General features: G+C 42.8%; 1 protein-coding gene and 1 long non-coding RNA gene across 2 annotated transcripts; one reads left to right on the top strand and one right to left on the bottom strand.

Annotated features, from left to right (window-relative positions):
* The first annotated feature begins 20,632 nt into the window (after positions 1 to 20,632).
* LOC109238843 lies at positions 20,633 to 32,129 on the top strand. Its single transcript, XR_002069818.1, has 3 exons — positions 20,633 to 20,698; positions 20,812 to 20,852; positions 31,869 to 32,129. It is a non-coding gene; the product is annotated as an uncharacterized LOC109238843 (long non-coding RNA).
* A 20,395-nt stretch (positions 32,130 to 52,524) lies between these two features.
* LOC109238838 lies at positions 52,525 to 53,778 on the bottom strand. Its single transcript, XM_019405320.1, has one exon. The coding sequence runs from the start codon at positions 53,776 to 53,778 to the stop codon at positions 52,525 to 52,527; it is 1,254 nt and encodes a 417-aa protein (XP_019260865.1).
* Positions 53,779 to 66,539: the final 12,761 nt, after the last annotated feature.

Here is a 66,539-nt window from a genome sequence, read left to right as displayed (position 1 = left end):
CCAGAAGACGAGATAACAAAATGAAATTGTGGACTTGTGCAATATTCATAAGTTTGCTGGGTTCCTGGTGTTTTCGCCTGCGGTGGGCAGGTCGCGCAGTTGGCGGCCCGCAGAAGCAAGGGTGAGGTTGCATGTGCATTTTTAGTCCTCAAGAGCCAGTGGTTCGAGATGCGATGCGAGAGCCGGAAGCCGGAGCCGATACGGTAGGGTGGATCGCAGAAGTAATTTGCGAAGCGAAGCAAGGTTCTGTAGAAGCGGACGGATGAGCGCAGAACGCTATCCACAGATGTGGATTATTTTGGGTGCACATGTGTGGAGTCTAGGAGTTAATGAAATTCCAAGGTGGATCCTTTAGCGCAGAACGGAAACTGCCGTACCACAGGAAAGCGGTTTAAGTAACCGCAGTGTGCGGTTTAACACTGGCAAAAAAAGGGCAAAGATCGAGGGTTTGAATGTCATGTCTTCGATTTTTTGGGACTTGAGAGCTCAGATTTCTGACGATTCCTTTGAAGGATTCTTCAGAGAAACTTATTGGTTATGTATTTCCTAATTCGTTTTTTGTTGTACCGCAATAACCATGTGTTGATTTCATCAACGTAACTAGGCTGATTTGAAGTGGAAAATAGTGTGGGAAATAATTTGAGAAAAAGTCTTAGACCAACATTTTGGGGTTTTGATCCAAGATTTTGTGTATTGTATTTGAGTAAATACTTGGTAATGGTTAGGACTCGTGAGTGACATATGGGTGTTCTATATTTCGTGACTTTTACCCGATTCCAGAGACGTGGCCGGGGAGCTTGTTGAGCGGATTTTTCAATTTCTTGCTTTTAGCTTTGTTTCATTACTTTGGGCCACTCGGAGGCCGGATATTTCGTGAGAGGTAAGGCATTGTGACTATGATTTGAGCTTTGGTTCGAGGTAAATGGGCTTGCCTAACCTTGCTGGGGGGAACTCCCCTTAAGGATTTGGCTGACATTGACTATATGAGCCCCGTGTACGTGAGGTGACAGTGCGTAGACGGGCTATTTGTTGAAAAATTCCGTTTTCAATTAAGTAAAATATTTGTTTTCCCTTTAACTGAGCAACCTAGTATATGTATTAACCTGTTTAGTTTTAGAACAGCATGTCTACGTGGAACCCAAACTCATACATCCTCAACTCTCCCTAAGCAAACCTCACTTTTAGATTGTAGGCACTCAGAAAGAGGATAGTGGAAACATATTTCATCTCTCTCAGAAGAAAGGTCACAAGTCCGAGCTCTAAGTACATAAGCTTCGCCCTTATTGAGTCACCACTAATTAAGACTTCATTCAACTTAAAGTCATAATAAGGCTTTTGTGGAGTCATAGTGAAGGCTTTTGGTTCAGGTAGGAAATATTTTGGTAAGCTAGGGTTCCATCTTCCCTTAAGCACTTCATTTGCTTTATTTTGGAACACATTGTCTTGACTTTTCTTTTGAGTCATTTACTTCTTTCTTCGGGTTAGAGAGAAACACTGTCACTCTTTCTTGTTCATTTCAAATCTTTTTCTCCTTTTTAGTCTTTCCACGCCTTTCATCACTTTACTTTTATTCACTCCCATTCATTTTTTCTATATTGCTCATTCTTTTTGACATTATGATTTCTTTCTTTTTCATTGCCTTTCTTTTTTCTATTTTGTACCTTTTTACCACTTTGTTGCATTCCTCGTCTCTCCCCCCAAACTTATGCTTTTTGCCATATGCTAAGGAAAGATTGGTGCAAGAGAGGGTCATTTCAAAATGGGTAAAGGCTTGTATCATGTTGTTGAAAAAAGGGCTATGGCTCAAAGGGTTTGACTAGGGACATTATCATTGGTAGCTATGGATGTTTTCAAGATATCGATTTGGATCAAGGAGAGCCTATAATGACTTCTCAAGTCAAACTACACTTAGGATTTCGCCTAGGACAAAAACATTCAGGGCAAATCTAGACAAAATGGCACGGAACTTGGACTTGCAATTCCAATTCTCACCACAACAAGCTATGGGATTGTTAAAGAGACAGAGTCGGGGCCCGCAATGACCTTAGCTAAGAATTCGAGCAACATAATGGTCCCGGAAAAACCACTTGATGATTATTAGCCTACACAAGAGTCTCAAGGTCATAACTTTCACCATTCTATACGCAACAATTTGTTTTTGACTATAGGATCAAAGGCAAATGTGCTAGGCCCTAGTGAAGCTTTGCTTGAGGCACCATATTCATAGCTATTATTTACACAAAAAAGAAAAAGAAAAACAGACTCAAACCTTAAAGAAGGTTGTCATGCCCATCATCATCGGGAAAGCCATCGGATCACACAACTTCCACCTTGGAAAGAAACCGTGGAATAAGCACCAGGCTTATGCACACAAAAAACACTAAAATAAGAAGCTACTCAAAATAAAATATGAAGCTAGTAAGCAAGAAAGAAAATTCGGAAGTAAAATGAATATTTACAAGAGGGGTATGAAATACAATAGTAGGGAAGAATGAAATATATACATCAGAAAGTAACTTTATATACAGACCAAAGTTGTAAAAGTACGGAAAGTGACTAAAATGAATATTGAATACATAACCAAATGAAATAACACATCAAAAAGAAAGTAGTATCATGTATACAGTATCCAAATAGGGCTACCCTCTCAAATGAAAGCTAGCATTATGCTAAATGCTAACTAACCAAAATAAGCACAAGAAAAGATAGAGAGTAAGAGAAACTACCCATATTGGCCCTCCGTGCATCAGGATCATGAGTCTGGGTCCTGGGTCCTCGGACCGGTTGTGGAAACTGTGACTGGAATCTCTGTCAACCTATGTCTGCACTGGGTTCTGGCCTGTACTGGAAGTACGGAGGCTCTGCACTATGGGACTGAGGCTGGGCTATCAGGAACCTCCCTGCGGATCCTCCAACTCTATCACGCATCACAGCTGGAATCCACTCCTACCTTGTATGCTGGTCTCTGCTCTGCGGCTCAGGCTGTCGGCTGCTGGGCGTCGGTGACGGTCCTGAATAATAGCTCCAAAGGCAAGTGTGTCAACTTCAATTTCTCCACCTCTACCCTCAACTCTTTCACCGACTCCTTGTATGCCCTAGTCTTTCTCAAATTTATTTGTTTTCTTTGGTGAGATCCTTCAATGCTTTTCCATGAGAATCCACAGCCTTCCAATATTTATTTCTGGTTTCTAGGAGCTTCTTCTGGTTGTCCAGAAGCTCCTTGAGATTGTCCTCCCACATATTGTGGGACCTGTGGCTGAGGTGGTAAGAATGGGCCTCCACCGAGGTAGATAGCACAGACAGCTTCGAAAGTGGCTGCCTGCATCCAGTTGTTGATACTTCAGGGTCTGGTTCAAGTGGTGAGCAGTCAACGGGTAAGCAGAAGATGAGGGATATTTGAAACACTAGAGGGGCCTGGGGTATATCTGGGGTAGCTGAAGCAGGCTAAGTAGGAGCTACCACTACTACTGGCTCTTCAGACTGGCCAGTAGAAGCGGTGAATTTGCCTTTGGATCTTGCCCTTGGGGTTTTCATCACCTTGCAGTTGGTACCAGGAGAAAGGTGCCTTTGGCTTTGTCTTCACATCAAACTTCCGTTTGTCCACCTCCAAGTTATTCAGGTACATAGTCAGGAAGTTTGGGAGGGATACGACCTATCTCCTTCTTAAGTACCGGGCAAGAGAGCTACCGCGAGCCGCACAAAATGCACCGCGGACCGTACAAAATATAGTGCGGTGCGGTGAGGCATCGTGGACTGCACAAAATCCATTGCGGCCGCGGTCATCAACTTTCCACTTTATGAAGTTATACCGTTGCGGTCCGTACAAAATGGTATTGCGGACCGCACAGCAACACCAACCTAGGGTTTTCAATATTTTCACATTTTAGTCCAATTTTTCACCTATTATTGATCCCCTAAGTGTTGAATCAGTGTTTTTAACTAATTAGTCCTAATTCAAACATGATTAAACAAACCTACGCTAAGAATTGAAAGAAAACGGGAAGAAAAAGAAGGAAAAATAGTTAAATAAAGAAAATAACAAAGTTAAAGACTATGGAAAAATTAAGATTACCAGCTAGTAAGATGCAACACAGATGATTGACAGGGGCCCATCTCACCTACCCACCGGGACCGCACAAAATGGCACGCGGTCCGTGGTACTCAGAAACAAGTTGCACTAGGGAGATGTCCACTGCGGACTGTAAGAAATACAATGCGGCCACAATGGTCCCACGCGGAGCGCACAAAATGCATTCGGCCGTGGTGGAAAACTTCAGAGACTCCTCATTTTTGACCATTAACACTGCGGTCCGCATTGAATTATTGCCCCCGCACTAAGGCCTTTGCGGCCGCAACAAAAGCAATGCGGCCACAATGAAAACTTCAGAGAGTGCACATTTTTCCCAACTTGGTCCTGCACTGCATCAAAACAATCCTACACAAATCTCAAAAACCAGTTAGTCCAAAAACAAATCCTACACTAAAAAGAAAATCAAAAGAAAGACACATGAGTTGCCTCCCAAGAAGCGCGCTGATTTAATGTCGCGGCACGACGCAGGTTACCATCAAATCACTTTGAGAAGGATCATTGCTACCACGTGGTTGTCATCAATCTTTCCAAGATAGTACTTGACTTTGTGCCCATTAACCCTGAAGATCTCACCATTTTTGTTTTTCAAGTCAAGTGCACCAAACGGAGTCACAAGCACCACTTCAAAAGGTCCACTCCATTTTGACTTAAGCTTTCCTGGAAACATACGTAACCGAGAATAGAACAAGAGAACCAAATCACCCACTTTGAACTCCTTGCTACGAGCATACTTATCATGAAGGTACTTCATCTTGTCCTTGTACAAGGACGAATTGGAGTAGGCATGGAATCGAAATTCATCAAGTTCATTAAGCTGCTCCACACAAAGATTTGCTGCCACATCCCATTCAAGATTCAGTTTCCTCAAAGCCCACATGGAACTTGTGCTCTAACTCAACTGAAGATGGCAAGCTTTTCCCAAACACCAACGGTACGGAGACATACCAATCGGAGTCTTGAAAGCAGTCCTATAAGCCATAGAGCATCATCCAATTTCTTAGACCAATCGGTCCTATTGGCATTGACCGTCTTTGACAATATACTCTTGATTTCCCTGTTTGACACTTCAACTTGGCCACTCGCCTGAGGATGATAAGGAGTAGAAACTTTGTGATTGACACCATACTTTGCAAGCAAAGTGTCAAAAGCTCTATTACAAAAATACGACCCCCCCCCATCACTTATGATTGCACGAGGAGTGCCAAACCTTGTAAAAATGCTCTTTTTGAGAAACGCAACCACACTCCGGGCTTCATTGTTGGCTAAAGGCACGGCCTAAACCCACTTTGAAACATAGTCAACCGCCACTAGAATGTATGTGTTCCCACATGAGCTTACAAATGGGCCCATGAAATCAATACCCCACACATCAAAAATATCAACTTCTAGAACGGTGTTGAGAGGCATCTCATCTTTCTTCGAAATTCCACCCGCTCTTTGACATTCATCACACCTCTTCACAAGTTCACTTGCATCTTTATACAAAGTTGGCCAGTAAAACCCACAACTAAGAACCTTCAAAGCTGTCCTCGCCCCGCCATGATGGTCACCATAGGGAGAGGAGTGACAAGCCTCTAAGATACTCAACTGCTCCTCCTCTGGAAGTCACCTTCGGATCACTCCATCAGTGCATACCTTGAACAAGTACAGCTCATCACAATAGAAATCCAAACTATCCCGTTTGAGCTTCTTCCTTTGGTTAGAAGAGAGCTCACGCGGGATTATACCAGTCACAAGGAAATTAGCAACATCCGCAAACCATGGCATATCATTCATCGACACAGAAAGTAGTTGCTCATCGGGAAATGCATCATTGATCTCTAGGCCATCACACGCCCTCCCTTCCTCCTCCAAGCGGGACAATTGGTCCGCCACTTGGTTTTCACTACCTTTCCGGTCCACAATTTCCAAATCAAACTCTTGAAGTAACAAGACCCATCGCATTGACCTAGCTTTGGAATCTTTCTTCGTCATCAAATACCTAAGAGCGGCATGATCGGTGTGCACTATGTCTTTGGAACCCATGAGATACGGCCGAAATTTTTTCATTGCGAACACAATAGCAAACAACTCTTTCTCAGTCACCGTGTAGTTCCTTTGGGCATCATTCATTGTCTTGCTCGCGTAGTACCCCGGATGAAACATTTTGCTCACTTTTTGACCCAAAACTGCCCCAACCGCAACATCACTCGCGTCGCACATGAGCTCGAAAGGCAAGCTCCAATTGGGTGCGGTAATAATAGGGGTGGTGGTCAACTTATGCTTGAGAAGTTCAAATGCTTGCATACATCCCTCATCGAACACGAACTTGGCATCCTTTTCTAATAGCTTGCACAAAGGATTCACTACCTTAGAAAAATCCTTGATAAATCTCCGGTAGAACCCGCATGACCAAAAACTTCTAACCCCCTTGACAGAAATGGGGGGAGAAGCCTTGAAATCACCTCTATTTAGCTTTGTCCACCTCTATGACATGTTTTGAAATTTTGTGACCAAGAACTATGCCCTCCTCAACCATGAAGTGGCATTTTCTCCAATTGAGCACAAGATTGGTTTCCTCACACCGGGCCAACACCCTATCAAGATTCTTCAAGCATTCATCTAATGAGTCTCCCACCACTAAAGTCGTCCATGAACACTCCAAATATCTTCCACCATGTCGGTGAAAATGGCCATCATACACCACTGGAATGTAGCCGGTGCATTGCACACAAAAGGCATCCTAGAAAAGGCAAAGGTCCATATGGACAGTGAAAGTTGTCTTCTCCTGATCTTCCGAAGCAATCAAGATTTGGTTGTACCCAGAATATCCATCCAAGAAACAGTAGAAGGCACGCCCAGCAAGTCGATCAAGCATCCGGTCTAGGAAAGGCAATGGAAAGTGATCCTTGCAGGTCACTTTGTTCAGCTTGCGGTAGTCCATGCACACCCTCCATCCGGTGACCTGTCCGGGTAGGAATAGTTCTTTACAAGCATGCGCAAATCATGCCGAGGTCGTACGGCCCGATCCAACAATATTTAAACTGTGCACTGCCAGAGGGTCGAGTGATGCGAACCATAGATGCATCTATTACCCCGCTCGCGAATCATATATGCGACGCGGTCAAATATAAATAAACAATCACCCTGCTCGGGAATCATACATGCGACGCAGGTACACATAGAAACACACATTTTAACAGTCAATCAAGACTTCATCTGGGAAATAATTATTCAAGGAGGTGTAAATTTCTCTTTTACAAGTCAAGAAAATGAAGTTTAACTCTTTTAGAATGTCATTTGCCACTTCGATACGATTTAAGCAATTTAAACTATCAATAAGGTTACAAGTATTACTAGTAAAGCATGCTTTTGGGTCCTAGACTACCCGGACATAAGCATAATAGTAGCTACGCACGGATTCTCGTCACCTCGTGCGTACGTAGCCCTCGCAAATAGCAGCACATATCCAATTAATTCACCTATGGGGACAATTCCCTCTTACAAGGTTAGAAAGGAGACTCACCTCGCTCCGAAACCTATATTCCAATTCAAGAACGTGCTCAAACCTCCAAATTGGAGTCGAACGATCCAAAACTACTCAAATGGGGTAAGAACTAGTCAATACATACTCAAATGTTCATATTCTACTTATTAAACCAATTTCCCAACCCTAAATGCAAGGTTCCTAAAATTCATCCCCGGGCCCACGTGCCAGGATTCCGGAAATTTCTGAAGAAAGTTGTTACCTATAACCTAAGGATCAAGAATATATGATTTTACTCCATTCCATAAAACATTTCGCGGTTAAATCTTGTTTTTATCAAACTCTAGGTTTTTCATCTAAAACCCTTGATTTTCCCTCATTTTCACATGTTAATCTACCCATGTGGGAACACATACATTCTAGTGGCGGTTGACTATGTTTCAAAGTGGGTTTAGGCCGTGCCTTTAGCCAACAATGAAGCCCGGAGTGTGGTTGCGTTTCTCAAAAAGAGCATTTTTACAAGGTTTGGCACTCCTCGTGCAATCATAAGTGATGGGGGGGGGTCGTATTTTTGTAATAGAGCTTTTGACACTTTGCTTGCAAAGTATGGTGTCAATCACAAAGTTTCTACTCCTTATCATCCTCAGGCGAGTGGCCAAGTTGAAGTGTCAAACAGGGAAATCAAGAGTATATTGTCAAAGACGGTCAATGCCAATAGGACCGATTGGTCTAAGAAATTGGATGATGCTCTATGGGCTTATAGGACTGCTTTCAAGACTCCGATTGGTATGTCTCCGTACCGGTTGGTGTTTGGGAAAGCTTGCCATCTTCAGTTGAGTTAGAGCACAAGTCCATGTGGGCTTTGAGGAAACTGAATCTTGAATGGGATGTGGCAGCAAATCTTTGTGTGGAGCAGCTTAATGAACTTGATGAATTTCGATTCCATGCCTACTCCAATTCGTCCTTGTACAAGGACAAGATGAAGTACCTTCATGATAGTATGCTCGTAGCAAGGAGTTCAAAGTGGGTGATTTGGTTCTCTTGTTCTATTCTCGGTTACGTATGTTTCCAGGAAAGCTTAAGTCAAAATGGAGTGGACCTTTTGAAGTGGTGCTTGTGACTCCGTTTGGTGCACTTGACTTGAAAAACAAAAATGGTGAGATCTTCAGGGTTAATGGGCACAAAGTCAAGTACTATCTTGGAAAGATTGATGACAACCACGTGGTAGCAATGATCCTTCTCAAGTGATTTGATGGTAACCTGCGTCGTGCCGCGACATTAAATCAGGCGCTTCTTGGGAGGCAACTCATGTGTCTTTCTTTGATTTTCTTTTTAGTGTAGGATTTGTTTTTGGACTAACTGGTTTTGAGATGTGTGTAGGATTGTTTTGATGCAGTGCAGGACCAAGTTGGAAAAATGTGCACTCTCTGAAGTTTTCATTGTGGCCGCATTGCTTTTTGTGCGGCCGCAAAGGCCTTAGTGCGGGGGCAATAATTCAATGCGGACCGCAGTGTTAAATGGTCAAAAATGAGGAGTCTCTGAAGTTTTCCACCACGGCCGAATGCATTTTGTGCGCTCCGCGGTGGACCATTGTGGCCGCATTGTATTTCTTACAGTCCGCAGTGGACATCTCCCTAGTGCAACTTGTTTCTGAGTACCACGGACCGCGGTGCCATTTTGTGCGGTCCGCGGTGGGTAGGTGAGATGGGCCCCTGTCAATCATCTGTGTTGCATCTTACTAGCTGGTAATCTTAATTTTTCCATAGTCTTTAACTTTGTTATTTTCTTTTATTTAACTAGTTCTTCTTCTTTTTCTTCCCGTTTTCTTTCAATTCTGTAGCGTAGGTTTGTTTAATCATGTTTGAATTAGGACTAATTAGTTAAAAACACTGATTCAACACTTAGGGGATCAATAATAGGTGAAAAATTGGACTAAAATGTGAAAATTTGAAACCCTAGGTTGGTGTTGCTGTGCGGTCCGCAATACCATTTTGTACGGACCGCAACGGTATAACTTCATAAAGTGGAAAGTTGATGACCGCGGCCGCAATGGATTTTGTGCAGTCCACGATGCCTCACCGCGACCGCACTATATTTTGTACGGTCCGCGGTGCATTTTGTGCGGCTCGCGGTAGCTTCTTTGCGGTACTTAGAAGGAGATAGGTCGTATCCCTTCCCAAACTTCCTGACTATGTACCTGAATAACTTGGAGGTGGACAAACGGAAGTTTGATGTGAAGACAAAGCCAAAGGCACCTTTCTCCTGGTACAACCTGCAAGGTGATGAAAACCCCAAGGGCAAAGATCCGAAAGGCAAATTCACCGCTTCTACTGGCCAGTCTGAAGAGCCAGTAGTAGTGGTAGCTCCTACTTAGCCTGCTTCAGCTACCCCAGATATACCCCCAGGCCCCTCTAGTGTTTCAAATATCCCCTCATCTTCTGCTTACCCGTTGACTGCTCACCACTTGAACCAGACCCTTGTAAGTATCAACAACTGGATGCAGGCAGCCACTTCGAAGCTGTCTGTGCTATCTACCTCGGTGGAGGCCCATTCTGTACCACCTCAGCCACAGGTCCCACAATATGTGGAGGACAATCTCAAGGAGCTTCTGGACAACCAGAAGAAGCTCCTAGAGAACCAGAAATAAATATTGGAGGCTGTGGATTCTCATGGAAAAGCATTGAAGGATCTCACCAAAGAAACAAATAAATTGAGAAAGACTAGGGCATACAAGGAGTCGGTGAAAGAGTTGAGGGTAGAGGTGGAGAAATTGAAGGTTGACAACTTGCCTTTGGAGCTATTATTTCAGGACCCGACCCCAGCAGCCCAGCCTGAGCCAGAGCAGGAGACACAGAGGCCAGCAAAGAGGAGGAGGGTGATTCCCCATGCTGATGATGCTGTGATAGAGTTGGAGGATCCGCAGGGAGGTTCCTATAGCCAGCCTCAGGCCCCAGTGCAGACCCAGTACCCAGTACAGGCCCAGAACCCAGTGCAGACATAGGTGACAGAGATCCAGTCACAGTTTCCACAACCGTCCGAGGACCCAGGGACCCAGACTCATGATCCGATGCAGACGGAGGGCCAATATGGAGTTTTCTCTTTACTCTCTATCTTTTCTTGTGCTTATTTTGGTTAGTTAGCATTTAGGATAATGCTAGCTTTCATTTGAGGGGGTAGCCCTATTTGGATGACTGTATACATGATACTACTTTCTTTTGATGCTTTGATTTTCACTTTTGGTATGTACATATTCATTTTAGTTCACTTTCCGTACTTTTACAACTTTGGTCTGTATATAAAGTTACTTTCTGATGTATATATTCATTCTCCCTTATGTATATTCGACTAAACCCCCTCTTGTAAATATTCATTTTACTTTCCGAATTTTCTTTCTTGCTTACTAGCTTCATATTTTATTTTGATAGCTTCTTATTTTTAGTTTTTTGTGTGCAATAAGCCTTTGGTTTTCTTAATTCCACGGTTCTTTCCAAAGGTGGAAGTTGTGTGATCCGATGGCTCTTCCCGATGATGGATGGCATGACAACCTTCTTAAGGGTTTGAGTCTGTTTTCTTTTTCTTTTTGTGTAAATAATAGCTAGTGAATATGGGTGCCTCAAGCAAAGCTTCACTAGGGCCTAGCACATTTGCCTTTGATCCTATAGTCAAAAACAAATTGTTGCGTATAGAATGGTGAAAGTTATGACCTTGAGACTCTTGTGTAGGCTAATAATCATCAAGTGGTTTTTCGGGACCATTATGTTGCTCGAATCTTAGCTAAGGTCATTGCGGGCCCCCGACTCTGTCTCTTTAACAATCCCATAGCTTGTGTGGTGAGAATTGGAATTGCAAGTCCAAGTTCCGTGCCATTTGTCTAGATTTTGCCCTGAATGTTTGTCTAGGCGAAATCCTAAGTGTAGTTTGACTTGAGAAGTCATTATAGGCTCTCCTTGATCCAAATGATATCTTGAAAACATCCATAGCCTACCAATGATAATGTCCCTAGTCAACCCCTTTGAGCCATAGCCCTTTTCCTTCAACAACCATGATACAAGCCTTTACCCATTTTGAAATGACCCTCTCTTGGCACCCAATCTTTCCTTAGCATATGGCAAAAGCATAAGTTTGGGGGGAGAGACGAGGAATGCAACAAAGTGGTAAAAAGGTACAAAATAAAGAAAAGGAAAGGCAATGAAAAAGAAAGAAAATCATAATGTCAAAAAGAATGAGCAATATAGAAAAAATGAAGGGATTGAATAAAAGTAAAGTGATGAAAGGCGTGGAAAGACTAAAAAGGAGAAAAAGATTTGAAATGAACAAGAAAGAGTGACAGTGTTTCTCTCTAACCCCGAAGAAAGAAGTAAATGACTCAAAAGAAAGTCAAGACAATGTGTTCCAAAATAAAGCAAATGAAGTGCTTAAGGGAAGATGGAACCTACTTACCAAATATTTCCTACCCTGAACCAAAAGCCTTCACTATGACTCCACAAAAGCCTTATATGACTTTAAGTTGAATGAAGCTTACATTAGTGGTGACTCACATAAGGGGCAAGCTTATGGTACTTAGAGCCGGACTTGTGACCTTTCTTTGAGAGAGATGAATATGTTTCCACTATCCTCTTTCTGAGTGCTACAATCTAAAAGTGAGGTTTGCTTAGGGAGAGTTGAGGATGTATGAGTTTGGGTTCCACGTAGACATGCTGTTCTAAACTAAACAGGTTAAATACATATACTAGTGTTGCTCAGTTAAAGGAAAACAAATATTTTACTTAATGAAAACGGAATTTTTCAACAAATAGCCCGTCTACGCACTCGTCACCTCACGTACACGGGGCTCATATATCAATTGTACCAAATCCTAAGGGGAGTTCCCCCCACAAGGTTAGGCAAGCCATTTACCTCGAACCAAGCTCAATCAATCAGTCACAATGCCTTCCTCACGAATATCCGGCTCCGAGTGGCCCAAAGCTAATGAAATCAAAGCTAAAGCAAGAAATTGAAAAATCGCTCAAAAAGCCTCCCCGGGCCCACGTCTCGGAATCGGGTAAAAGTCACGAAATATGAACACCCATTCACTCACGAGTCTAACCATACCAAATTTACTCAAATACAATACCAAAATCTTGATCAAAACCCCAAAATTTGGTCTAAGAACTTTTCTCAAATTTTTCCCAATTTTCCAACTCAAATCCCTAGTTACGTGATGAAATCAACAATGGATTAATGGGTACAACCAAAAACGAGTTAGGAATCATTAACCAATAAGTTTCTCTGAAAATCCTTCAAAGAATCGTCAAAATCTGAGCTCTCAAGTCCAAAATGAAGAATGAATTCAAACCCTCGATTTTGCCCTTTTTTTGCCAGTTAAACCGCACCTGCGGTTACTTAACCGCTTCTGTGGTACCGCTTCTGCGGCTAAAGATCCCCACCTGTGGAATTTCATTAACTTCCTAGACTCCACACATGTGCACAAATATCCACATCTGTGGATGCGCTTCTGCGCTCATCCGTCCGCTTCTACAGAACCTTGCTTCCTTCGCAAATTTACTTCTGCGATCACCCTACCGTAGATGCGGCTCCGCTTCTGCGGCTCTCGCATCGCATCTGCGACCACTGGCTCTTGAGACTAAAAATGCACATGCAACCTCACCCTTGCTTCTGCGGGGCCGCAACTGCGGACCTCCCACCGCAGGTGCGAAAACACCAGAACCAGCAAACTTTAGAATATGCACAAGTCCAAATTTCATTTTGTTGAGCATCCGAAATACAACCGAGGCCCCCGGGACCTAAACCAAACATACCAACCAATCCTAAAACACCATACAAACTCAGTCGAGCCATCAAATCATGTCAAACAACGCTGAAAACACAAATCACCCTCCAATCTAAACTTTATGAACTTGAAACTTCAAATTTCCACAACCGATGCCGAAACCTATCAAACCACGTCCGAATGACCAAATATTGAACACGATTCATATTCAGCATTACAGATCTACTCCAACTTTTGGAATCGGATTTCGACCCCGATATCAAAATTTCCACTACCGGCCCAAAACTCCAAAAATTTGACTTTCGCAATTTCAAGCCTAAATGAGCTACGGACCTCCAAAACATAATCCGGACATGACCCTAAGCCCAAAATAACCCAAAGGAGTTAACAGAATTGATGGAACTCCATTTCGGAGTCATTTTCACATAGTTGTGACTACGGTCCAAATCCTAATGCTTAAATCTCTATTTAGGGACTAAGAGTCTCAACCACTTCCAAAAACCAAAATAAAACCTCCCGAAAAGTCACAATTGCAGAAATAGATATGGGGAAAGAAGTTAATAGGGGATCGGGGCTCTAACTCTCAAAACGATCGGTCGTCGTTACAATTGACCACCCCATTCTAATGTGTTTCTAGGTGCTAATTGGGGTGTCCGATTCATGCTAAGTACTTGTGTAGTGTTGTATGGTAACACCTTCACTTTGATAGTAGAAAATTAGTATAACTTCTTAATTTTTCTTTTCTTAGTTACTAGTTTAGCTTCTTAATTTTGTATTTTACACTTGTATCGTCCGTGGTTATGTTGTTGTAATATAATGTTTGTGGTTGGGTGGGTATTTGATTACTTTTGGCATGATTTTAATGGGGTAGTCTGAGTCCCCGATATATATTATACTTGTGAACATGCCAATAACATCAGTGTGGGGTGGTTACCCCGTTTGGTCTTGTTTTTGTTTTATGTGTTGTGGCTAATGTTGTTCGTCTTGTGTAGGTACAATATCTCCCTGTCCTAACAAACGTTCTAACACAGGTTCCTCCGAGGTTGCCTCTAGTAGCCGTCGAGGAGGTAGGAGGGCACCTCCCCCCGCCCCAGTAGAGGAGGAAGATGAGCACATTTATCCAGATGCGGATGTAGTATCGGGCTGCAAGTATGGCATTCGGGCTGTGCCAGCTCATGCTAGGATGTGGTACCAGACCTTTGTTCCGGCGGTGATTCCCGACCCGGAAGTTGGTATTGATGATGGTAAGCTATCCAGGAGGTGCTCGGGGATCTACAACAATATCAGGTACCTGGGTTTTGAAAGCTTGTTCTATCCCGGTGATTCAGTGAACGTGAACATGGTCAAGGAGTTCTATGCTAACTAGGTACCTGAGGACAGTTTAGATGCGGTGTATGAAGTGAAGGAGAGAGTAAAGATGATTCCTTTTCCTCACGGGTAGTAAATCAAATCTTGGGGTTCACAGAGAACTCCCATAAGTTGTTCTTGAGGTTGCTGCGTTGGTCCCCCTATCTTGATATTAGATGCTAGTTTTGTGGCATGGGTTCTCTTGCCATATGGACGTGAGATGCTAATGAGTTCCACAAAGAAATGAAGAAATACAATTTCCAGCATCCCGCCACAGTCATTCTCTGGTTGATTAATGCAAAGATCATGCCTACCTAGAACGACATTGACGTCTCCTGGTTGAAGGTGTGTCTCATTTATGCTATCTTGACTCGGATGAAGTTCGATCTTCGTAAGATTATGCTTGAGCACATGGCTCGGGTACCACCATATGGGCCCGCCGCCTATATTTTCGGAGCATGATCACTCAGCTTTTGCGGATGCACCATGTGGAGGAGAAGTACCATTATGATCGGACGATTCCGGTTCTACAGCCTCTTTAGCCCTTTGATGTCACCGTTGTAATAGGTTCCCCCCTGCTGTTGTTCCTGTAGATAAGAGATTTCTTCATGTTGAGGAGACACTGGAGCTGCTATTTGTTGATATGCGCCTTCGCGCTGCTTGGGGGGAGACTGACTTGGCAGAGCTACAGGAGGACAACCCCCTCTCTGCGGTCACTCAGCAATGGTTGGGCTTGGCAGATGGAGAACAAATTCCATTGGATGAGGATGTAAACTTTGAGGGTGTTGATGATTAGTAAGCCACGGGCCCCAGAGAGTTACCTTTTCACTGTTGTTTTACTGTTTTGCATTAGGGACAATGCAATTTCTTAAGTGTGGGGTGGGGTGCTCCTATTTGGTTGTATTTATTTATTTTCTATTTGTAGTTAGTTTTGTTTGATTTGTTTCTTGCTTTCTTAGACAATATGGTCTGTAAATTATAACTCTGAATTCTATCGGCTTGTAATAGTTAGTAATTAATTGTTTAGTTTTGATTCTTCCCGGTGATGGATTTCGCCGACTGGCTTCTTAAGGGATTTGAAGTTGAATGAGAAAAATAAAAAAAATATCAAAAAAAATTGAAAATCCAAAAAAAATATGTTATTTTTTTTCAATTTATTTTACTTTCTTTGGTAGTGTAACAATTTCCCCTTGATTTTTCTTTGTGCCGCGATTCTTTTCCATGGGTTTTATTTGAACCAGGTGTAGCTGTTTTTTTAAATTTTATAGGAATAAAGATTCTTGAGTCACAGTGCTAATTTGAAGCAATTCTCCTTGATTGCATATGCCCTGAGAGAGGTGAGTTCCTTGGTTACGCCTAGGCTCTGTTCTTGATTCTTAGATAGGCACCTTAAATTGGTTGATTATGACTCTGCTTCACTACTTTGACTAGAGAGTCGAGATAGATCCGATCCTAAGTGAGTTATGTGCTAATGTATGAATGAGGTTTTGTTGATATTCTGTGCATGTTAGTGATGTCTAGTACTTGCCCCGCGTATTTACAAAGTGAAATAGTAGTCTTGTTCAATCTAGGAAGTGATATAGGCATTTTTTGTGAGCCAATTATATGCTTGTGACCCGACTAATTGTTGTGTATCCTAGTTAGCCCTTTGGGCCTGTAATCCTATTTTCTTTGGCACCCACGCTACATGCATCACCCTTTATTTGAATTGACTATCTGTTTGAACTGTTTACCTCTATTGAGCACTTGATATATTTATGAGCTTGTTAAAAGTTAAGTGAAGGTATGGTTGAATTTTTGAGTGGAACTATAGAAAAGGAGAAAGGTGCACTGTTTGAAAAAAATTATGAGAGCCACTCGTAGGTAATTGAAGAAAAAAAAAAGGAGAAAATGAAAATCTAGAAAAAGAAAAAAAATGTTGGTGTTTGTATGTATTACAAAGAAAATTATTCCCTGCTAGTGGTAACTCTTGCTTTATCTTTGCTTAAAGAAATTGGGAGCTTGCTGTTAATATGATGTGAAGGTTGGGGTTTGGTTCAACATAAGTGTGGGGTTTGGATTGTTAATATATATGTATTAAATTGCTTAGGGAGGTGTAGTCACTATATCCATATGTATCCTACCCGTCCCGCAGCCTACATTACAACCAAAATAAAGTCCTACTTAATCCTTGACGGAATGAGCTTAATTAGTAGAGTATTACACTACGGGCAAGCCTATGGTACATTCTCTATGACGCATGAATTTTATTTCTGAGAGTGAGTGAATTCTTTCTATCTTGAGTTCCTATTTGTTCTTGAATTTTATTGTTTATGGAACTACTCTCTATTATTTTTGTGTGAGGGCACGTGATTTGCGAAGGTAAGGTAACGTCTTTGACCTTGGTGTTAGAGTAAGTGAGCAACTTGTAAAAAATGCGTGGTGCTTTTGAGTCGAGTCTCGAGGTTAGGATGTTATGACATGGTGCTTAGTCTATTTTAAATATTCTTGGCCTGATGTGTTAGGGAAGTTGTTTGATGAAAAGGTCATCCCTATGTGAATTGTAGTTTGATTGCTCGAGGACGAGCTATAGTCTAAGTGTGGGTGTTTATGGTAGGCTAGAAACCCGTGTTTTAGCCATAGTATTGCACCCTTATTACTGCATTTTACATGTGTTTGAGCTTAAATGATAGTGAATTACACTTATTACATGTTTTATGCCTTGCAGGAAATGATCCCGAGCTATAAAGGTAATTTGGAGCTAAATCGGACAAATTGGAGATTTGAAATCTAAGTAGAAGTCCAAGAACTTAAGCCGGGATCATGTTCGGGGTCGAGGACCAAGTCTGGATCTCAAATAGTGGATGAAACAATTTACTCTGAGAAAAAGACACATCCGCACTGCATGGGGCGCCGCGAGACGCAGCGCGGAAGTGTGAACTTTGTCTGACAGAGTTTTGCAGGCTCTTTGAATTTTCTAACAAGCGCGGCGCACCTGTATAAGTTTGTCAGAGTAATTTTCTGTTTCGTCTAGGAAAGATAAGTTTGTTTGTTTTATACCACGGGATAGAAAGTGCCGAAGTGGACGCGCATTGATTTCCTCCAACTAGGGTAGTTTCGTCCGGACTTGTTTCTACATGGTATAAATACACCAAAAATACGATTTTAGAGGACTTTTGACCTACGAAAGATTGGAGAACCAACCAAGGCAAGAAGACTCAAGAATTCATCAAGATTTCGACCAACAATCGGTGCAATACGGGAGTTTGTATCGAATCATTAGCATTGATGTTTTCTTTGTTCTTAAACCTTATTGAGATGACTTTTTTCATTTTTATGGAGTAATTTCCATTTGGGTGTTGACAGATCCGGTATTTTGATAACTTGATTAGGGATTCGATTCTTGATAATTGTTGGAATTAATTTATGGAGTTTTAATTTGTATTATAGAGTTATTTCTTATTTTGTTTAATCAACAGAGAAGCTTGATATTGAATTGCTTTACATCTTATGCTCTAGTTTAAATTCGTGATTCAAATAGGTAATCAAAAGTGCCTCTTGAATTATTAATCAAACTAGAAAATAGGGAAATATTCGTGAGAAGTTACCCTTTAGATCATAACCATCATAATATTGTTGCAATTGTTTACCGTGCTTCAGTTAGATTAACACTGAAATTAACGTTTAATCGGAAGAGGAACATTAACTTCAAGTGTAATCTAATTATCGGTTGAATTCGTGAGAATGAACCATATTATAGAGTGAACTAACTCAAGAATTTGATCCCGAGTCAGTTATCTTGCACCTGTCTAGTCAATTACCCTTATTTCTCTCATTGATATTTCTTCTTTGCTCATTTGATGTCCTTTGTGATCAATTGTTAATTACTTAGTTTTTAGTAGTTAATCGTAGTAATAGTCATAAAATCAAGTGTTCATTTTCCTGGATAGTAATTAACTGAAGAATATTCGAACACCGTTTAAATAAAATCTCTGTGGAGACGTTAATTAAACTATACTATCTTTGACTAGCGAGCAATAATTTTGTCTTGTGTTTTGCGCTCATCAAAATACCAAAAGAAAATAAATTCTAATATTTGTTGAATATTTCAAAAGTCACTTGTATGGATGTCAAGTTTCTTTTAATTTGAGATGATTTTATACCTTACTTGAAAAGTACTATGAGTTAGTACTCTGTATGTGGATTTTTCACTATATTAGAAGGATACAGTGATGATATTGAATCTCTAGTTCAGATGAGAAAAAAAATCATTAGTGATTGTGTGACCACCTTTTGGTGGGGTTTGCGGTATTGAAATTGCCTAGCAATGAGGCTGATTAAGCAACCTCTTGGTGAGTGTTCCACTAGGAACTAAACCAACAATATTTGCGTCGATGAATTGTGATTGCCAAGGCGCAATAGCCATTGTAAGAAAATTAATCTGTCAATGGAAAGAGTAGATACATTCTCTTGAGACATAATATGATAAAGCAATTGATTAGATATGAGAATTTTTGTAAATGTTATGTGTAGTCAAAAGAGAATTTGGCCGATCCTTTGACTTATAAGTGAAACATCAAGCAGTTGAGACTTTTGACAATTTGAGATATATCAACAATGATGGTAACCTAACCTATGTGATTGGAGATCCCATGAAGTAGGTTCATATGGGTGGTGTATTGTACTGTAGAATACACCTGATGGATAGACCTATATGAGTGTGGAGTGGGGTCACTCCTATGAAATTTGTGGAAAAATTTCTAGAGCACTAATGAAAATCAGGCGCGCGTTTGGCCTCTTAGCGCAAAACTGCGATAACGACAAAGATTGTGCGAGTATAATATGATAGATAAAACTCTAGGCTTACAAAAGTATTTTTGTTTTATAGAAGTTCTAAACTTCTCCAATTATTCTCTAGGCTTAATCTTATTTTTCTAGGTCTGATTCATAGTCTACGAGACACTATATTCGAAGTATTGTACTCATATGTAGCAAATCCAGCAAAATAATCTATCCTTCTATTCTTTTTGAGATATGTGGGGGGATTGTAAGAAAAATAGTAAATATGGTATCTCAGGAAGTGTCCAGATTCATATTTTCTGAAAAACATTTAGTGTATTTATTATTTCATACAATAATGAGTCATTTTTCTATATTTTCAACTATTGGACCATTACTCACCCATTATAACCACTTGATTCCACTCACCTATATATACATACATTATTTATAGACGTACATTCTTTCTGGCGTGGTAGAGACTAAGTATACAAAAAATACTCTCCTTCCTTTTGCTGGATTTTCTACCAAGAGTAAATCTTGTTAGTTCCTGCTCCTAGTTTTATACTAGAAGAGCTTGTTGAATCCTGGGGGATAGATCCAAATCAGGTGAAATATTCTTATAGACAGTGTCTTTTACAAACCTCAATATTTGAAGAATTCTCTATACGTTTCGTGCTCAAGTATTTTGCATAAGATTTACAACACCATCTCCCTTTCATCTCAGAAAGTTCCAAATTCCACTGCTTATTATATATAATCAAAACATTACCATCAAGAATTGCGCTAAGATGGAAGGATTTGTATCCTTAATTAAATCTTTGAGTTCAAGTCCCAATAATAGAAAAAAATTCTGATCCGATGCACTTTCCATCACTACTAGAAAATGTAAAAATTTTGATCAAAATTTTCGGATTGAAATAAATAGTCGGAATTTTCTGATGGTATCCAAATTTTTTATTTGTGACCAATACGTTCGGTCCACGAAAGTCAACTTTTTAATGTTTGACCACTTTTCGACTTTCGATTGAAATGGTCGGAAATTAATAAATTAAATATTAATTTTTTTGTTTATTTTCAGACTGATTCAGTCCGAAACTTTTTTAATTTTTTGTCAGTGCATTACCGACCAAATCGGTCAGAAATCTAATTAAAAACCCGCCCCGACCCATTTCTTCTTTTCTCCTTCTCTTTCTCTTTTCTTCCTTTCTTTCTCTTCTCTTTCTCCTCCATCATCGGTGGCCAGTTTGAGTATCAAATTCTGGCGGTGTGAACCCCTATCTCTCCCTCCTACCCCTCTCCTTCTCCCTACTCCCTTTCTCGCGGTCATATTTTATTTCTTTGAAAGCCATCTAATTTTTTCAAAAAAATCTTTTTCAGGAAGCAAATTCGGCGTCCAAGCATGGTTTTCTTCCCGGGAGGTATGTTTTTCGTTCATCCTTTATCCGCTTTAAATCGTAAGATATTTGTTTTCTTTTCTTTTTTTTAATTACAATTCAAGTAGAATCTTAATATATTTGTTCTATTCTTGTTTTATTAATCTTAATATATTTGTTCTATATATTATTAATTTGTACTAGCCATTTGTTTTTTGCAATTCAAGTAGAATTTTAATATATTTGTTCTTTTTTGGTTCTATGAATCTTCATATATATGTTCTATATATTTTGTAACGAGCTAGTTATTCCCTATGGCTTTTAACTTACTTTATTTAGAGTTGACTTGTCACGACCCAATTTCTCCTGTAGGCCGTGATATGACGCCCAACGTTACCGCTAGGCAAGCCTACAATGAATTACTCTGTGATCCTTTTTTTCAAAGATTTAAAATAGTTGATTTTAATTGTGCATAAATAAGAAGTAAGAATTTAATAAAAATGAGACATCAAGATTTTTAAAGCAAGTGAGATAAGTAAAATAACCCAAAAACCATCAAGTGTCTACTAGCATGAATCACCAAGACCTGGTGTCATAAGTGTATGAGCAACTAGTAGAATATACAAAAGAATACTACACAACTGTCTGAAGTAAAATAGATAGAAAATGAAAGCAAAAGAAAGACTTCGGCTGCTGCAGAACGGGCTCAGAAGGGCAGCTCACCGCAAAGTCTCGGAAATCAAGGATGCGCGCCTGATATATCCAGATGCACCTGCCTTAGATCCTGCACATTTAGTGCAGAAGTGTAGCTTGAGTATGTGCATAAACAACATGTACCCAATAAGTATCCAGTCTAACCTCGAAGAAGTAGTGACGAGGGGTCGACTTTTGACACTTACTATGAGCTAAGAATAATATGCCAAGATTATAACTAAGCATGGCTTTACATAAATATAGCTGAAAACTCAATAACATGAAATAATAAATAATCCTTTCACTAATAGTAAATCCCAAATTTGTTTCCATCATTTAACAATTTACATCTCAAGCCAATGAAGAAATATCAATTATAATTAGTTCCAATGATTTATTACGCGCAATTTATGCCGAGGTCGTACGGCCCGATCCACCATAAAAATATTTCAATTGTGCACTGTCGAGGGTCGAACAATACGAACCATAGATGCATCTATCTGCTACCGAGGCCTTCGGCCTGCTCCATGAAAAGAGAAAATACTTTTAACAGCCAATTCAAGATTTATTAATAGGCTAATATTTAAAAAAACACCAATTCTCAATAATAGTCAAGTGACCCGTCCAAGAGTTCAAGTAAATAAAATTTAACCTTTTATAATTCCTTTAGCAAGTCCCAATATTATTTAAGAAATTAAGTTAACAAGTAGGGTGCACACATCATAAGTATAACATGGTATGAGTCCTATACTACCCGGACATAAGCATAATTAGTAGCTACGCACGGACTCTCGTCACCTCGTGCGTACGTAGCCCCTCACAAATAGGAGCACATATTAATCAATTCACCTATTGGGTTAATTACCTCTTACAAGGTTAGAAAAGATACTTACCTCGTCTCAAAGCTTTCTTTCCGGCTCAAATTCACTCTAAAGCCTCAACTCGGTGCCGAACAATCCAAAACTAGTCAAATGGTATATAAATTCGTCAATACATGTTCAAAAGTTCATATTCTAACTATTAAAGTGATTACCCAACTCCAATTGTAGGATTCCTAATATTCACCCCCGGGCCCAAATGTCCGGATTCCGGAAACTTTCGAAGAAAGTTGTTACCCATAACCTCATGAACTCAAATATATGATTTTCACTAAGTTCCATAACAAATTTCGTGGGTAAATTCCAGTTTTGTCAAAAACCTAGGTTTTTCATAAGTCCCACAAATTTATATATTAAAATCTACCCATAATCTATGTATTAAACTTACATTAGGTATAAATTACTTTCCCTCAATAGCTAGGTCGAAATCCCCCTTATTGAAGCTCCAAAATCGCTTAAGAGTGCAATAAATGAACTCAAAAAATGGCTAAGTTCCAATTTTTAAAACTCTCTGCCCAGTTGCCTCCCTCTTCGCGAACGTGGAACAGGCCCCGCATTCGTGAAGGCAATGGCCCAGGCCCATGAAAACATGGCCTACGCGAACGCGAAGGCTTACCAGCCCTGTCCTTCGCGAATGCGAGGGCACCTTCGCGAAATCGAAGAGCACTGGCATGACCCCTCCCCAAGTCCATCCCTTCTACATGAATGCGATGGGGCTTACGCGAACGCGTAGGTGTGGGACCTCAAGGCTCCGCGATGGACTATTACATTCCTTTTGCCTTATATCTCCTACTATTTATATGGGATACTCCCAAAGAACCCTAAAAAGTACAAGCAGAAGGAATATTCAACAGAATATTCCCTTTGAAAGTTCCAAGGCTATACTAGCCGTTACTTCTGTCCATGCTGCTCGACCTCGCCCCTGATGGGCCATTCTGCGACTTGTTCTGTTGACCACTGATCGACCTCGGTCAAACTGCGCATGATAAGTTACAAATCTCACGATAATCACCTCTTCGTGCTGAATTTCCTCGGTCAGATTTTGACCCATACAGTTAGTCCCTCCTTATCGAGGTCGTCTTTTGGTCAACCTCAATGAGTGGACTTCATTAGTCACAGTTCGAGAAATTTGGATGGGGAGGTCGAGTAGTAAGGATCGCGGCCAAGATGGTGACATGGCATTTTGAGAACCACAGTTACGACGTTGGTTCAGAATGACGTCACAACCTCACGCATCATCATTAAGCATCTTCCTGATGCGTTCCATTGCTTCCCGTGTCCCTGTTATTTCGATCCCTGTGCATTTGGCGGTTAATTGTCTCGATCCGAGCGTCGGTGTTCTCTATAAATAAAAGGGTGAAACCCTTTGAATAAACCTTTACATTTCCCAATCTTTTGAACCCGCATCTTTTCTTCTCCTTCTTTTTTCTATGTTCCTATTCCAGTTGCTTCCATCTTTCGCACTCTCTCTCCTTTCTAGTTCGAGTGACTCCTGTTATTTCTGCCTCTTTCGAGTTCATATCTTCTGTATTTACAATCACCCAACAATGGTGGATACACCTCTTAGTCTCTGGTGAGGTTCTTGAACCAACTCTACTAGGAGTAAGGTTCCCTTCTCATGATGAGGATACCGTTGTCACTGCAGAGGACGAGAGCTTTCCCACCGTAGAGGATATCATTCCTCGTTACGATAGGGCCAGGTCAGACTTTTCGAAGTCGCCTGCGGATGAGCCTGAGCCTGTGAAGTCTGAGATGGAAGCATCCCATCTTGCCGAGCTTAGGGCCAAGTACAACATCCCTGCTCACATCGATCAGGTCCCAGTCGGGAATGGTGTGATCCATATTCATTGTCCCGGGTATTATGCATTTTATGCGTACACGTTTTAGTGGGCTATTCTCTTCCTCTTCCCCCGTTGGCGGAGGAATTTTGCCGCTACTACGGCATCTATCCGACCCAACTCTCCCCTTATATTCATATACTCTTCATTATGTTGATAAAGTACAAGGAGCTGGCCATCCGTGGAATTTCCATCTGCCATTTGGTACATCTCTTCGTGCCAAGCTTTCACCGAGGTACGATGATACACCTCCGCCACCATGGGACCTAGAGATTGGTGGTGAAGATGGACGATAAGACAAATCGTCTGTTTTGGTTTAAAATTCTTCTACATTAAGACCGAGCATGTGGTGGGGAACCCCAATGGATTCCCTGAGGTGTGGAACTTCGCCCGTAACTTCTCCCGTAAGACAGGCCCAGTGCTAACTGATCGTTTGTTATCTCTCTTCGGTGACTTAATCGTTCTTCCTTTTTTGTACAGTCGAGAAGGATCCTCCTACGTTGATCGCCGACATTCGCGACTGGGTGAGTTAAATTTTACCTCACACGGTGGGGATCCGTGAGTGGTCGTTGTTCAACAATAAGTTTAGACATAGACCTTCTTCGACCGGTGAGTCAACTTGTTTCGATCTTCAGTTTCTTCGTCTTTTATACCGTATTCTCTTTCACTTCATGCAGTCTTTCTTTGTTGTAAGGTCGGAGGGCTCCGAGGAGAGTGAAGGCTCCTACCCCCGCTTTTCGTCAGTTGGGTACCTCGACCAGGTCTCTACTCGCTGCGACTGCAAGCGAGTCTGTACAGACTGCTGCTTCTTCTTAGACCCCGACCCTGCGTAGGCCTGGCCGTCGAGCAGCTGCCCCATCAGCGGAGACTGCGACGTCTCCAATATTTCACTTAGTGGACGAGTCGTATCCGAGCGAGGAGGAACTAGTTTCGCTAAAAAAGCGGAGAGTAGAGGTTGGTGGCAAGGCGGTAGAGTACGAAGAGCCAACAGGGGGCAATCCGAGCGAGCCACGGTCGCACCCGAGGGCAGCATGGATTTGGACGCAGAGACTGCCCCCCCTTCAGATGTGGAGATTGCTTCCTTATTAGAGGTCATCGTGGAAGGAGGAGGGCGATCAGAGGCAGCGGAGGTCATTCCGTGAAGTGATCCGTCGCCGTCAAAGCAGGCCGACGTACCTTCATCTGCCGAAGAGAGGGGAAAAAATATGGCCGTAGATGGTTACGAGTCTGGTTCCGGCATGGACCCCAAAGAGGTACGGATGTTCGATGAGGAGTATACTCTGGTAGAGGTGAGAATGGAGGGATCTACTCGTACTATAGTCATTCCCTTAGACTATGACTTGTTGACGAACACAGAGAGCATAGTTCCTTCTTTGGTTCCTCTTTTTTCTGGCACCGAGAACAGGACCTTACTGACATTTAAGGATGCCGATCTGCCGTTAGGCATATCCGGAATGGCTTTGAGGGTAAGTTTGTATTTTTATTTTTTTATTTTTACCTTACGTCCTTTCTCCTTTTTGTTTTTACTGACTTTTTGGCTCTTCCTTTTTCACTTAGACTCTTATTTGGAGATCGAAAGTGCGCACCTATAGGAGAAGCGTAAGGTTATTCTTAAAAAAATGGTTTTGAAGTATCGCAAGTACCGTGACAAATACTGTGAGATGCGCGTACGATTCAACGCGGACGGTAATTTCCAGTCTCTTAGAGATGAGATGAGGCAGAAGGACGATGATCTTGTGAGGGTCATCGCAAATGTTGCGAGCTCGACGGAGCACTTAGAGTCAAGGAGGACGAGCTCGAAGTGAGCAAAGGTTTTGTGGCCGAGTGTGTCGACCTTCAAGCTCAAGTGCCATCCCTGCGGGCTGAACTTGAGAAGAGCACGATCATAGCTAACGACTTAAGTAATGAGTTGGTCGAAAAGGGGGCAGAGTCAGAGAGGGCCGAGGAGGCCAGGGCGGGTCTTTGGCGAATGTGGCAGCGTTAGAGGATACTATTCGTGTCCTCATATCTGAGCGGGCGAATGATGCGGAGATGGCCACGCTCAGGGAGGCAAGGTTTGACGAATGGATTGGTGGTCTTGAGAAAGAGATTCGGACCTGAATGAGTAGATCGCGTTCTTGAAGACGAAAAGGTGCAGCTACTGGCTCAACCGTCTTCTTCTTGCACTTCCACTTATCCCGATGTTCCACGGGATTTGTACGAGAAGTGGATTCATGCTGAGGCCCAACTAGACATATTCAGGGGCTTGATGACGGCAGGGAGTGTTTTTGAGGCGAAGTTTGAGAATGCTCGTGCTAAAGCGCGCGTAGCTCGGGTCGCCTGTGGTTACGATCCTGCTATGTTGGGGGCTGGTGATGGTGAAGATGACTTGGACGGGCTTGATCCAGGTGCCTGGTATGATGAGGAAGACTCTGATGGCGTGGATGATGGTGGGGACGATGGTGGGGGTGATGCTGCCGAGTGATGCTTTTTGTAATCTTTTGTTTTTACTTTTGTAGGTGTCTGTTTGGCCCTTGTAAGATACCTCTTGATTTGGAATGCTATTTTTGCCGTTTATTTCCGTGTCTTCTATTTTTTTTTCCTTGAATAGTTTCCTCAATTGATTGCCTTGATTAAAAGAATTGTGTTGGTAGGCATTAGCTCGAATGTAATTGAGTGTCTTTGATTATTTTGAGCAAAGTCAAACGTTGTGATAATTAATTCGAACGGGGTTAACTTTGAATCAAGTTCGAGCTAGGCTGAATATAAGTTCAATTCGAGCGATGTCGAATGTCATTCTTAACTAATTCGAACTAGGTCGAATATGAGTTGATTCGAGCGAGGTCGATTTTTACTCTTAATTAGTTTGAACGAGGTCGAATGTGAGTTGATTCGAGCAAGGTCAAATGTTACTCTTAGTTAATTCGAACGAGGTCGAATGTTACTCTTAATTAATTCGAACGAGGTCGAATTAAAGTTGATTCGAGCGAGGTCAAATGTTACTCTTAATTAAGTCGAACGATGTCGAATGTGAGATGATTCGAGTGGGGTCGAATGTTACTCTTAATTAATTCGGACGAGGTCGAATGTGAGTTGATTCGAGCGAGATCGAATATTACTCTTAGTTAATTCGAACGAGGTCGTATGTGAGTTGATTCAAGCGAGGTCGAATGTTACTCTTAATTAATTCGAACGAGGTTGAATGTGAGTTGATTCGAACGAGGTCGAATGTTACTCTTAATTAATTCGAACGAGGTCGAATATGAGTTGATTCGAGCGGGGTTGAATATTACTCTTAATTAACTCGAACGAGGTCGAATGAGTTGATTCGAGCGAGGTCGAATGTTACTCCTAATTAATTCTAACGAGGTCGAATGTGAGTTGATTCGAGCAAGGTCGAATGTTACTCTCAATTAATTCGAACGAGGTCGAATGTGAGTTGATTCAAGCGGGGTCGAATGTGAGTTGATTCGAGCGAGGTCCAATGTTACTCTTAGATAATTCGAACGAGGTCGAATGGGAGTATCTTGATTGGCGCAGTGTTAAAAATTGGTGGAGACATAGGCGGACATCATGTGCTTGTATGCTTTTCTTACATATATACATTGGATAAGTTTACATAGTTTTCGGGCTGGTGTTCCAGTCCCAGTCTACCTAGTCCCTTTATTGTTTGACCTGGAGAAGTATTCGAGGGGTCGCAATAAACTTGCTAACGTGTATTCTCACCTGCTTATGCTTAACTTTGAAATGTCCTCCTCGTCGCCTCATTAAAAACATCTCTGAGAAAACCCAATTAAGACAAATTCAGGTGAGGGAAAAAGAGTACGGCTTGGAGAACATCTTTCCTTATAAGTTGAAGTACTTGAGGTGGGCGATGTTCCAGTTGTTTGGTAGTAGTTTTCCTTCCATCGTTTCTAGTCGGAACGACCCTTTGCTTGCTACCGCCGTAATTTTGTACGGGCCATCCCAGTTAATCCCTAGCTTTCCTTCTCTTTGATCTTTGCTTGTCTGTGTTTTGGCTTTGAGTACGTAGTCTCCGACTTTGAGTGGTCTAATCTTGGCTTTTTTGTTGTAGTATCGCTCTGCTTGTTGTTTTTGGGCGACCATCCTTATGCATGCCATGTCCCTTCGTTCTTCAGCCTCGTCGAGGTCTTGTCTCCTGCTTTTGTCGTTTCTCTGCCCGCTTTCGTCAGAGCACCTTAGACTTGGTTCTCCGACCTCGACCGGTATTACTACATCGGTTCCATAGACCAGTGAGTACGGTGTTTCTTCTGTGCTTGTTTTTGGCATTGTGCGGTATGCCCATAGCACTTCCGGCAGCAACTCCGGCCACAATCCCCTTGCGTTCTCGAGCTTCTTCTTTATGATATTCAATATTGACTTGTTGGAGGACTCCGCTTGTCCATTGCCCGCGGGATGATATGGCGTGGAGAGTATTCTTTTGATATGCCATTTCTCGAAGAAATCAGCGATCTTTTTTCTAGTGAACTGAGGCCCGTTGTCACAACTGATTTCTTTAGGGAGGCCGAAACTACACACGATATTCCTCCATATGAAGGTGATCACTTCTTGCTCGCGTATTTGGGCGAATGCACCTGCTTCCACCCACTTGGAAAAATCGTACATAACCTCGTCCCGCTGGTAGGGGTCTGACGATGTCCATCCCCCACTTGATGAAACGCCAAGGTGAGGTGACTGAGTGGAGTTGCTCGCCCGCTTGGTGGATCATGGGGGCATATCTTTGGCATTCTTCGCATTTTTTACGAAGCCAGCAGCCTCGTTTTTCATTGTGGGCCAGTAGTAGCCTGCTTGTATGAGGCATCTGACTAGAGCTCGATTGCCGGTATGAGCTCCGCAGTGACCTTCGTGGACTTCCTTAGAACACTCCGCGTCTGGTTTGGGCCTAAGCATTTTTCTAGGGGGCCACCCTATGTTCTTTTGTACAAGTCATTGTGGATGATATTGTACCTGGCCGCCAGCATTCGAAGCTTCTTGGATTCTTTTTTATCGCCTGGAAGCACTCTGTCCTGCAAATATGTGACAATACGATTGCGCCAGTCCCATATTAGGTTTATAGTTTGTACCTCGATTTGATCGATTGACGAGTGGAGAAGAGTGATGTAACGACCCAACCGGTTGTTTTGAGCTTTTGCACTTTGTTCGCCAGTTCTCGGGCATGGCCAGCCCCGTGTGATGTATTATGACTTATGTAAATCGTCGGTTTTGGTTTTCAGGGTGATCAGAATGAATTTGGAAGAACAGTTCTCAGTTTGAAGCTTAAAATTTGAAAGGTTTGACCAAGTTTTGACTTGTTAGTATATGATCTCGGATCAGAAATTTTATGATTTGGTTAGCTCCGTTAGGTGATTTGGGACTTAGGAGCATGATCGGAATGTATTTTGGAGGTTCGTGGAAGGTTTAGTCTTGAATTGGCGAAATTGAGATTTTGGCATTTTCTGGTTGATAGGGGAGATTTTGATATAGGGGTCGGAATGAAATTCTGGAAGTTGGAGTAGGTTCATTGTGTCATTTTTGATGTGTGTGCAAAATTTCAGGTCATTCGGATGAGGTTTGGTAGACTTTTTGATCGAAAGCGGAATTTGGAAGTTCTTGGAATTCATAGGCTTGAATCCGATGTGATTTTGGTATTTTGATGTTGTTTTGAGCGTTCCGAAGGTTGGTACAAGTTTGAATGAGGTTATGGGATATGTTGGCATGTTTGGTTGAGGTCCCGAGGGCCTCGGGTGAGTTTCGGATGGTTAAACAGATCAATTTTGGACTTTGGACTTGGCTGTTTTTGCTGGTTTTTTGTTTTAGACGATTTGTTCTCCGCGTTTGTGGTCAGGGACTCGCGTTCGCAAAGGGTGTTCTCTGAGGCGGCGAATTTTGTCTTCGCGTTCGTGCTTCGTGTGTCGCGTTCGCGATGTTGTGATACTGTGATTCTCCGCGTTCGCGAGGCTTATGTCGAGTTCGCATAGAGGAAGAGGAGTAGCTGGGTCACCAAGGCGATTGTTCTACGCGTTCGCGTAGTAGAAGTCGCGTTCCCGAAGTGTTAAGTCAGCTGTGCATCGCGTTCGCGAGAGGGTTCTCGCCTTCGCGTAGAAGGAATTCCGGTCTGTGAAGCGGTGTGCTTCACGAACGCGAAGGATATGCCGCATTCGCGGTGAAGAAATAACTGGGCAGACAGTTTATATTTTAAAATCGAGGGTTTAAGTCCTATATCATAAAAGCCATTGGAGAGCTCGGGAGAAGGTGATCTTTGAGGAGATTTTCAGTGGAGCTATTGGGGTAAGTATTCTTCACTCATATTTGGCTTAATTCCATGATTTAGTCTTGAATTTCATCATTTAATTTGAGAAATTAGAGTGGAAATTGGGAAAAAATGGAAGAAAAGTTTGAGAATTCTTTTGGGAATTTGAATGGGCATTTTATGTCCGATTTGGATGTTCTCGGCATGTATGAACTCGTGAGAGTGTAAGCAATCTACTTTTGTGATTTTTATCGAATTCCGAGATGTGGGCCCAGGGGCCGGGTTTGAGCAATTTCGGGATTTTGGATGTAAATTGGATATTTTCGAGTGGGCTTTGCTCCCTTAGCATATTTTAATGGTTATGTACTGATTTTGGTTAGATTTGGAGCCTCCAGAGGTCATTTCGAGAGGGCAAAGGCATCGCGGGCTAGAGTTTGGACCGGATCGAGGTGAGTAATGATAGTAAATGTTGTCCTAAGGGTATGAAACCCCGGATCACATATCGTTGTGCTATGTTGAGGTGACGCACACGCTAGGTGACGAGCGTGGGGTCATGCATCGTTGGGGATTTGTTACTTGGTCCATCCCGAATGACTGTTTTACTGCGTTTTTGATTGTCAATTGTTTGATGTTATCATGTTTTGGGCTAAATGCCATATTTGGGCTTCGTGCCAACTATTTGTACCCTTAGGGGATTTTTACTGCCATTTCCTCACTATTTTGACTTTATACTTGTACTCAGTCATGCTATATTTTACTATTTTCATAACTCAGCCATGATTACTCTATTTTAACACCTTAAATGATATTTTGAAAGATACTTTGAGCTGAGCATCATGTTTTACTGTTGCCCGAGTGGCTTATGAGATTCTGACTGAGTAAGGTCGAGGGCCTGTGTTGTGAGGATTCTTTTGGGTCGGGCTGCACGCTGCAGCGGTGATACACTGATTATGATTATGAGGCCGAGGGCCTGAGATTTGTACGCCACGAGGTGGCTTGTTGATATGAGGCCGAGAGCCTATGTGATTATGCCACGAGATCGCTTGATATTACGGTTGGGCCGTAAGGGGCCCCTCCCGGAGTCTGTACACCCCCAGTGAGCGCGGGTACCCATTGTGATATGAGATATAGCCCGAGGGGCTGGTATTGTTCTATGTTATTGCCCGAGGGGATGATTCTGTTGTTATTATGCCCGAGGGGCGGTTCTTATGTGTTTACCTTTTCTAGCTGCTTTCTTTTACTTGTTTAACTGCTTACAAGGTGCTTTATGAGATTACAATGTTTAATTGTACTTTACTGATTTTACTCTGCCTCTTATAGCATATTGTTGTGTTTAACGTGATTTTGTATCGCTCAGTCTTCATTTATTGTTATTATTCACTGAGTTGGAGTACTCACTTTACTCCCTGCACCCCGTGTGTAGATTCAGGTGCATCAGGTCCTGCTTGTGAGGGTTGAGAGAGCTTCCAGAAGATTTCGGAGATTCACTAGGTAGCTGCCCAGCGATTCGCAGCCCGGTGCTTCTCCCTCTATCTTATTTCCTTCTGTTTTAGTTACGTAATAGTTGTGTAGACTCGTTTCAGACTTGTAGTTGTTATGATAGATGCTCATGACTGGTGACACCCCGATATCGGGCTATGTCTATTCCGCAACTGTATTATTATCTTATGACTTGGTTTTATTACTTAATTGCTTAAAAATAAATTGGGAATGTGTCGGTTGGCCTTGTCTTCACGAGAGGCGCCATCACAACCGGGTCCGGGTTCAGGGTCGTGACAAGTGGCCACGTTCCCTTCGCTGGTTACGCTTTTAGTGGTCGCTGCCAGTTTGGCCAGGCCGTCTGCTTCGATATTCTGTGCTCGAGGGATTTGGTCGAGCTGGCATTCGTCCTGGTATTTTTGCAGTCTTTGTTCCTTGATTTGGAAAGTCCCTGCGACTTAGTTGACGACGAGCTGAGAGTCGCACCGTAGGACGACTCACTTCGTTCCTGAGTGCTAACTTTAGCCCTGTAATCGTAGCCTCGTACTGGATTCGTTATTAATCATATTTGGGCATCTTATGGACTGGCGAATTACTTTGCCTGTTGGGACCTCGAGCATGAGCCCCAGTCTCGATCCCGACGCGTTAGAGGTGCCATCGGTATATAAAACCCATAGGTCATGTATTTTGGGGTAAGTACGAGCGACTTCCTTTTCGACTTCAGGCATTATTTTTATGCTGAAGTCGGCGATGAAGTCGGCAAGCACTTGCGACTTTATCATCGTTCACGGCTGATAGGTTATATCGTGCTCGCTCAATTCTATGGCCCATTTAGCCAATCTACCCAACAGCTCGGGTTTATGCAGAATACTCCTCAGGGGAAAGGTCGTGACTACCGAGATTGGGTGGCACTAGAAATAGGGTTTATGCTTTCATGAAGCTACGACCAAAGCCACGGCCAGCTTCTCGAGGTGTGGATACCCTAACTCGGCGTCAACTAGATTTTTGCTAACATAGTAAATGGGAGATTGCAGACCTTTGTTTTCTCGGACCAGGACCGTACTCATGGCCACATCGGACACGGCTATGTAGATGAGGAGACGTTCCCCAGCCGCCTTATAGAGCAATGGGGGTGAAGATAGGTACACCTTTAACTCTTTCAAGGCTTCGACGCACTCAGAGTTCCATTGTCTTTCTTGAGTACGCCGAAAAATTTATGGAATCTGTCGGAGGACCGTGAGATGAATCTCGACAGGACGACTATGCGATCGGTCAACTTCTATACTTGTTTCTTACTGGTTAGGTTCTCCGGTATTCCTTCTATAGCTTTGATTTGGTCGGGGTTGATCTCGATGCCTCGTTGTGATACCAAGAAGCCGAGGAACTTTCCCGAAATTACGCCGAAGGCACACATTTCAGGGTTCAATTTCATGTTGTATCGTCTGAGTATGTCGAAGGCCTCTTTCAAGTGGTTGATGTGATCCTCTTTCTTTTTTGACTTGACCAACATGTCGTCAATTTAGACTTCCATGGTTTTTTCGAGCTGGTCTTTGAACATTTTTGTCACCAACCTCTGATATGTTGCGCCCACGTTTTTCAATTCAAAAGGCATCACTCTATAGGAGTACGTCCCGGGTGAGTGATTAAAGTGGTCTTTTCTTGGTCTTCCTCCTCCATGAGGATCTAGTTGTCGCCCCAATAGGCGTCCAAAAATCTTAATAGCTCGTGCCTGGCTATTGCATCAATGAACTGGTCAATATGGGGTAGTGGGAATGAGTTTTATGGGCAGTCTTTGTTCAAGTCTGTGAAGTCTACGCACATCAGCCACTTCCCATTGTTCTTTTTCACCATGACTATGTTGGCGACCCATTGAAGGTACTATGTACAAATCAGCTGGTTAGATGGCTTTTGCCCGTGCATAGCATGGGCCCAATACTGTAGAATATGAAATTACTATTTGTGATTAATTTATTTTGATATGAAATTGAAAAGAAGGGACAGAAGTTGAGACATCATTGAAGAGACACGGTATTCACATCTATGAGAATACTAAATATACATATATAAACATATTGGTATTTACATATCAACAAAAAAAGATGCATTTTACTTTGAAAGTGGCATAATATTTACATCCATGAGAGTATCTATATTCACAAAAGGTGATTCTTTGTCCATACTGTAATTGTTCTTCTTCTTTGTACTGCAACAAAAGTACTGACATCTGCAATGACATCGCAAAATCACAGAAAAATACCAAGTTTCAATACCTATATAACATAATGAATTAAGTTTTAGCGTAATATCAATGCAACCGATTTTTTCTAAAGCGCTTTTTCAGTGTGGGATGATGCCTCCCTACAAGATTAGCATAAGTAGGCCTTCTGTTACACCATTATTGATCAAACAATCCTTATGATACAATATCCTTAGGCAAAGCACGTTAATTTTTCATTAAAGAACAAACTCCTTTAATAGAAGGATAATGAAACACACAAACACACCCAAAAAAAGAGAAGCAGCAAAATTTAGAGAGACATTATCTTATAGCCCTATTAATTAATCTCAATTGTAATGCAAATCACATTGTGATTCAACAGGTAGAGTGTAGACAAATTCTATTTTTAAGTCCTCTAATTTTCAGAAGTATAAGCAAAGAAAACACCAATCCTGGTGTGTTTGACCAATCATGGTGCCCATCTCGGTCTTGAAACTATGACCAATGCAGTTGTTTCAATACTTAAATCTTTGGGGGAAGACCCATCTAGGAAAGAGCTTGCAGGTACTCCATATCGTTTCTTGAAGTGGTCACATTTACTTCCTTTACAAGGTGCTGTGCATATAGGTTATTACTCTTCAAATGAACTTAATTCCATTGGAAGAAGTGAATTGCAATCAATCATACATTTTAAACGCTTCAAACTGCAAGTACAGGAGAGGCTTACCAGGTAGATAGCCGAGGCCATTTCATCCCTTTTAGGGGAAGATATAATGGTAGTGGTAGAAGAAAGTCACACATGCATGATACTTAAAGGAATTGAGAAGTTTAGTACAACTACTCCATGCTTTGGCCTTAAACTTATGTTGCATACAATTGCACTATCCCCTTTGAATACGGCGTGATGTTGAAGGACAAAATAGAAGTTGTGTATGATAAAACAAAGACATCACATTTTTCCCGAGTAAAAAGTAGAATGATGGTAAACTTAGAGCTCATTATGCTCAGTATCAACATTTAAGAGTACAACTAGTTTCTTCAGATATTGGGGAGAATGAGGCGTGCCACAAGTTGAATATGAGGTTTTTTATGGCCACTCTTAGCATGTTCAATAGTTTAAGAAAATGACGATGCTCAACTGTTGAAAAGACTTCGTCCTTGGCCAAGAGCAAGAATTAGGGGAAGTGAAGATTGAAGACATGTTTCTGTCTTTTTTTCATGTTTTGTCTTTATTAAAAGCATTTTCAATAATGAGGAAGACATGGTGAATTTTTCTTAGATCATTCTGTATTGACATGTTAATAAACCATGAAGAATTAGATTAATTGAGTAATACGGGAGATGGGATAGTATAATAGGCAGATAGTAAATAGGTAAACTAACCTAATATCACACCACCAAAAGATTAGCTTTAACCGTAGGTAGAAAGCAGCAACATAACTATGGCTCTAACCGCATCCAAAAAAGCAGCAAAATGCCTTCAAATGCGTCCCAAAACAGCAGCAAAATGTGGCTTCAGCTTCAACTAATAGAGCGAGTGCAATTAAGTAAATATGTTGTACATCGATTAAAATTGCTAGAACGTTCCAAGAGAAAATTAAATAATGCAAAGAGGTGCAAGAACAAGTGTACGTAGGAACTACACATGTGTTGATCTATTTTTTAGAACTATCATATTAATTACATCTTAAAATTAATTATATGATCACATGAAAGAACAACAACTTAATTAAAAAGTTCAAATACCTTACAATTACTTTTTTAAAGGAGGAGTCCATGTTTCCAAGCCCCGCTTGTAGTAGGAAGCATTGTCTTTGTTAGTTGTCTCTTGAGCTTCTCTTCCCTCCAAGCCAAGGCGTTCAATTTTGCATTTTCTCCCCTCGGCAACATCCATCATGGTTGGTGGGAACTCTTGGTGGATCTCATTGTCTTTGTTCACGTAAGATAAAATGGACAACTTTTGCACTGTATCATGATATTTTGTAAATAATTTTTTCATTTGAATTTTGAATATCTTTCTGCACATCCGCAAGAGGTAAAATTTGTTTCTGGGAGGACGAAATTGGTTAGTTACGCATCAAAAGAGGGTCATTCTGCCATTTGTATGTTTTTGAAGCTAATAGTAATATGAAATATGTACCTTGACATGGTAGATGTCATAAATTTCTTCTGAGCTGAGGCAAAATATTTTCTCGGCAGGTTTGTCAGAAATAATGGCTGTTGCAAAACTACTATTGTCTCTAACAGTGACTTCAGATTGACATCAGTTATAATGTAGAGCAAATATTTGGTTAGATGAATAAAAACAAAATAATTGTAAACTCTAAATAGTCATTAGTCATATAAAAGAATCTAGTAGCATTTATACCTTGGAATTAGATGAGTGGATCGTTGACAGTTTGTACAATAAATTATCCTCCGAGAGAAAGATCTCGTGAAATATTGCTTGCAGTCAGAACAAGCTAACACACAAAATCGTTGATTCTCATTTGGCAGAAAAAGTTCAGCTTCAAGATAAAATACATGTCCCTATATAATTCAAGAATGCCACATATTTTTTTTTTGACTACAAAAAATAATTTAATTTCGATAGAATAATATAATTTATGTTGTTCTTACTTGAGGTTGCGCTTGGACATTGGAAACAGCTATAGTTTCATCCTCAAAGGGAACCACCATAACATAGCCTGTGGAAGATGTACTCTCTATCTTGTATGCATTAAGCATTGGTTCAATTGTTTTGGCCTTACAAGGTAGATAAAATTTAAAAAAATTGTTCTTGTATATATTAATGCATCATATCAACAATATGCTTCTACAGATGCATAATTCACAAAGGAATACATGCATAATACCATGATTTCAACTCAACAGCTTGTGGGTAAGGAGGATTGATTGTTGTACTAAATTTGTTCGACAACCCACTGAATTTGTTCGACGATCCTACATGCATTCAAATATTAAGATTTGATTTCATTGTTTGATTTGAAAAGGGAAAAGGTAAAATCATGTAAATACTATTACCTAATGATGATCTACCAATTTTTCTAGCAAGAATAAATGGGTATTCATTCAGTTGTTTCAAAAGTTTATTCCCATAAAGATCAATGAAATATTCTCAGAGTGTGAATTTTGTTGTTTTATTCATGTAAACAATGAATAGAAGATGTTCAAATACTATATTGAAGCCACATGAAGAAAATACAATATTAGCTACCAAGCTCTCCCGTGGGAAATTGTAAAATGATTCACAAACCCAAAACTTGAAGCATATTGAAGAAATATGAAATGAGCATGAGATGACAACAATTCATAATATTGATGATTTATATTCCGATATAATTGGTCATTACTTTCAACCAACATACTCTTGTAGCAAGGAAGTCAAGTTGTCACGACCCATTTTCATAACAGGTCATGATGGCGCCACACACCATTGCTGGGCAAGCCAACGCGGAAAATACTAACTAAACTTTCATTTACCTTTACCCCGAAATAGTTGAAATAATTCTTTAAGTTGGAATAAAATCAGAAACGATTAATAAGATCATGACAATCATACAACCCCAAAATAATATAGTCTACTAATGTGTGTGCCAAGACCTGGTGTGGGCAACTACTAGAATATACAAAAGAATCACACTATCCTACTGTCCGAAACAGAATAGACAGCAAAATACATAAGAAAGACTTCTTCAGGCTACTGAACGGCATGGAAGGGAAGCAACTCACCGTCGAAGTCTCGAGGCCGCTCAGAGATGCGCACCAGACTAATAGCCAGATACACCTGCCTCAGACCCTGTACAATTAAGTACAGAAGTGTAGTATGAGTACATAAATAATATGTACCCAGTAAGTATCCCGTATAATCTCGAAGATGTAGAGACGAGAGGTCGACTTGATACTTACTAGGGTCAAATAATATGAGAAGAATTTATAATAAGCATGGATAGTACAAGTTACTAGCATTTAATAATCGTGGAATAACAGTTCTTTCCCATGTATTATCATGGATATTCACCTATATTTCAAGCAGATATGAAATTCAGTCCTCAGAGAAATGCTAAGCAAACATGCGCAAGTAACACCGTGGGACGTACGGCCCTGATGCAACATAAAAGTAAATTGTTCACTGCCGAGGGTCGAACGGCTCGAACCGTAGATGCATCTATTACCCCGCTCGCGAATCACCCGTGCGACGCGGTCAAATAAATAAGCTCATCAACAAGCAACGATAATATATATATCTGAGGAGTAGTTATTCACAGGAATACCAAACATTCTCTTTTAAAACACCGAACAGGATAAGGTTCCTTCACTAGTCTCATTTACCTTAATCAAAATAGCTTATACGAATTCGAATTTATCATCAAGTTACAAGAATATCACGTAGAGCATGCTTATGGGTCCTAGACTACCCGGACTTGACATAATAGTCGCTACGCACGGACTCTCGTCACCTAGTACGTACGTAGACCCCGCATAGAATGGCAATTAATTCAATTATTACACCTATGGGGACAATTTCCTCTTATAAGGTTAGAAAGGAGACTCGCCTCGCTCTAAAGTACACTTCCAATACCAAAAACGAGTCCAAGCCCTCAACTCGAAGCCGAACGATCCAAAACTAGTTAAATGCAGTAAGAACTAGTCAATATAGACTCACAAGATCGAATTCTAGCTATTTAAGCAATTTCCCAACCATTAACACAAGTTTCTTAAAATCCGACCCCGGGCCCACGTGCCCGGATTCCGAGATTTTTCGAAGGAAGTTTTTCTCTACAACCTAAGGATCAATAATATATGATTTCTAATTCATTCCCTAACAAATTTCGTGGTTAAATCTAACTTTTATTAAAACCCTAGGTTTTTGCTCTAACCCCATGATTTCACCTTAATACTAGTGTTTAATCTACCTAAGACAATGATATTAAACTAGAAATAGGTAGAACACTCTTACCTCAAGATGCTAGGTGAAGATCTTCTCTCAAAAGCTCTAAAATCGCCAATGGAAGGGGGGAAAAGTGACATAAATGCCTTAGAACCCGTATTAAATGAACCTCACTGCTTCAGCAATTTCCGCATCTGCGGTCAGGGGACCGCATCTTCGAGAAATGGGCCGCATCTGCGACAATGGGCCAAAGAGCTGGGACCGCATCTAAGGAGCTGCTTCTGCGGCTTGGGAGCCGCATCTGCGGTTCCTGGCCTGGCCTGCCTTGGGCAGCTTTTGCGATGGGAGGACCGCATCTGCGGTCTCGCACCTGCGGTTCAACAACCGCAGGTGCGGTTATGACAGAAGCAACAGCTTCAGCTCCTTGCAAAATTTTGCACTTCACTCGAGCCTCGTCTGATTGACGCTCGGGGCTCCCAGGCCCCGCCCGAACATACCGACAAGTCTGAAACCACGAGACGGACCTACTCGAACCTTCGGAACACCCGAAACACTGCTAAATCTAGAAATCACCCACTAAAACCAAATGAATCAAACTTATGAACTTCAAGTTCTTAATTTTCCTCCAACGGGCCAAAACGCCCTTAAACTACTCGGATTGATACCAATTTTTACAGGCAAGTCTTAAATGATATTTCGGACCTGTACCGGGCTTCGGAACCAACATACGAGCCCGATACCTATGAAACCGATCATTAATTAGTTTTCTTTAAATCCTTAAAACTTCAGATTAATAATTTCTAATAAAAATTCATTACTCGGGCTAGGAACCTCGGAATTTGATTCCGGGCATACGCCCAGGTCCCATATTTTCCTACAGATCCTCCGGGACCGTCAAATCACGAATCCGAGTCCGTTTGCTTAAAATGTTGACTAAAGTCAAACTTAGTCTTTTAAGAAAATCCTAAGGAATCAACTGGGCATATTTCACTCAAAACTCTTCCAAATCCCGAACCAACCGTCCCCGCAAGTCGTAAATTAGCTAAAGAAAGCACGAGAAGTTTTATTTAAGGGAACGGGGTTCTAAAAGGCAAAACGACTAGGCGGGTCGTTACATTCTCCACCTCTTAAACAAACGTTCGTCCTCGAATGGACATAGAAAAGTACCTGAGCTGCTGAATAAATGGGGATATCTGCTCCGCATGTCCTCCTCGGACTCCCAGGTCGCCTCCTCGACTGGTTGGCCCCTCCACTGGACCTTTACCGCAGAATCCTCTTGGATCTCAACTGGCGATCCTGTCTATCAATAATGGCAACTGGCTCCTCCTCATAACCCAAGCTCTCATCCAGCTGAATAGTACTGAAGTCTAACACATGGGACAAGTCGGCATGATACTTCTGAAGCATCGACACATGAAAAACTGGATGAACTCCCGATAAGCTGGGGGGTAACGCAAGCTCATAGGCAACCTCCCCAACTCTCCTCAACACCTCAAAAGGACCAATAAACCTTGGGCTCAACTTGCCCTTCTTCCCGAACCTCATAATGCCCTTCATTGGCGAGACTTTCAAGAGAACCTTCTCGCCAACCATGAATGATACATCACGCGCCTTCTGATTCGCGTAACTCTTCTGTCTGGACTGAGCTGTGTGAAGCCTCTCCTGGATCAACTTTACCTTGTCCAAGGTATCCCGTACCAAATCCGTACCGTATAACTTAGCCTCGCCACGCTCGAACCACCCGATAGGAGAACGACAACGGCGACCATATAAAGCCTCGTATGGAGCCATCTCTATGCTGGACTGATAGCTGTTGTTGTATGCAAACTCTACCAAGGGCAAGAACTGATCCCACTACCCTCCAAAGTCAATCACACATCCCTGAGCATGTCCTCCAAAATCTGAACTGTCCGCTCTGACTGCCCGTCGGTCTTAGGATGGAATGTTGTGCTGAGCTCTACACGGGTCCCCAACTCACTCTGAACGGCTCTCCAAAAGTGGGAGGTGAACTGAGGGCCCCTATCTGATATTAGGGAAACAGGCACACCGTGCAACCGGACTATCTCCCAAATGTAAATCTGAGCATACCTCTCCGCTATATAAGTAGTCGCCACTGAAATGAAGTGAGCCGACTTGGTCAACCTATCAACAATGACCCACACTGAATCAAACTTCCGCAAGGTCCGTGATAACCCAACTACGAAATCCATGGTGATGCGCTCCCACTTCCACTCTGGTATAGGCATCTGCTGAAGTAGGCCACCCGGCCTCTGGTGTTCACACTTGACCTGCTGACAATTCAAACACTTAGCCACATACTCTACTATGTCTTTCTTCATCCTCCGCCACCAAAAATATTGCCTTAAGTCGCGATACATCTTCGTAGCTCCCGGGTGAACAGAATACCGCGAACTGTGTGCCTCCTCTAGGATCCTCTCCCTTAGACCATCAACATTAGGGACACATAACCGACACTGGAGTCGCAAAACACCATCCTCGCCAATGGAAACCTCCTTGGCACCTCCCTGAAGCACCGTATCCCTAGGAACCGCCAAATGTGGATCATCGACCTGCCGGGCCTTGACTGCCCCAATAATGAAGACTGAACAACAACACACGCAAGAACTCGGCTGGCTCTGAAATGTCCAACCTCACAAACCTGTTAGCCAAGGACTGAATGTCCAAAGCTAGTGGCCTCTCTGCTGCTGGAATGAATGCCAAGCTACCCATACTCTCCGCCTTTCTGATCAAGGCATCCGCGACCACATTTCCCTTGCCCGGATGATAAAGAATGGTGATGTCATAATCCTTTGGTAACTCAAGCCACCTGCGCTGCCTCAATTAAGATCCCTCTGCTTGAATAAATGCTGTAAGCTGCGATGATCGGTATAAACCTCACATGATACCCCATACAGATAATGCTTCCATATCTTAAGAGCATGAACAATCGTGGCCAACTCTAGATCGTGCATAGGATAATTCTTCTCATGAACCTTCAGCTGACGCGAAGCATATGTAATAACTCGCCCCTCCTGCATCAATACACATCCCAAGCCAACGCGTGAGGCGTCGCAATATTACCGTATACATCCCCGAGCCGAAAGGCAATACAAGAACTGGTGTTGTAGTCAAAGCTGTCTTGAGCTTCTGAAAGCTCTCCTCACAATCATTAGACCAACGGAAAGGGGCACCCTTCTGGGTCAATCTAGTCAAAGGTGATGCAATAGATGAAAAGCCCTGCACGAATCGCCTGTAATAACCTGTTAACCCCAGGAAACTCTTGATATCGGCCACTGAGGTAGGACGTGGCCAACTCTGAACTGCTTCAATCTTCTTGGGATCCACCTTAATACCCTCTCCTGACACAATATGTCCCAAGAATGCCACTAATTCTAGCCAAAACTCACACTTGGAGAACTTAGCATATAGCTTCTGTTCCTGCAAGGTCTGAAGCACTACTCTCAAATGCTGCTCGTGCTCTCCCAGGCTGCGAGAATATATCATGAATGCTGGGGCATTATTCAAGCCAAAGGACATCAACCAAAACTCATAATGGCCATATCTAGTCCGGAATGCAGTCTTCGGAACATCCGAGTCCCGAATCCTCACCTGTTGATACCCTGACCTCAGGTCTATCTAAGAGAACACCTTAGCACCCTACAACTGGTCGAGCAAATCATCGATACGAGGCAACGGATACTTGTTCTTGATGGTGACTTTGTTCAACTGGCAGTAATCAATGCACATTCGCATAGTCCCATCCTTCTTCTTCACGAATAACACTGGTGCACCCCAAGGCGATACACTGGGCCTAACAAACCCTTTCGCCAACAACTCATCAAGCAGCTCCTTCAACTCCTTAGGAGCCATACGGTACGACGGAGTAGATATAGGCTGGGTGCCTAGAGCCAAACCAATACAGAAATCAATATCACGATCCGATGGCATGCCAGGAAGATCAGAGGGAAACACATCGGCAAACTCCCGAACTACTGGAACTGAATCAATCGTCGGAGACTCTGCGGTGGTGTCTCGAACATAAGCTAGATAAGCCAAACACCCCTTCTCGACCATATGCCGAGCCTTCAGGAAAGAAATAACCCGACTAGGTGCATCGACTGTGGAACCCTTCCACTCCAATCTCGGCAACCCTGGCATCACTAGTGAAACAGTCTTGGCATGGCAATCTAGGACGGCGTGATATGGAGATAACCAGTCCATGCCCAAGATGACCTCAAAATCGATCATATCAAGCAACATGAGATCTGCTCTAGTCTCGAAACCACAGAATGTGACCACACAGGACCGGTAGATCCGATCATCAACCACAAAATCACCCACAGGAGTAGACACATGAACAGGAGTGCCCAAAGGCTCAGGAGAAATAACCAGGAAACGAGCAAACAGAGATGATACATATGAATAAGTAGACCTGGGTCAAATAATACCGAAGCATCTCTACCACCGACGGAAATAATACTTGTGATGACGGCGTCTGAGGCCGATGCATCTGGCCTCGCCGGAAGATCATAGAATCTAGCTGGAGCGCCGGCTGGCTGGCCCCCACCTGACTGAGCAGTAGCTGGCTGACCTCTCCCTGCCTGACCTCCACCTCTAGGACGGCCCCTACCAGCCTACCCTCCACCTCTAGGTGGCTGGGCAGCTGGTGCTGAAATCATGGGCTGCTGACCCTGCTGCACTGCCTTGCCCCGAAGCCTGGGGCAGGTCCTCTTCAGGTGACCCGGATCTCCACACTCGTAGCACACTCTCGGTACCATAGCCTGCTGCCCTGGAGTCTGAGCCTGCTGACCGGAATACCCACTGGAAGAACCCTGGATGGCTGGTGGGCGATAGGAACTCTCTGGCACAGCGTTGAAGTGAGCACTAGAAGAATCCTGATAACCAGAATACCCGCCGGAGGAACCCTGAATAGCTGGTGGGCGGTAAGAACTCTCTAGCATCACACTGAAATAAGGTCTCACTGGAGCACCTCGGGGAGGGGGGGTGGTGGTGCTGAATATGAGGGTCTGCTGGGCTGGCCTCTCTCGAAGTGACCCCTTCCCTTAGCTGGGGCAACTCTGAACTCTCCTGAAAATCGGGCCCTCTTCTCCTGCTGAATCTGCTCTCTACCCCTCAGGCTATACCCCTCAATCCTGCGAGCAATCTCTACTACTAGCTGATACTCAGTACCCATCTCCACCTCTCGGGCCATGCTAGCTTGAATACCGGGGTGCAACCCCGCAACAAATCTCCGCACTCTCTCTGCATCTATGGGAAGTATCATGAGTGCACGGCGAGAACCTCGCCTCATAATCGGTCACAGAGAACCTAGCCTCATAATCGGTCGCAAACATATGACACTGCTCGAGATGCTCAAACTGGTGCCGCAGCTCTTCCCTCTCAGAGGGTGGAATATATTTATCCAAGAACAGCTGGGTGAACTGACCCCAGGTGAGGGGAGGAGAACCTGCTGGCCTGCCAAAAACATAGGACTGCCACCATCTACGGGCCTTGCCCTCCAGCTGAAAAGTAGTGAAGTCAACTCCATGTGACTCCAATATCCTCATGTTGTGCAGTCTGTCCCTGCACCTGTTGATGAAGTCGTGGGCATCCTCGTGTCGCTCACCCCCGAAGATAGGAGGGTGAAGCCTAGTCCATCTATCCAATAACTTCTGCGAATCACCGTCCGCAGTTGGTCTGAGCTGGGGCACCACTGCAGTAACTGACTGGGCCCCATCTGCGGGTAGTGCACCCGGAGTATGATACACTGCAGTTGCATGTACAGGAGCCTGAGAAGTAGGGGTCTGTGCTCCCACTCCTGCCTGTGAGGTGGCTGGGCCTGCTGGAAATAAACCAGCCTGAGTCATAGAATCCATGAAGCGAAGCATACGGCCCATAACCTCCGGAAATCCCGGTGCCGTCATAAAGTCTGCCGGGGTAAGCTCAGTTGCGGGCACCTCGCCGTGCTCCTTGATAATAGGGTCTCCCGCAGGATCTGCTGGTGTTACTACTGGAATAACTCTGGGATGCCCTCGTCCCCTACCACGGGCCGGTGCCCTCCCCCGGCCTCTGCCTCGGCCTCGAGCAACGGGGGAAGCAGCTCCGCCCGGGTCTGGAACATTAGCCATACGTGTCCTCACCATATATGAGAGAATAGAAGAGAGAAATTTAGTATGCCAACCACTGCACGATAGGAATGAGTAAAGAGTAGTTCTTCCTAATACCCTATAGCCTCTCAAAGATAAATACAGACATCTCCGTACCGATCTACAAGACTCTATTAGGTTTTCCCATGACTTGTGAGACCTACGTGAACCTAGTGCTCTGATACCATGTGGTCACGACCTATTTCCATAACAGGTCATGATGGCGCCCAACACCATTGATGAGCAAGCCAACGCGGAAAATACTAACTAAACTTTCATTTACCTTTACCCCGAAATAGTTGAAATAATTCTTTATGTTGGAATAACATCATAAACGATTAATAAGATCATGATGATCATACAACCCCAAAATAATACAGTCTACTAATGTGTGTGCCAAGACTTGGTGTCATAACCAGTGGGCAACTAGTAGAATATACAAAAGAATCACACTATCCTACTGTCCGAAACAGATTAGACAGCAAAATACATAAGGAAGACTTCTTCAGGCTGTTGAACGGCATGGAAGGGAAGCAGCTCACCGTCGAAGTCTCGAGTCCGCTCAAAGATGCGCACCAGACTGATAGCCAGATACACCTGCCTCAGACCCTTAACAATTAAGTATAGAAGTGTAGTATGAGTACATAAACAATATGTACCCAGTAAGTATCCCGTCTAATCTCGAAGAAGTAGAGACGAGAGGTCGACTTGATACTTACTAGGGTCAAATAATGTGAGAAGAATTTATAATAAGCATGGATAATACAAGTTATTAACATTTAATAATAATGGAATAACAGTTCTTTCCTAAGTATTATCATGGATATTCACCTATATTTCAAGCAGATATGAAATTCAGTCCTCAGAGAAATGCTAAGCAAACATGCGCAAGTAACACCGTGGGACGTACGGCCCGATCCAACGTAAAAGTAAATTGTGCACTGCCGAGGGTCGAACTGCTCGAACCATAGATGCATCTATTACCCGCTCGCGAATCACCCGTGCGACGCGGTCAAATATAAATATGCTCATCAACAAGCAACGATAATATATATATATCTGAGGAGTAGTTATTCACAGGAATACCAAACATTCTCTTTTAAAAGATCGAACAGGATAAGGTTCCTTCACTAGTATCATTTACCTTAATCAAAATAGCTTATACGAATCAGAATTTATCATCAAGTTACAATAATATCACATAGAGCATGCTAATGAGTCCTAGACTACCCGGGCTTGACATAATAGTCGCTACGCACGGACTCTCGTCACCTAGTACGTACGTAGCCCCCGCATAGAATGGAAATTAATTAGATTATTACACCTATGGGGACAATTCCCTCTTACAAGGTTAGAAAGAAGACTCACCTCGCTCCAAAGTGCACTTCCAATACCAAAAACGAGTCCAAGCTCTCAATTCGGAGTCGAACGATGCCGAACTAGTTAAATGAAGTAAGAACTAGTCAATATAGACTCACAAGATCGAATTCTAGCTATTTAAGCGATTTCCCAACCATTAACACAAGTTTCCTAAAATCCGACCCTGGGCCCACGTGCTCGGATTCCGAGATTTTTCGAAGGAAGTTGTTCTCTAAAACCTAAGGATCAATAATATATGATTTCTAATTCATTCCCTAACAAATTTCGTGGTTAAATCTAACTTTTATTAAAACCCTATATTTTTGCTCTAACCCCATGATTTCACCTTAATACTAGTGTTTAATCTATCTAAGACAATGATATTAAACTAGAAATAGGTAGAACACACTTACCTCAAGATGCTAGGTGAAGATCTTCTCTCAAAAGCTCTAAAATCGCCAATGGAAGGGGGGAAAAGTGACATAAATGACTTAGAACCCACATTAAATGAACCTCACTGCTTCAGCGATTTCCGCATCTGCGGTCAAGGGACCGCATCAGCGGTCCTGCATCTGCGAGAAATGGGCCGCATCTGTGAAAATGGGCCAAAGAGTTGGGACCGCATCTGCAATCTCCAGGCCACATTTGCGGTTCCTGGCCTGGCCTGCCCTGGGCCGCTTCTGCGATGGGAGGACCGCATCTGCGGTCTCGCACCTGCGGTCCAACAACCGCAGGTGCGGTTATGACAGAAGCAACAGCTTCAGCTCCTTGCAAAATTTTGCACTTCACTCGAGCCTCGTCTGATTGACGCTCAGGGCTCCCGAGCCCCGCCCGAACATACCGACAAGTCTGAAATCACGAGACGGACCTACTCGAACCTTCGGAACACCCGAAACAATGCTAAATCTAGAAATCACTCCCTAAAACCAAATGAATCAAACTTATGAACTTCAAGTTCTTAATTTTCCTCCAACGGGCCAAAACACCCTTAAACTACTCAGATTGACACCAAATTTTACATTCAAGTCTTAAATAATATTTTGGACCTGTACCGGGCTTCGGAACCAATATACAAGCCCGATACCTATGAAATCGATCATTAATTAATTTTCTTTAAATCCTTAAAACTTCAGATTAACCATTTCTAATAAAAATTCATGACTCGGGCTAGGAACCTCGGAATTCCATTTCGGGCGTATGCCTGGGTCCTATATTTTCTTACGGACCCTCCGGAATTGTCAAATCACGAATCCGGATCCGTTTGCTCAAAATATTGACCAAAGTCAAACTTAGTCTTTTAAGAAAATCCTAAGGAATCAACTGGGCATATTTCACTCAAAACTCTTCCAAATCTCGAACCAACTGTCCCCGCAAGTCGTAAATTAGCTAAAGCAAGCACGGCAAATTTTATTTAAGGGAACAGGGTTCTAAATGGCGAAACGACCAGGTGGGTCGTCACACAAGTAAATGTAATAAAAAGTAATAGCTAAATGTGAACTTGGACTGTAAAATAAACCTCAAATGTAAGACATTTATTTACAAGGTAATGTGAATTCTAAAGTCACAAACATGAAGACACAAATACTAAAAAAGTAAAATACCTGCCATATAAATAAATTCTCCCAAATATTTAAGTTGCAAAAACAAAAGAATCAAGTGCTTAGGGAAAGAAAGAACGAAATATTTTACTTTGCAATCACATAAATCAAGCATTCAAGCTACATCAGATATAGTTTAAGCTTAGGAGGTTAATATGAAACTGTGAACAATAACAAATATCTAGCTTAGACAAAAAAAGGATATCCACATACAATGGGCAATAACAGAGAGTTGAACTGCACTTAAAATTTCTGCAATGTTTGGAAAATTGCGAAGTTTGGGAAGAATTGGTCTTTTGAACCGGTTAGCGTCCAAGTCGAAAATCTTTTATTTTCATAACAAGCCAATCTCCTTTTTATGACATTGTAGCTTTTTGTATTATACTAAAACTAATTCAAATAACTAAAAAGCCAGTTTTATTTTGAACAAAATGTTCCCTTAACATATCATCTGGGCAACAAATTCTGTTAATCTCAAGGAAAGAACTAAATCATTCGCCCAGTTATTAGCTATTGTATTACATCAAGAATACATTAAGGTTAATCGTTTTTAATAAAAGGAAGCACTGTTTCCCTAAGAAAAACTTTGGCACTATGAAAATATAAGATGGAAGTTACACCTTCAATCTGGTTAAGGTAATGCACGAAGTCACAACCTAATTGCTAAGATGTTCTTTTTTAGACATTGCATTTTCTAGAATCCTAATAAAGCCACTATCCTGAGTTTTAGCCTGAAGCTTTCGTTTCTATGTGTGCTTGATTTAACAAGAACCATATTACAAGGGTGCGAGCGCTTCACCCTCTTACCACTCAGCAATACTACAATATGGAAATATAATCTCAAACTAAAATGCTGCAAATGCTAAGATGTTCTTTTCACACATTGCATCTTCCAGAATCCTAATAAAGCCACTATCCTGAGTTTTAGCCTGAAGCTTTCATTTCTATGTGTGCAGATTTAACAAGAACCATATTACAAGGGTGCGAGTGCTTCATCCTCTTACCACTCAGCAATACTACAATATGGAAATATAATTTCAAACTAAAATGCTGCAAATGGTTAAAAAATTAAAGTTTTGAATTAATATCATATATATTGATTTAAAATTAGATAATATATATGCTTTGCTAGACGATGCAGAAAAGACAAAACAACATCATAGTTGAATCACATGCAATATTTTTTTGCCACAAAAAGAGAAAACCAGCAGCTACAGCCGAAAAAGGAGAGGTGGTTGAAGAGGAGGAGGAGGTGAAGGAAGATAAGGAACAACAAAAGAAACGAAGGAAAGAAATAGGAGGAGGTATATCCCTACTGCTTATCCATAATGATAAATTCTTGAATTCTTCTTCCATTTGCAGCATATGTTGAAGGGCCGCCATTAATCACAATAGCAAGGACATCTGGCGTTAAACCAAAAAAAGAAACAGCAAATAAGTTAATATATTATGAAAATCATTGTGTCATAATATTAAAAAGATTTTTGAGAAGGTATAATAAATGGATTGTATATGCACAAATATAGATAATTAAATCTTTAAATGCCAAATTCAGATTCTTTTGGTTGATACTCGAAAGTGTCAAACGCTGTGATAGTTAGCCGCGTTGGCGGAGGTAATGGATCCTCGGGAGGAGTGACCTTTTCAATTGGCTCAACAATGGTGCTTCTATCAATTGTCCAAGTGAATTTGTTAAGTGGATTTCCATATAAGTAAGATGACTCCTTCACCTGTGCAACTGACACCAAGTAAGTATGGAAAGGATCAAATAGAACTTCAAAATGCGTTATATCAGCGTTGAACATGATGGCCTGAACTTGATTTTCCTGTATGAAAATAAGATACAATTAGATTTTAATCATATTCAAATAAATTGGGAAAAATTATACCAGCAAAATATATCAAATTTTTAATATGAGCAATCTCTAGTATATGAGCAAAAAATGAATTAATTCCATTATTGTTGGAAAATTTGTGAATTTAAAAAAGAATACATCTTCATCCTGCAGAGTCATGAGTTGATTTTTTTTGCTTTTCTCTTTGTTGTCTTTGGGACGACCTTTATCAATTACTTGGATCTTACAGGTCCATTCTTCTGTATTGGGAGTGATCATGTTGATAGTTAACCTTTCACCCATAGTAGAATTAACCTGCAACTACAACATATTGATATTAGTATAACAGTATACATTAACAATAAAAATAGACGTAGTTTAATATAAATGAAAGAATATAGAAAAAATCAAGTTATAATTAGATTTACCATAAGAAATTATAGCTTATGGTCAGGAAAAAGCTTTTTTAATAATTTCATCATAGACTATATTATATGTAGAGTGATCATCATCATCGTTAACTGTAGGTGGTCTAATTAATACTTTCACACAATTAGAACTTTTGGCTCTTGATAAAGCAACATACAATTGACCATGAGAAAAGACAGATTCTCGCAAATAGATACTCACAAAATCTAATGTTTAACCATGAGCTTTGTTTATTGTCACGGCGAAACATAATCGAACTGGAAATTCTGTTCTTTTAAAAGGGAGAGGTAATTTTTCATCTTCTGATGTCATGAGTGGTATTCGCGAAATAAATACATGTCTATTTTCAAAATCGCCGCTAGATATTGTTGCACTAATGACATGAGTTTTAAAATCATTACATATTAATCGTGTTCCATTGCATAAACCTTCACTGGGATTCAGATTTCTTAATAACATAATCGGGCAATTTTTTTTCAAAGATAATTTATAAGGAGGCAAACCGGCAGGATTTAAAGTGTGCAAAAAATCTTCATACTCAATTGATCTTTTGGATCAATTGTCTCATCAGTAGCAATGTAAACTTTTTCGGTGGTTGGAAATTGAGCAAGAAGCATGTCATTTATTTCATCAACGAAATCATTTTTGGTTGTTAGAATAGCAGAAATAATAAAAGAAGCATTTGAATGATATTTGTATAAATCGGAAGTAAAAGGAATAATGAGAGAATGAGGAATTTCAATTTTTCCATAGGCATTTTGTCTTTCTTTTCCATCACCAATTCTCATTAAATATTCATAAAAAGCAAGATCTATTTTCGCACGCATATTTTCTGATAGTTGTAATTTTTTAAGTTGATTTTAAATTTCAGAGCACAATAAACTTTCACGAACTTCCTTTTTTCCACTACGAACTACAGGACGAGTTTGTCTAAAATCACCATTGAAGACAACTACCTTTCCACCAAATATTATATTAGTTTCCATTAGATCTCTTAAAAGCAAATCGAATGCTTCTACTGTTTCCTTTTTTGCCAATGAAATTTTATCCCATACAATAAGTTTTGCATCTCGTATTAAAGATGCTAAGGAACTTTGCTTACTAATATTGCAGCTGAAATTCTCATTAACATCAACGGGAATTTTAAAGCAGGAATGAGCAGTTCGACCCCCAGGAAGAAGTGAAGCTGCAACACCAGAACTTGCAGATGCTAAAGCTATAAATCCTCTGTGCCTCACAGTAGCTAATAAAGCACGATATATAAAGCTTTTACCAGTTTCACCGGAGCCGTCAATAAAGAATGCCCCTGGTCTATTTAAAAATATTCTGTCAAGAATCATATTGTAAGCTCTTCTTTGATCAATGTTTAATTTGTTTTCTAACATTAAATCTTCTTTGCTAACAATGATGTTTTTTTCGAAATGAACATCTTTAGCTTCTTTTGCTACTGCAGATGGCTTAATTATTTCTGAAAATATTTCAAATTCATTAATATCACGACCCATTGAATGGAGAATATTGTTAATATGGTTTAACACTTTGTAACGGATTTCTCTTGTATCTATATTCGAATTTTTTTTGAAATATTCAGACATTGGGTTATCAAATTTTTCTCATAGTTCTCTTGGATTAGTTGGATTACAATATATTAATAACATAGCAAATAATTGTCTTAAACTGGATGTCATTTGATAACTTACAGCTTCAGACATACATTCTACCAAATTATTATCACAAAGTAATAATCCTCTTTTTTCTGCAGCTTCTCTAAATGTTTTACATTGTACTCCATTTACAGTTCGCAAATCATCATATGATTTTGGTCCTCTCACATTCATTAGAAGCGGTCTAAGATAGTATCTTTCCCCTTCAGTTGGATGACATGTCACCACACGACCGATAGCACTTCCTCGTTGACGACGTATCCATATTTTATACGTTGTTGACCATACAAAGTATTTTAAAAATTCTCGATATAATAAATTTAAGTCCATAGCATCTTTGTTTTCTCGATTCGTTTAAAAAACTCAGTTAACATTATTTTTTTAACCATAGGATTGTTCATAATTTACTAATATTTTCTGTATTCTTGAAGGAAACAAGTTGTTGTCCATCAAGATGTAGCTAAAGATGATATACATTTGGAAACATTTCACTAATAGGGAAAGCAAATATATGCCATGCAGCCTCAGGTGGTGACACCCACCTAGCAAATTGGTATTCCTTTATTTCATCTATCTCTATGTTTGTATCATTAGCATGTATATGAAATGCAATTTTATCATATCCTTTGCAAATATACTTACAAATGTACTTAACAACTTTAATATCAGAGCAAATCTCTATATTCATATGACAGTTGAACTTACAAATTAAATATGGATTATAAGGAACAACCCATGAATTATCAAGAAGGTGTTCTATTATTTGCACTTTCTTTCCTGTGTTTCGTCTTTGATAAATTGGATACGAATTTTTTCCTTTAGTTGTTTGTTCTGCAAACTCCCTTGGATACTTATATTTACAATGACCTTTTTTTGTCATGCAAGAATTTGTTGGATTTAATTCTCCGCATGGACAGTGCATCATATGATCTATAACATGTGAATATAATGTAGGATTTTCTTTTTTATTCGATAATTCAGCACATACAAATCGATCATATGCTTCAGGAGTTAGTAATTTATATTTTTCATCAAGTATTATAAGAAAATGAGCATATGGAAGTCCCCGCTTTTGGAATTCCACTGTATACATAAATGCTACGACTTTACCAAATATTTGTGTTTTGAGAATATCCTTTTTCAACTCTTCTAGTTTTGCTCGAAATACTCGACTAATTAAATCGGTTCTATTTTGTGTTTCATCTATCGTCAGAAGGTTTTCTTTTATTTCAGGCCAAGAAGGATTACACGTCATAGTCAAGAATATATCTGGTTTTCCAAACTGTTGCACTAATGCAATAGCATCCATATACCTTCGACGCATATCTCTTGGTCCTCCTGTAAAGCTAAGTGGGAGTGTTTTTTGTTTTCCAACCTGTGAAGCTTTTCTTTTCCCACATCGTAGAATATTTAAGAGCCCACCTAATACATGAACTCTGAATAAATCCTGATTAAAAGTAGCAAAGTTTAATCTTTGGCTTTCAATTTTAATCCATTCATCCACAACATATTGTTGGAATAATCTTCCAGCATGTAAAAGTATATTTTCATCATCTCTTATTTGAAGTTTATAACAATAATATTCACGACAAGAAACATTGTCTCTTTTTCGTTTTCCTTTTTGCATGACCTCAGCTTCCATATCGAGTAATCCATCAATTGAACACATATTCATTATGCTCGGTAATTGTTCATGTTCACAGTATATTCGCATTGTTGATTTACCAGTAGAATGCTTAATTTTCTTAATACCACAATGCCATCCATTTTCACCGTAAGGAAATAATAATGAATATTGTAATGGATCATAACAACCATAATAATAATTAACCAGCTGACTTCTATCACTTTTCGTATATATACGGATATGTGGTACGGCTTGGAGAACATCTTTCCTTATAAGTTGAAGTATTTGAGGTGGGCGATGTTCCAGTTGTTTGGTAGTAGTTTTTCTTCCATCATTTCTAGTTTGAACGACCCTTTGCTTGCTACCACCGTAAATTTTGTACGGGCCATCCCAGTTAATCCCTAGCTTTCCTTCTCGTTGATCTTTGCTTTCCTGTGTTTTCCTTTGAGTACGTAGTCTCTGACTTTGAGCGGTCTAATCTTGGCTTTTTTGTTGTAGCATCGCTCTGCTTGTTGTTTTTGGGCGACCATCCTTATGCATGCCATGTCTCTTCGTTCTTCAGCCTCGTCGAGGTCTTGCCTCCTGCTTTCGTCGTTTCTCGGCCCGCTTTCGTGTGAGTACCTTAGACTTGGTTCTCTGACCTAGACCGGTATTACTGCATCGGTTCCATAGACCAGTGAGTACGGTGTTTCTCCTGTGCTTGTTTTTGGCATTGTGCGGTATGCCCATAGCACTTTCGGTAGCAACTCCGGCCACAATCCCTTGGCGTTCTCGAGCTTCTTCTTTATGATATTCAATATTGACTTGTTGGAGGACTCCACTTGTCCATTGCTCGCGGGATGATATGGCGTGGAGAGTATTCTTTCGATATGCCATTTCTCGAAGAAATCGGCGATCTTTTTTCTAGTGAACTGAGGCCCGTTGTCACAACTGATTTCTTTGGGGAGGCCGAAACGACACAAGATATTCCTCCATATGAAGGTGATCACTTCTTGCTTGCGTATTTGGGCGAATGCACCTTCTTCCACCCACTTGGAAAAATCGTACATTACCTCGTCCCGCTAGTAGGGGTCTAACGATGTCCATCCCCCACTTGATGAAACGCCAAGGTGAGGTAACTGAGTGGAGGTGCTCACCCGCTTGGTGGATCATGGGGCATATCTTTTGCATTGTTCGTATTTTTTTACGAAGATAGCAGCCTCGCTTTTCATTGTGGGCAAGTAGTAGCCTGCTCGTATGAGGCATCTAACTAGAGCTCGATTGCCGGTATGAGCTTCACAGTGACCTTCGTGGACTTCCTCCAGAATGAGCCGCGTCTGGTTTGGGCCTAAGCATTTTGTTAGGGGGACGCCAGCATTCAAAGCTTCTTGGATTCTTCATTATCGTCTGGAAGCACTCCGTCCTGCAAATATGTGACAATACGATTATGCCAGTCCCAAGTTAGGTTTATAGTTCGTACCTCGATTTGATCGATTGACGAGTGGAGGAGAGTGACCGCGTTCCCTTCGCTGGTTACGCTTTTAGCAGTCGCTGCCAGTTTGGCAAGGCCGTCTGCTTCGATATTCTGTGCTCGAGGGATTTGGTCGAGCAGGCATTCGTCCTGGTATTTTTGCAGTCTTTGTTCCTTGATTCGGAAAGTCCCTGCGACTTGGTTGACGACGAGCTGAGAGTCGCACTGTAGGACGACTCACTTCGCTCCGTACCTGAGTACTAACTTTAGCCCTGCAATCGTAGCCTCGTACAGACTTTGTTATTAATCATATTTGGGCATCTTATGGACTGGCGAATTACTTTGCCTGTTGGGACCTCGAGCATGAGTCCCAGTCTCGATCCCGATACGTTAGAGGTGCCATCGATATACAAAACCCATAGGTCGTGTATTTTGGGGGTAAGTACGAACTGCTTCCTTTTCGACTTCAGGCATTATTTTATTGTTGAAGACGGCGATGAAGTCGGCGAGCACTTGCGACTTTATCATCGTTCGCGACTGATAGGTTATATCGTGCTCGCTCAATTCTATGGACCATTTGGCCAATCTACCCAACAGCTCGGGTTTATGCAGAATACTCCTCAGGGGAAAGGTCGTGACTACCGAGATGGGGTAGCACTAAAAATAGGGTTTAAGCTTTTGTGAAGCTACGACCAAAGCCACGGCCAGCTTCTCGAGGTGTGGATACCTCATCTCGGCATCAACTATGTTTACCGTGAAAATGGTAACAACAATTAAATTTGTAAATGGGATTCTAAAAATACGTGATCTATTCCCGAGCTAGTTTGTAAGGGTGATTAGTGATAAAATATGAAGTAAGACAATAAAGATCGAGTTAGCCAAAGCGATTATCGAACCAGTAAGGGGACGTTCCCGGGCGTAGAGCAAGCTAGTAGATACCTCGGGTCCAGACCTCAAGCCTATCTCGGGCTTATCGAGGGTAGTCGGGAAGGGGGTAAGAGATAAAGTTATAAATAAATAAGGCTCTTATACTATCAATTTCGAGCTAAATGATGGAGAACAAACGAAGAAACTATAAAATGCTAAGGTGACCTCGGGGTCGATGAACACTGATAACTTAGAAGAAAGAAAGCGAAAGAGAGATATTATTGCACTATGGAGAAGTGGAGCAACATCAGCCCCTCACAAGGTGGGGTGAGTCCCCCTTATATAGGCGAGGGGACTCGGTAAAGTACGTATATATTATTTAAAAGAGTAGGAAAATGGGACGGCCTGACGCAAGTCCTCTTAGTAGGCTATAGATAGACCGGCCCTGTCAGGTTTATCCATGTGCTTAAGAGACCTTTTCTCTTATCCTGACCTCGGGCCCTGCTTCCTTCGATTCGGACCTCGATGAGCCTTGAGGCCGAGAACTCGATCGTAGCCTTCCACCCTCGGGGTCTTGGGGAAGGCTTCAAAAATTGTCTTGATAGCAAAAATCAAGTCTTCTGATTTTACCGCGTACAGATAGTCTCCGCGTTTCTCATGACGAAGTGATGGGAAATGATTCTGACACTCAACTCCTCGAGCTCCTTTTGGCGATGCTATAATGGCGACTCAGATTATGGCACAATCTCCGTGATAGATGGCGTGCCTCATAGATCTCTGCTCGATGTCCAGTCATTTTCTCGAAGCAAAAGTACTGTCGTCGGTTCATTTTTTCAAGGAGGTAGTAATTCCACCCGTCACTCAACCTTTTAGAGCATTGATGACCGTGCCATTTTCCTCCTATAAAGGAGGGCGCTTTGTGGCATTGCATCCTTCATCTCAATATTTCTTGCTGGTGTGCTTTGCTTCTTTATTCTCATCTTCTTTTACCTTTGATTACCACGATGGAAGCTTTCTATCCCAAGGCTGTTTGGAGGAATTCTTCCAGGCCGCGTCGAGGCCTTCTGCCGGGGCCTCTTTTTGTTGATCATAAGCATGCGGTCCCGATACTGCCGCGATCATCGCTATGTAACTCGCTGCTGCTACCATCGGCCCGAGATGGCGATGGGCGGAGAGTTGGTTTCACCTTTGCGTAGATGGTTATTCTGATTATGCACCGCTGCTCACTCTTCTACCTGGGCCTGGTGTGGCACTTCATCCCTTGGGCTCTTTCTTTCCCAAGGGGTAAAGTGGCACCGCCGGCTGTTGAGACGGGGGCCCGCCGAATCTTCAAGCTTTGGCCTTGGCGGGCCATGTCTCTTTTCCCTGCCTCCTCCGCGTCCCCTTCTATTCCTTTCATGCGTCTTCCCCGACGCAGATCCCTCAGGGGATTGAGCTGGGAACCTATGGGAGATCGAAGGAATCACCCTCGAGGATACTTGCTCGAGGGTGTGGCGACTGGGTATGCTGATACCGGAGATGAACTCTCGAGGGCAGATCGGGCGCCCGGGTTTCATCACATGTACATCCTCCCGTTCCTCAGCTTTAGGCGTAGATTTTTGTAAGTCTTTGTACTTTGTTTGTAACGACCCTCCGGGGCTTTGTAATCGAACGCTATGACCCCTCGGGGGCTTTTATACTTGAAGACTTCATAAATGAGAAATGAACTTTGCTGACCTCTGCTTCCGAACTTACTTTGTTTCTGTATGCTTTCATGCCTTTCGAGGCCCTTCGAATGTATCTTTTTGTGTTGCTGATCGCTGATTTTTAATTTGGGCGTGAGTGTTTGCTTTGATTTCTTGCCGATCGACATGGGATTTTTCCGTCCCATTGTCGTCGTTCGGGACAACTTTGGGTCGATCTGATGGATTGGTGCTTGTAAGAGTCTCCCAAGTTATTCGGAGATCGCGCGTTGAGTTCCGGGGCCTCCGGGGCCACTGCTCCGGATGTAGGTCGTCTTCGGGTACCCCGGAACCCTTATTGATTTGGACGTAGATGGTCCTTTTGGACCGCATGAGATAGATTTCTGCTTCTCCTTTGGCACTTATTTTCTTTCACGCCCTTCGGGATTTTTAAATGCCTTCGATTGCTTATGGGCCGTCATAGCTCGCTGTGGTAGCTCGTTCTGGTCTCCAGCTGATTGGCAAGGCTCTCCCCCGCTTTCTTTTTTATTGTACTTTGGCTTGATGAGGGACCGACCGGGTAAGATTGAGCTGTCGGGGCCTGCTGGTTTGTTTGGAGATCTCGCATCAAATTTCGGGACCTTCGGGAACAATACCCCGAACGAAGGTCATACTCGGATGCCTCGGCGGGTCCTATTGATCTTGATGTGGAATGATTCTTTCAGAGAGTGTAAGGTCGGCTTCCATTTGAGGAGCTTGCCTACGTTCAGGGTGCTTCTTTGGGTCCTCGTGTAATTTCTTGGAGATCGGAGCTTCCGGGGTTCGTTCCTCCGGGGTGGGGAATGCAAGCCCGGACGTGTGCCTCGCGTCCGGCATCGGCACTATGGAGCTCATCGTGATCCTGATTCCTCGCGGCCGGAGGTTCCAAATGTGAAATGCTGTCTGGAGTATGGAGATAATTCGCGTGGATTCTCGAGCTTAGTCGTCTGTTGGAGGATGTTCCTTGGGTCGGGTATCGACCCGTCCATCCGCATCGAGGCCATTGGCTTCCTGGAGCTTACATCTGGTAGGTGACTTCGCCGTTGCCTTTTGTATATAAGAGGGATGGCTTCGGCCCTTTTGTGAGACTTCGCTATTTTTGGGCAGCTGTTCTTCCGTTTCGGCATAGGGCTCCCTATCTTTTAAAGTGCAAAAAGCGCCTGTGCTTCTTTGCTTTATTTTGTTAGTTCTGCTTCAGTCATGGCGACCACTTCAGAACCGGGGCGAAGGGTGGAGAATGTTGTTCCCGGCGTTGGAGAGTCGAAGGATTTCACTCTGGATCCGACGTCCTGGGTAAGAGAGGAACACCTGGAGATGGCGAGGCGATACTCCGGGTGGAGCGAGGGGATGACACTTCGGGTGCTTTCCCCCAGTGAAGGCATCGAGAAATCTGCTGATGGGTTCTTGAGCGTGTATCTATACCCTTTGCATTTGGCCCTCTTGATAAGGTCGTGCTCGATTTTTGCTTGAAGTATCGGGTTACCCTAACGCGGATTCATCCGTCATTTTGGCGAACGGTGCTGATGATGAGATTCTTTGCGGAAAGAGCCGGACTTGAATTCACGCTCGACCATCTCATCAGGCTGTATCGGCCTTTCCACCATCGAGAACTGCTAACCTTGAGGGCTCGCTCGCCCACGCCCTTCGTTGTTGACGATGACGAAGGTGGAGATCGAGAGTGGGCCAGTTGGTTTGTCTGAGTTAGGATGACCGATATTATTCATGTGGAGTTTCTGCCATTCCCCGAAGGGTGGAATTACGCACGTAAGTGAGACGCTTTACCGCTCATTCAGATTTTGTTCGTGGCGAAAATCAGCCAAGTAATAAATGTCACTTCCTTTGTTGCAGTAACTTCGTGGATGTCGGGCCAAGTTCATGATTCGCCCGGCTGGGTTAGGAGGCTGGTGACCCATTCGTCTTGCGGCAAACGCAGGTGGCGAGCTATGTCTCGCGTCAGGTGGGGAGTGGACCATCAAAGTACGTGTCTATGTTGCTTTTGTCCCGCTGATATGTATTCGAGATGTCATTTTCCTATCTCGTTTATGCTGAATTTGTTGTTTTTGTAGGTATCGGGCGATTCCTCGGGGCGAGGCAGCATTTCCTGGAGAGGAGATGGAGTCGTCGGCCTCCGTTCTGATAGACGACAGCAGCAAGAGGGTTCAGTGCCCATCATGCAAAGGAGCTCCTAGTGGTGCTGGCCGGGCTCGTGTTTTCTGAAGACGGGGCATCACCAGAGTCGGTTGTCCCCGGGGCACCTATTTCTCGGCAAGCGGCTCCTTCGAGTGAGCATGTTATGCCCGGGGCCGGTTCTTCCGGGGTTGCAGGAGCAGTACCATAAGGGGTGTGTTCTGATCTGGAGGAAATCTGCCATCTTCACTTCGCGGTGAGTTAGTGCATATTTCTTTCATATCCCGCATCTTCCTCTTCTTATAGAATCTTTCATGCGCAGGCCTGTGATAGGCTTAAGTCCGAGTTGTCTCGTCAAAAGGCCAAGTTCTAGAGGATCCAGGATGAGGGAGAATCCCTTATGCTCCTTTGCAAGGAGAAGGAATCTGAGCTGCAGCTTTGGCGATATGAGGTGTATCGGAGCTCAAACTATGAGAGCTATTTGATGGAGCAGGTAACTTTCTGTAGTGTGTTCTTTGCTTTTTTGAATTTTAAGGCTAACTTCTTCTTGCCGTGTTAGTTGCAGAAAAAGACATAGGCCTTGGAGTACCTTAAAGGTTATGTGAACCGTGTCAGGGCAGCTTGCGAGGAACTAAGGGGCCAAGTGCGGGATCAAGCCTTGGAGGAGATTAGTGCCCCAGCCAAGATCCCCGCCTTCGAGGCCCAGCTCAACTTATCCCGTAGTAACGCCCAAGTTCAGGCGGAAATGATCGAGAGACGGAGTCTGACCTCTCGAAGGTCAGGGCCGAGATAATTGATGCCCGGGCGGAAACGACGCTGAGCCGAACCAGGGCGGATCGTAGGATGGCGATTTGCATAAAGGATGCTGCTGATGCTCAATCTGAGTTGAGGCAAGCCCTTGATCGTGAGAAGAGGATCGAGGAATATGTTTGATGCCGATCCCGGAGAGAAGTGTTTGAGGAAGTTGGAGCGAGGGGCTTTATTCTCTCGGAGGAATTGGCTCAAGCAAGGGCGGAGGAGCACGACGCTCGATCGCTCCTCGTGGGTGCTGCAGAGGACGATCTTGACGGGTTGTAGCCCTTTGGCGCAAAATATAGATCCTACCATTTTGTAACTTGGTTTCCGGCGCGCGCAGGGCATGCCTGTAGGTGGAGAATGTTTTTGTCGTATGTAATGTAAGAAGAATTTTAAAGCATTATTCCTTTTGTACCTTTTTTTTATCGTAGCTCTTGATCGCGTAGACCGGTCTGTGGAATTGGTCACCGAGTCGTGCTACGGCTCGAACTCTGATTGGCCTTCCAGCTTTTTCCCGCCTGCATGGGCGGAGGGTGATGACCCACTATGCTCCTGGACCGAAGCGATTTTGTGGGCGTGCGGCCTGGAGATTTGTCGCGACCGTTGATAGCGTCGTCTGGGCCGTGCTTTTAAGCATATTGTGATTGAATTGCCCTCGGGTTCAGTTTCTGAGTCGGGATCCTGACTCGAGCTTTTTTTTTACCCTCGAGCCCGTTTGGGCTAGTGATAATGACTTTCATTCTCTGCCCTTGGGTTTGGCGATTTTCCGGGTCCAGTCTCCGAGTTGCGTTGCGATTCGAACTGTAATTGACCCTTTGATCTTTCCGGAGGTTCCAGTTGGAGAAAGCGGCATTGATGCCACGCTTTTAGGGAGTATTTTGATTTTTAGGTTCAGTTTCCAAGTCGCGTTGCGACTCGAGCTGTTGTCAACCCTTGAATCTCATTTGAGCTCTCGGCCAGCGACGGTGGCCTTTCGCGTTGCTTGGTCATTGCGACCTTTTAGTATGAGGCCCGGAGGCGTACTTAGCCGGCGACAATGGCACTTACGCTGTTTGGTCGTAGAGACCTTTCGATATGAGGCCCGGAGGCTTTGCTTAGTTTAACTATTTTGGATCTGGTCTCCGAATCGGGTTACGATTCGAGCTCACTTTAATCCTCAAGTTGTCAATTTTCAACTTGATGGTCGTAGAGACCTTTTAGTGTGAGGCCTGGAGGCTTTGCTTAGCCGACGACAATGGAACTTACGCTGTTTGATGTGAGGCCCGAAGGCTTTTTGTAGGCTTTGTTTCCTCTCGTTAAGGTCTTATTGATTGTTTTGCCTGACCCGTCGTCGGTTCTAAAAGAACCTCGATTTCAAGTCGTAGTCGGCGATGTTTTGAGCACCTTGGAAAATTCATAGCCCATAGGTCGAGTAGATCGATGCTTTTGCGATTTTGGAGCCGACATGGTCGGGACTTATTTTTTGCCTATTGAGGGAAGCATGTGTTTAACCGGTTCTTTCCGAAGTAGATTCGGAGGATTTTTTAGCAACAGTCGGGCGTCCCCGAGTCGCGTTTTTTGGGCTGTAGCAGCCGTTTCGACCGGAGTCGTGTGCGTTTGGCCGGGGCCATTTTTGATCCCGAGAAGCAGTTTTAGGCGTCTACACCGAGGGTATGCCCTTTAGGGATTCTTACAAATGCGACGTATAGCCTAAACTGCGGGATTTTTCATGCCTGTTGAGGTCTTACAGTTTGCCATGCCTGTTGAGGTCTTACAGTGTATGGAGAATAGATCTGGTTTTGCCGAGGCTGCCCGTTAGGGTCTTACAATTTCGGATTTTCCAGTGCATGGCGATTGGCGACTGTCTCCAAGTCATCGAGTTTGCTTGAAGACAGTTTCTCGTGAGCTCGGAGTTGTTTTCCGGGGGCTTGGTGAGCCCGGAGTTCCGACCCTGGGGTCGTGCAAGTTGTCGAATTGCTCATATTGAGTCTTTGAATATGTCGGATCAGCTTAGGCTTGAATACCGCCTTTTACAGACTTGGAGCCATATCGTGAGGGCTTTGTGAGCCCAAAGCACCCTGGGGTCGTGGGGGTGCTGAATTGTTTGAGTCTCCGAGTGTTTCGGGATGCATTTGATGGAGAGGTTTTTTGCTGAGGATAAGCCGAGGCGTCGAATGCTTAGAAAATATTCTTTATTGCTTGGCGAAAATATAAGTTGTAAATACATGTTGTCCTGTTGCTGTGAGTCTAGTCCATATGGGTGTGACTCCCCTGATTATCCGATGTGCTTGTGTGATTCCATATTGGAAAATTTCGAGAGAGATCATGGACTTGTCGGGTCCCTTCCCCGGGGACGTGCAGTTCTGCTAATAATCTTGTTGGCGGGACCTTCGTCCTGATAGAAACCCGATCGAGGAAAGAATGCCCGGCGGGCCCCGTGGTGGCCGCAGATCCTCGATCGGGATCCAGAGCTACTGAATGCCTCAGCTGGCTTCCTGCGTACAGATTAGCAACTAGAAAGGAAAGGAAACGATAAAAGGAAACTTCGTTCTGGGGAGTACGCCCCGAGGCAGTCGTATTCCTCGTCCGTCTAGGCCTGGCCGAGGACGTGATTGTCCTTACCTTTTGACCTCGTTTGAGGGTAACGCCGGTCATGGGCATAGGGCGAGATCTCATCCTGTTGCTTGTAGCTAAAAGCTTTGACTCCGCGTCTGTCACGGGGTTTTATACCTTTGGAGGAGTAGGGCCAGAATTGCATCCCGGGCGATGTATTCGCCGTTGTCCGTACGAAGTGTCTGCGTCCTGCATCGCTCGACGTATTAGCCTGAGCTCGAGCGGGCCGCTCAGGGGGAGCGATTTGGTCGTTGTGGCAATCGCCATTGGGGACATACCAGCGATCCGGCCCGAGAGCGACGTTGGTCCGGATCGTCCTATTGGCTTTGGCCCGACATCATCGGTATAACTTTCACTGATACACCTGTACCCATAAATATTTGTTTTATTTGAAATGAGTTTGAATAAAAGAAGGGATTACCGATGCGTTATGTGATGCCGATGTGGAATCTCGGCGTCCTTTTCCTCTAGCGAGAGGTGTCCTTGGGGGGCATTCCCTTCTGGTGACGGGCACTTGCATTCTACGTTGTACGGATCTTAGCGGGGTGCCGCAATCCTTTAACAGTTGTGGCGATAAGCCGCAGCTTGCCGGCTCTGTTTTGTCCGATTTCCCCTTGTCCATGGAGCTGGATCCAGGTTTGCTTACTTGGCGATGCTTTGTGGTTACCTTTGTTGGATGGCATAGTTGCTGCTCTTTTGGGTCTGTAACGCCGAGCATTTCGTGATTCTCGTGATGGGCCACGGTTTCCCTGGAGGGGTTTTGGTTGAATAGGTCCGAGCCACCCGGAGTTCCCGGCTTCACTTATGGTGACCACTATGCTTGGAACTGCAACGTTGAAGTTGAGCTCTATCGGGCGAGGCTTCCTTGCCGTTTGCGTCTCATTGAATCTGGTACCATTGGAGGTTCCTCGAAGGTGTCATCTTCGGGCTACTGCCTTGTTATTGCGAGATGCGCTGTACCTGGAATCGTCTCTTCCGTTCGTGTCGTGTGGATGATGGCTCCATTCATTCAGTGCCGGCTTCTCTGTTGGGACTCTGCCTGGATACGCCGATCCCGAGGAGGTTTTTCGAGGGTTGTCCACGGCTCTGACTTGGGTCTGGTGTTGGTTGCTGGTACATGACCAAGTCTCGACCGGATATTTGACTAAGCTTCACTTGAACTGCTCCAGAGCCGCCGGGTAAGCTTTGTTTGGGTTTTAGGCGAAGGCCCGTGCCACCCCACTATTTGGGACCGGGAGCAGTCTCGTCCGTCTTGTTGGAGAGCGGGGTGCGGCTTCCCGTGAAATTTTATTTCTTCTTCTTCTCCCGGCATTCGGTGCATTGAGCCCTTCTGGTATTATTTTGATGGCGTTGGCGTGTGCTTTCACGGATCCCGCTAGTATGGTGAGCGGGTCCCCGAGATTAGATGTCGAACAACGATGCCGCGTTATGGTTTCTTCCGGGGGAATTTCTTCAAATCTCCTCATCGGTACGGGCCCGAGTTCTCCATTTTGGAGGTCGCAGTTCCTGGACGGGCGTGCGTGAGTGGTGATGCACCTGTGAGGACTTGGGGTCCTGTCACTCCCAGGGAATTTCGTTGTTTCTGACTTCCGCAAAATGAGTCCCGGGATCGTATCTCCGGGAGACGGTTGCTGTAGGAGTCTCCACGAGCGTGAGTCGATCTTTACGATAATGTCTTCCAGCATCCTCACTGTTACATGATAGGTTGTTGTTCGTCATTGCCCGATACCTCGGGTACTGGCTCGGAGCGAGGAGATATTTTTGGTGCTGCCGCGCCGAGAGTCTCCGGGTGGCTCTGTAGCTGAGAGATAGTAAAATGTTGTTCCTGCAACATTTCAAAAATAATGCGAAGATTTACTTCCCGTTCTACCGGGGCTGGGATATTTCAGGCTTCCTGTTGGTTAGCGTGTTGCGTGCCTCCATTGGAGTGCAAGACGTCGTTACCCCGCTGTGCAGCGTATGAATCCGCATCCGCTCGAACCGATCTAGATGCGTTATCGAGGTCTGTCATGCCTCCTTTTTCTCGCGAAATCGGGTTTATGACATTTGGGATGACAACTCGTTCCCTTTTGGGGAATTGTGTTTTGGATTGAAGAGTCGCCACCTAATGATTTAAGTGCATTAGGACACTAAGAAGGGTTTGAGTCAAGTAACCGGAGATTGGGTAAGGGCTTGAAATTATCCCAAGGGGAAGATGTTAGGCACCCCTCAGGATCCACTAGTGTGGTTCCCGGCCAAACTATTGTTGTGACTTAATTACAATTAACACATAGGCAAGTAAGAGTTTCAAATAAGAGGGGATTTTCATGTAATGGTCACAAATAAACAAAGTCGGAAAGAACTAAAGAGAGTTGATTTTCTTAGAAGAAATGGTTTTAAAAGATTTAAAAGAAACAAAGAACAAAGGGAAAGGGGGTCCTAGGTTTATTAATAATATGGATCACCCCACACAATATCCGGTAATCACTCCTCAATGAGGGGCTACACGTGATGTTATCGCATGGTCATGATATCCATATCTACCCTTTCCCACCCCGTTAAGGTATTAAAGCGCGGAATGGTCTCGTTTACCTATTGCATGCTATTACCCGCCCCAATCTTATCAACCCCGGAGGTACTTGGGACTACTAATCCTAAAGGGAGGAGATATTGGCTTATTTGTGGTTTCAAAAGGTAAAATACTAAGGCGACAAGCAAAAACACATATAGCAAATTTGGGGAAAAGCATATAAACAAACAAAGGCTCAAATACACCTCCTTTAAACAGAGAAAAACAAGTAGTTAGCATGACTTACATGTACTATTTAGGGTCTGATTAAAACTTAAAGGGTTGAGGCAGACTGATTTATTACATAGTTCAGATAAGAAGCCCGAAGCAGGCCTACCTGTTGGTTATAGCTAATAAAAATCTGATTTGGTTTATAAAATTTACCCTATGGTTTGCCTAGGTGTTGGACGAAGATCCTATAGGCATGATATCTACTGATTTCAGAAACAATGAATTAAACTGAATACATACCAATTTAAGAAAAAGTTGTCAGTTATTAAAGAAAGGCGAGTTTTAGCAAAAGATCATAAGCTCTGCAACTGGTAAGGCATTATTACTGGTTTTAGACTTATAAGCGAGTGAGGCGATTCAGATTTGGTTAAAGCTCCTATAGGCATGCTTTCTATGCGTTGTTGACTTTAAACCCTTTCATAGACATGGTAAAATGCAGAAATCCTATAAACATGATATCTAGGTGCTGAATTTTATTTAAAGCCTATGAACATGATATCTAATTGCAGTTGACTGATTAAGGGCCTATAAACATGTT

This window comes from Nicotiana attenuata, unplaced genomic scaffold (genome assembly GCF_001879085.1).
Source record: "Nicotiana attenuata strain UT unplaced genomic scaffold, NIATTr2, whole genome shotgun sequence".
In the NCBI taxonomy this organism is placed as follows: Eukaryota; Viridiplantae; Streptophyta; class Magnoliopsida; order Solanales; family Solanaceae; genus Nicotiana; species Nicotiana attenuata.
This window is presented reverse-complemented; position numbering and strand designations above follow the sequence as displayed.

Coding starts and splice junctions, on each gene's coding strand:
- LOC109238838 (XM_019405320.1), bottom strand. CDS start 53,778: ATGCGAATATACTGTGAACATGAACAATTACCGAGCATAATGAATATG.